The sequence below is a fragment of the Lycium barbarum genome, chromosome 1, assembly GCF_019175385.1.
Source record: "Lycium barbarum isolate Lr01 chromosome 1, ASM1917538v2, whole genome shotgun sequence".
In the NCBI taxonomy this organism is placed as follows: domain Eukaryota; kingdom Viridiplantae; phylum Streptophyta; class Magnoliopsida; order Solanales; family Solanaceae; genus Lycium; species Lycium barbarum.
In genome coordinates, this window is record NC_083337.1 from 153,344,048 (window position 1) to 153,416,136 (window position 72,089).

The window sequence follows — 72,089 nt, forward strand, 5'->3', positions numbered from 1 at the left end:
GAACCCTAGCTCGTGTTTCTTGTTTTTTCTCAAGTGAGAGATGAAGAATTATGGGTTATGGGTTTTGGGTTTGAGAATGGAAAAGAATATTTATGGTGGGTTAAGTCGCAAGTTGGGTGGGTTTTTTTGTTGAATGGGTCGGGTTAAAATAATGGATTGAAATTTTATCTTGGCTGAATCAAATTTGTGGGAATAAATATCCATGTAGGCGCCACGTAGGATAATAAAGGTGGGGACAAGTAAACTAACGGTGAAGGGGCAAATATGGTCTTAAAGTTGGATGGAAAGAGTAAATATATCAGTAAAGTATAACGAAGGGTAAATATAGCCTTTTTTAAGAGTACATGAGCAAATCTGACCCTTTTCGGTTTATTGTAAGTGAGTGAGGGAGAGAGAAAAGTAGACTAAATAAAGTAAAATATCTTTATACTCTCAATTACAAGTTAAGGCCGACTAAAGTGAAGAACAATGGAGTAGCTGTGGCCTGCATTTGACGAGCTTGTAGTGCCTCGCAGATACACTGACATAAACCTTTTCATTTGAATGAGGACTTTGGGCTAGGGAATCTAAGCCCAGTTTTGGTTAAACATGGGCCACCTCTTTTCTCTCTCTATATGAGGTGTACATGAACTAGATTGATTCGTGTTTTTCAAATACCAAATCAAATTAATTGTGTTGGATTTTTAAATCTACAAACCAAATCAAACCAATAAAAGTCAAGTTTTTCAACGTCGGTCTTTTCGGGTTTTTCCCGATAAAATCTTCATACAAACATATAATTTGTGATTCAAATATTTCTTTAGTCCTAGTAAGATATAACTATCTAATTTAGCTATTTCTTAAGAAAATAACACAAAATGTGAGATGAGTGATGATATTGTACTAAAATATTCAACAAAAAGATAATGAAATCGCTAAGCCATAATAAAAATGATCAAAATCTAAACGTACTAAATCATGCTAGAATAAGTACAGTTAATAAGTATTAATTACATGATTAAATATTATTAAAGAAAAACTAAATTAAATTATGTATTTACACTGTATAAACCAATGCAAAACTATGAATTGATATTCAATATTATTATTTCTCCTAGTGTTAGAATTAAATTTATTTTGTTAGCACTTAGCATTAATATTGATTTGGGCTTTATTTGAGCCACTAATATCTATGGGCTATATAACTTATTGGACCATTCAAAATTTTAAGTCCAAACTTGAAATAATATGTGAAAAGACAAAAACTATGAAAACATTTGTGAAATATCTATAAATTACATTACAAATAAATGTTTTTATGTATAAAATATTTCTAAAAATTGTATATATGTAATGTCAGGTTGGTTTGGTTCGGTTTGATTTTTTTTGGGTAAAACCTTATGGTCGTTTTTTCTTCTTCTTTTTTTCCCAATACCAAATCACTAGTCGAGTTTTTTTTTTTTAATTTGATTCAGATTGTCAGTTTGATGTGATTTGTCGGTTTTCTTTTTATACCCTTACTGAGGACAAACACAATGTAAAGAAAGTTATTTGCCCATACAATTAAGGCATACTTCGCGTGTAGAAACTTGTTAGATTAAGATACAAATTTATCCATTATCAGTCAGGTGACTAGCTTTGATAAGTAAGAAATATAATGTATGTCTATTACAATTTAAGTACTTAGGACCAAGATGAAAGCGACTTTAATTAGCTACACATATATCGTTGATTCATATAGCCAATCCAAATTTGCTAGAATTTGAGGCCTAATTGTTCTTCTTGTTGTTATCATGTAATTCACTATTCCGATCCAAGCCACTAAAACATACAGTATATTACAATTTATAGAATAGTGATTTTTTTTTTTACTATGTTAGTCAAAGTCAATATAAAATTATATAAAACCTTGGCTTAATGATTAATCTAGCGTGTGAAATCCCAACTTTCATAATAGAACAATTAATTCCATTTTAATCTAGACAGGTATCTTCAATTCGACCTCATAGGGACCAATACAGAGTTGTCACTCCGTAGGACCTAGGAGTAATGGTGAAAAATCAATTATCTCATAACCCGTATGCATATATTTGTAATTCCCTGAAAGGCTTTTAAGATAACCAAGAAGGCAGAATTTATAAACGTGGTTTGCTAGAACAATGCGAAGAAACAGACATTGGTCGTTATCAATAACTTGATGAACCTTTAGAGAACTTCCAGAGAAGGGAAAAACAGAAAGGGAAAGAAAACGAACTTCTAAAGAATGAAAGGTCATTTTTAGACTTTTCGCAGAAGAGCGAAAAAGACGAAAATGCTTTTATTATTTGTGGAGAATGTGATGAAGTCTGCCGTCTACGTTCTAGAAGTTAAAAACTTACAATAAAAGGCTATGTGTACTCTTCCCATGCTATATATTCCATTTAAAAAAATAAAAATGGTGAACATGGTAATTCGAAAATGGGAGACAATACCGTTTTCGACAAAATTATTTTATCTGTATCAATTTATATGACATTTTATTTCTTCAATCTATATAAAAAAGAATGACACATTTTTATAATTAATAATAATTTAACTTTACACTTTGCATTTTACTCTTAATGAAATGATTTATAGACACACAACAATTTATCATTTATATTAGATCAAAATTATTTTTATTATTAAACTTCATATCCAATCAAACACTATCACATAAGTTGTGACGAGCGAGTATTAAATTTAAGAAAATTTACAATAGGTCACTATAGAAAATTCACAAAAGTTCACTAGTTGGAGATCATTAAACTACCTTACCTTAAAGGAAATGAATTCAAGATCTTTGGAATCTTGGCATCACAAACAGGGGCGGACCCACATTGTTGGGTGGGGGTTCCGGGAACCCATAATTTTCACCCGAAAGTTAAATTTATAGTGTGAAAGTCTTTAACTGTATAACAATATTTCAGCTTGGAACTCACAACAAGAGATCTGTTGGTTCCGCGGTAAAAAGGAATCCAACTAAGTCTCAGCCCGCATCTAGGACCAGGGATCGATACCCTTTGGTCACGTTTTTTTAATTCTGACTCTTGTTTTAAACCAAACACCAGAAACGGAGGCCTTATTTTTTAGTATCACTTTTTATTTCTAAAATCCACACAAGTCAAAATAAAATGGAACCACAACAATTTAAACTTGTTGAAGGTATTATTTTTCCGCAAATAATAATTTTTCAAATTAATTTTAAAACCAAATGTAAATAGAAAATAAGAAATTAAGGTTCTAAAAAAATGTGGTCGGTTCTTGCATTTTGTCGTTGCCGCTAGCCACTCCCAGACCCTTCATTCTTCTTCCTCATTCTTTGTTTCTCTTATATAGGAATACAGTTTCTCTTAATTTTTTCTAACCATTGTCATGATATATTATCTTTGAGTGGTTTTTACTTTTTAAAAGTATATTAAATATCAACATTGTTTCTTTATCCAATTATATTGTATTAATTTGAGATTGTCGGGAATAGGAGTGTACAAATTTCGGTTTAACCAATTAATTGAACCATAAAAATGTTATTTCAATATTAGGTTATCAGTTAAATTGAACTGATAGCTCCTAGAAGACATTTCTTATCGGTTAAACCGATAACTGAAATTTTAAGCCCCTCTAACCAATTACCCGACGACCGATAATGAATATCTTATTAGTTATGTTATCACTTTAGCATGTTTATACACCAATAATCAATAAACTGAATCGATAACATACAAAATCGTACCGAACCGACCACTATGCAATCCTAGTTGGAAACCCATAAGTTTCAAATTCTGGATCCGCCTCTGATCACGAATCCGTAAGATTGTCACAGACTTGGTGGTAAGTAAATTGGTTAGAATGGCCGAGTGAAAAAAAAAAAAAGATATGCATTCGCACCTAAAATTTATATTCGATAAAACAATTTAAATATTTAATCATAACGAAGTACTCCCTCTGTTTCATATTTAGTTGTTCAATTTACTTTTTTAAAATCAAACTATTCAAATTTTGAACAACATTTTGAGATATATTTTTTCACCATATAGATATGAGAAGAATTGCAACTTGTAGTACTTTTCATATAGTTTTTTTAAAGGGAAAAAGGTCAAAAATACCTCCTAATTTGAAAAAAGGGCTAAAAATATACTCCAAACTTATTTTGGGTCAAAAATACCCCTCCCATCCTTACATTTACAGAAATTATTCCCCAAAATAACCCGAAATTATTTTTTAAATCCGCTCCATCATTTAAACCCGATCTAACCAAATAATAACCCATAATTATCCCCTTATTCCCCCAAGACGTATCTTTAAAGTTTCAGGGAATTGGGGGAATAATACCTATTTGGCAAAGTTCTAAAAACAACTTATTTTAAAAAGTACTTTTCAAAAAAGTATTTTTGGCTAAAAACAGTTTGTGTTTGACCAATTAATTTAAAAAGTACTTTTAAGCAGCAATTAGTGTTTGACCAAACTTTTAAAAAGTGCTTCTATGTGTATTTTTCTCAAAAGCTATTTTTTTTAGCTTCTGAAAAACTGCTTCTGCTATTCCCCCAAAACACTTATTTTCTCCCACAAGCTTGGCCAAACACCTCACTTTTTTTTTTTTTTAAAATAAGCACTTAATGAAAAAATAGGTACTCTTGGAGGAAAAATAAGCTTGGCCAAAAAGGCTATAAGGGATCTTATGGGTTATTATTTAGTTGGATCGAGTTTAAATGATGGAGCCGATTTAAAAATAATTTCGAGTTATTTTGAGGGATAATTTCTATCAAGACAGGGGTATATTTGAAAACTTTTAAGATGGGAGGCGTATTTTTGAACCTTTTTCCTTTTTTAAATATCTAAATTATGATTTCAAAATATTGAATTGATCTAATCTAATTTAGGTGATTAAGTTGACTCGCGAAAAGCAATAATACGGGACAATAAATTACAACGATTATTCATGTATAAATGCTATAAGCCTATGTGTTGAAACTTTGAAAGCAATAGCTACATAAGAAATTTGGAATAGTCTTATTGGAGGCTTGGGCAGCAAGTCAAAAGGGGCAAATCTTGACCACCCTAACCTTGCTCTTTTCCTCATACTACTTTCTTTAACAATGCGGAGATTCATAACACACAAAACAAGAAATCTGATAACTAGTACAATAACCAAAACTACTTCTCCTATTTCTACTACTACTATTTCCCCATTAACTGCTCCTCTTCGTTTCTTGTCCACCGATTCAATGGCTTCAGATTATTCATCCACTCCCATCACTATTGATACCATTAATCCCAAGGTAATCCTTTTCTTTAATTTATTATGAATTATCTTATTTTTAACAGCTTCACTGATTTTTTCTGTTAATCGACTTTCTTATCTGGACTGCACTTATTTGATCGGCAAATCTGAAAAAATAAGATTAATTCTTTCTTGATTTGGCAAGGGGATACTCTTTTTTGAACAAAAACGGACACTCGCATATTTATTCGCGTTATTGTACTGAATTAGTATAGGTTGGGTCTTGTACCCTTTTTGGAAGGAAATTGTACTGGTTCTATTCCAATTGAATCGCTTGGGATCCTTTGCATTTTTATTCTTTGGATAATCTGATAACCTGGTAAATGGTGACTGGAAATCATTATACAACATTGACTCCGAGTCTTTATTTTAGAGTTTATTGATACATGACTTCTTGTTGCATTCAGGATTTGATTTGACGCGTAGCCAGTTTACTTATATACTGTACTGACTGATACAACTTTATTTTTGGTCAATTTTGTTGGGTTCATTCAGGTTTTGAAATGTGAGTATGCTGTCCGGGGAGAGATTGTCACACTTGCTCAGGTAGTTCATGGCTTTACTTTGTTGATTCCGGAGTCTGCATTTGATACTTCTGTTGATTGGGCTATTGTTATTTGAAATTTAAAGGACTTGTATATATTCAGAGTCTTTTTTCATTTTTCTTTTTGATGATGCAGAAATTGCAGCAAGACCTCAAGGACAATCCGGGTTCTCATCCATTTGATGAGGTACTAACTCTTGTAAACTTGGTTTTCTTCTTTCCGTTTCTGCTTTAACAGAGCCTGCTTTATAAGTAATTCATTTCCCATATATGTAATGGATGCCAGTCTCAGGACTAAATCATCAATAGAACTATTCTTACAATGCTACATATGTCATAAGTTGATTACCTGAATTAAGCACCATCCAAAACCTTTTAAGTTTCCTAACTCGTTCATTTGATTACATGCAGATCTTGTACTGCAATATTGGAAATCCTCAATCACTGGCTCAGCAGCCTATCACTTTCTTTAGAGAGGTGGGCATAAATTACTCTATCTTTTCTCCCGATAAATTGATTGACTCATCCAGTGATTTCTAAGGTAGTCTTTTTACGTTAGGTCCTTGCATTGTGTGACCATCCATCCATCTTGGACAAAAGTGAAACACAAGGTCTGTTCAGGTATGTAGTTTGTCGACCTCTGCATGTTTTTGTTGACTGGAATGGAATGTGCATCTAATTTCATAGATAACTGAATTCTGTCACATGACTGTCACCAGCAAATTCCTTGCCAGTAATCTATACCCTGTATGCCTAGAAGCTGTTATGATTATATATAAATAGCAGGAATCAGCAGTTGTTCTATTATCGGTGAATAATATGCAGGAGTTAATTCAACACTCGGATGACTGTCTTTTAACTCTTATTCAAAATGTGCAACTCATAAGAACAAGTCTTTGTTAGCTCTGTTTAAGTGAGGGACAAATGAGCTACGTCGTTGAATATGAGCCACCAAAATACAATGAATTACTTATGAGAACTATTTACTTGAGCAGCTAAAGGAAAGTCTTGGAGGAAAGCGTCGGTGCTATTTTTCTTTTCTGTATTGCTCACCGCATCTATTTGCAACTAAGTTTTTCTTTTTCAGACGCATGCTAAATCAGAATTCCCTGTTTGCCCTTTATTCATAGTCACCATAAGTCTTTTAATTTTTTTGATTGATGGGAGCCTCAAGGTGGGTTATTCATTAAATGCTCCATGGCCATGTGGAGAGTGCAATTTCCTCCGGGAGTACCCCTCATAAGCCCAAGATGTACAGGGCGAGTTTTATAAGCTCAATTATATTCATTATTTGCAAGTGCTTGAAATGATTGATGTCTACATTTTTGGTTTAAAGATTCAACTTTAAACTACAACTTATTTGGTCTCTTGTTATGCAATAAATTGCTTATATTTTTTCGGTCCTGTTTCTATTGTCATTGGAAAAGTTCGTAATTTTCAGTTCTTTATTAGCTATATATTTTTTCTCCATTTTGCAAATCTTAAAGATATTTATCATTCGAATATTTTTTATCACCAGATATTCATTGTTTGAATTATTCCTTTGGATTATTGTACTTATAAAATATTGAAAATTCCAAAGCCCCTATGCCTTGAGGCATAGAAACCTCGACCATTGAGAAACAAAATGTCTTCCCTTACGGCTTCTCTTGTTAAAGCCCTGGTCACTGTTGAGAAAGAGTCTAAAGAAAAATTCTTCATCAACTTCAAGTCTCCTTCTGGTTCAGCAATATTTTAGGATTTTTGTTTCTCAAAAAGAAACACCTTGACAGGATTTTTTTGGTTTGAGGAGTATTAGTTATGCTGTGCTACCATTGTTAGAAAGAGATCTCTTCAATATACAATATGAAACTTCTTGTAGACTTTGAGAAATTGCAATGGCTGACTTCCATTTTTTCTTTCCTTTTGTAGTGCGGATGCTATTGAACGAGCTTTCCAGATCCTTGACCAAATTCCGGGGAGAGCAACTGGTGCATACAGCCACAGTCAGGTGACTGTCTTCTAATGAGATTGTTCCATTTCTGCAGTGTTATGTAGGTTCGATAAATATAAAACTCTTTTTTGTGCCCTAAATATAGGGTATCAAAGGATTACGCGACACTATCGCTTCTGGTATTGAAGCTCGTGATGGCTTCCCTGCTGATCCAAATGATCTTTTCTTGACTGATGGTGCAAGCCCAGCGGTAGGTTCTGCTTATATCCTTGGTATTTTTACAGCTTTGAGAAAAGTAGATCATAGCAAATGTGGCATAGTTGGTAATGTTGTTCTTTACCCTTTTATTCAGGTTCACATGATGATGCAGCTGCTCATCAGGTCAGAGAATGATGGAATTCTCTGTCCCATTCCCCAGTATCCTCTTTACTCTGCTTCAATCGCCCTCCATGGTGGAACTCTTGTACGTACTGTTGCTTCAAAATAAATTTGTTGTATGCTAGTTGCATAGTTGGTTCATGTCTGAAAATGAAACTGAAGATTGATGTTTATATAAATATTCCTCTTGGCCTATTTGACTTCTCTTGTGAGAGTTTTTTGTGGAAGTACCACTAGACACTAGTGCACACATTGATCTGATCAACTTATGCTTGAAGACCCATTATTTGATTCTTGAAAGGTAATCCCTTGGGAAGTTCTTAATATTTGCATTTCATCTGGTTTTGCAGGTTCCTTATTATCTTGATGAACAAACAGGATGGGGGCTTGAGATCTCAGAGCTTGAGCATCAGTTGAAAACTGCAAAATTCAAGGGTATTGATGTTAGGGCTTTGGTTGTGATCAATCCAGGCAACCCAACTGGGCAGGTAGGCTTTTAATAGATATTGGAAGGCTCATTTATGATTTTTCTTCAGAAATGGGAACACAATAATATAATATACACCTCTGACAGAAGACTGCTGAAATAGAATACGACTCTCTCTCCCCCAAAAGTTAAAAAAGAAAGGATAAAAGATAAGAAGGAAAAAATGAAAAAAAATAAATAATCCCAATCTATTTCATATGGCATGAATATTTTCCTATGCTTAACTATAGGTTCTTGGTGAGGCCAACCAACGGGATATTGTAGAATTCTGCAAGAGGGAAAGCCTTGTCCTTCTGGCTGATGAAGTAAGTCAATTATACTCTAAAATGCTACTATGCTTGATACGACAAATTCTTTTACTTCCTCAGGAGGCTTGATTAGCAGTGTCTCTGAACCTGTTTTTAAATGTTCACTATGAGATTTTGCTTCTGGGGTTGTATAAAACTTCAAATTTGTCATTCTCTTTCATAATTTGTGGAACTCATACAGGTCTATCAAGAGAACGTGTATGTGCCTGACAAGAAATTCCACTCATTTAAGAAGATTGCCCGCTCTATGGGACATGGGGAAAAGGATATATCTTTAGTGTCTTTTCAATCGGTGTCAAAAGGTACATGTAGTGGGTTGTGGTGGTTTAAGGGGATAGGGATTTTTTATTCTTCCAAATGCAAATACATTTTTGTTCTAATCTTCTCATGTACCTTGGCGGCTTTAGGATTCTATGGAGAGTGTGGAAAGCGAGGAGGTTACATGGAGATCACTGGTTTTAGCCCTGAAGTGAGGGAACAGATATACAAATTGGCGTCTGTCAATCTGTGTTCCAATATCTCTGGTCAGATACTTGCAAGCCTCGTCATGAGTCCCCCAAAGGTTAGTATTGCTATTTCCCAATAGTGTTCCCGCCTTGCATAGTCCTCAAGAGGAAAAGGTTAATGCTGAGAGCATGGTTATATGCAGGTGGGAGATGAATCATACGAGTCTTTTTCTGCTGAGAAAGAAGCAATACTCTCGTCCTTGGCTAGACGTGCAAAGGTTAGTGAGAGCTGACATATAGGAGAAACTGAACCTGACTATAAGAACTGCCTAATATAGCAAGCCAAATGATGTCTGAAATTTGCTCCAGTAGAGTCAATTTTAGCTTTATGTTTTTGAGTTTATGCCTATTAACTTGTTAAATCATCTACTTCTCTTTGTCTTTTTTGCACATCTCTTTTAACAATAACAATACCATCAGACGCTAGAAGATGCACTGAATAGTTTGGAAGGAGTGACATGCAACAGAGCAGAAGGGGCTATGTATCTCTTTCCGTGTATTAACTTACCCGACAAAGCAATAAAAGCAGCAGAAGCAGCTAAAACTGCACCAGACGCTTTTTATGCTAAACACCTTCTTAACGCCACTGGAATCGTTGTTGTTCCAGGCTCTGGATTTCGCCAGGTAATTGCTACGTTTATAGCTTAGCCATCTAGTCAATGTCATTATTAAATATTGATATTTTTGGTAATTGTTGTCTACTATTCTCAACAAATTTACACGACTCGTTCACTTGAATGGTAAAATGTTGTTGGAGAAAAAGTACACATTTTAAATTATCTTGTACACATTAGTCTCTCTCTCACACCGTATTGGTTCTCGTTTCTGTATAGGTTCCTGGAACCTGGCATTTTAGGTGCACAATATTACCACAAGAAGAGAAGATACCAGCTATCGTATCTCGTCTTACAGAATTCCATAAAAAGTTCATGGATGAATTCCGCGGCTAAGGAATCAGAGAGTGCATCGTAGCGGAACCTAATAGTAGAGAATTTTGAATAAGCAATGCCGATTGCATCCGGTGCACGAATCTTTTGTTTGCCTACTTCCATAGTCGAACTGTCAGAACTGTAATGTCCCAAATTTTGGGTATTGTTTCTCATTTTCTTCTTGGGATTTGTCCTTGTAATTGACGAGTATCAGCTTCAGCTCATACTGTGTAGCCTGTTTAATTTATCCCATCCTCGGACATTCAGTGGAAATATAGATGTGATTTGTGCAACCATGAAAATCTTCCAACAAAAAACTACATTGATGTGGGCAACTTCTCAATCATCACAATCAATATCATATATAGAATTTAAAATAGTGGATTCAGTTCATTATCAGTTTGTTAATAAAGAAAAGCTCCAGAGACCGTTCCCTCTTTTCTTTCTGGAAAAATAATTTTTCTCTCAGAAACTTTTTTATAAGTCATATAAGTAGTTGGCCCCATTTTTAGATTATGTATTTGTTTCTCCGCATATAAAGAAAGCACTAACTAAGATAAATACGCCACATAAAGTGGCGAAGTACAGTCCCAATGGGAAATTAATTTGGTAGTTGGTACCATAATCTGTCTTAGACATCAAACTATATGAAACATGGAACGTGGATGGATGAAAATCGTTGAGGTGAAGGGCTTAGGGGTAAGCTCTTAGAATTACTAGCTAGTAACTTGGCTCATTGTTTTAGGGAAGGCTAAGTCTAAATTTTTATATATGCTTTTTTTACTTTCCTACAATAGACTTAGGATATGAAACAATTTTAAGAGAGTGCAAAAATATGAAACAACCTAATTCACCCTTCTTATGTCTTATACGTGGACAAAACAACAAATTTGGAAACATTAAAGTCTATGTTGAATTTATTGAATGATGAATTTAGAACACTGTATTATTTCAAGAAAGGTTGGAGGAAAGCTAAGGCTAGATATACAACATATCACTGTAGGAGACACCTTACATGCACGATGAAAGAAACTTGTCTCGTAAATTTTCTACGCCTATACCTTTGCCATCGTAACATAATTAGTTTTAATCCTCTAATTTTGATTACTACCCCCTATGCATTTGGCATCGTAAATTTTCTACTGGTAGGTAGAAATTTGTCTCGTAACTCCGCGGCATCGATGGTATTGAAATGAGTTTCTGGTATCCAATTTCCGAGTCCGGAGCCAAAATGGCATATTTTTACAGCAATTACACCAAAATAGGCTGTCTTTTTTTTTTTATACCCAAATGGGTATTTCGTTGATCATTCAACGAAATACCCCAGTTACTGTTCATAGCAGCAACTCTTTTTTTTTTTTTTTTGCTATTTCGTGGATTGTTCCACGAAATAGCTTTTTTTTAAATTTTTTTTTGCATTTCGTGGAACAATCCACGAAATAGCTTTTTTTTTTTTTTTTTTTTGCTATTTCGTGGATTGTTCCACGAAATAGTTTTTTTTTTTTTTTTTTTTTTTTTAATTTCGTGAAAAAAATGATTTTTTTTTTACCTATCATGACACAATCCACGAAATAGATGTTTTTTTATTTTATTTCGTGAATAAAAAAAGAAATAGGAAATTATAATTTTTTTTTGTTTTTGCATTTCGTGTATTAAAAAACGAAATAGGATAATTTTTTTTCTAATTTCGTTCGTATAAAAAGGAAATTGGAAAATATATATATATATATATATATATATATATTATTTCGTGTATTAATGAAGGAAATTGATTTGTTTTTTTATTTTTTTTGCATTTCGTAATCTAATGAACGAAATAGGGTTTTTTTTTTTTTTTTTTTTTGTATTTAGTGAATAAAAAAACGAAATAGGAAATTATATACATATATATATATATATATATTGCATTTCGTGTATTAAAAAACGAAATAGGAAAATAAAAAATAGGAATATATATATATATATATATATATATATATATATATATATATATATATATATATATATATATATATATATATATATATATATATTTCATTCATGTACCAATGAAATAGGATGAATATATATATATATATATTTGTGTTTCATTTATAAAAACATTTATATATTCACGAAATAAAAAAAATCTTATTTCGTTTTTTAATAAACGAAAAAAAAAATAGTTGTAAAGTCAAGACATAACTTTATTTTAAATATAAATATAATTCTAAAAAATATAGGGAGAAAAACTAGTTGTAAAGTCGTCAAACTTTAGATGGTCATAACTTTGCGCTCGGACGTCCGATTTACGCGATTTTTTTTTTGATTTTGGGTATTTTTCCGAGATCTATGCACACAAACTGCCAAAAGGCGGTTTGGCCGAGCCGATTTTTAAAAAAACGCCTTTTATCACATTCAATTTCAATTTTTCTCCAAATTGGCATGAAATTTTCAGTTTTATTTACTTATAAGATGATGATACGCAATAGATTTCAACGTAAAAATCCAGGGATAATGTATCTGTGAATGTCAATTTCACTTCTGCGGTTTCAATTTTTGAAAATAAAGCTGACTAATTTTCTCGATATATAAAGTTGACTAAAATAACCTTACAGTTAAACACTAAGTTTTTTGAAAAATATATTTTAAAAAAATTAAAAAATGGCTTTTAATCAATTTGGAATATATATATATATATATATATATATATATATATAAGATCAATTTCAAAAATATATAAAAAAACTGTTTTTTTTTTATATTTCGTGGATTGTTCCACGAAATGCAAAATAAAAATTAAAAAAAACAGTTTTAAATTAAAAAATAAAACAGTTTCGTTAATATAAATAAAACTGTTTTTTTTTTTTTTTGCATTTCGTGGAACAATCCACGAAATATGTTTTTTTTATTTTTTTATTTTGCATTTCGTGGAACAATCCACGAAATATTTCATTGGTACATGAATGAAATATATATATATATTCCTATTTCATTTTTATATAAACGAAATGAAAATAAAATTATTTTCCTATTTCGTTTTTTAATACACGAAATGCAATATATATATATATATATATATGTATATAATTTCCTATTTCATTTTTTTATTCACTAAATACAAAAAAAAAAAAACCTATTTCGTTCATTAGATTACGAAATGCAAAAAAAATAAAAAAACAAATCAATTTCCTTCATTAATACACGAAATAATATATATATATATATATATATATATATATATATATTATTCCAATTTCCTTTTTATACGAACGAAATTAGAAAAAAAATTATCCTATTTCGTTTTTTAATACACGAAATGCAAAAACAAAAAAAAATTATAATTTCCTATTTCTTTTTTTATTCACGAAATAAAATAAAAAAACATCTATTTCGTGAATTGTGTCATGATATGTAAAAAAAAAATCATTTTTTTCACGAAATAAAAAAAAAAAAAAAAAAAAAAAAAAAAAAAACTATTTCGTGGATTGTTCCACGAAATGCAAAAAAAAAAAAAAAAAAAAAAAAAAAGCTATTTCGTGGATTGTTCCACGAAATGCAAAAAAAAATTTAAAAAAAAGCTATTTCGTGGAACAATCCACGAAATAGCAAAAAAAAAAAAAAAAGAGTTGCTGCTATGAACAGTAACTGGGGTATTTCGTTGAATGATCAACGAAATACCCATTTGGGTATAAAAAAAAAAAGACAGCCTATTTTGGTGTAATTGCTGTAAAAATATGCTATTTTGGCTCCGGACTCTCCAATTTCCAGTTTTGGGATCTCTCATCCAATATATCTCTTTTTCCACACCTTTCTCAATACTGCTCGAAGAAGAAGATGAAGACGAAGACTTGGCCACTTTGCTGCTATTGGAAGCAACAGTCCGCTCTTTTAAATTCTCCACTGCTACTGTGTATCCTCTCCTGTGCTCACAAAAAAGTTAGAATTGTTTCTAATAAGAAAATCTAATTTTTTTAAGACATATTAGAAAGGAAAGTATGACACATAAATTGAAATAGTGAAATTATTTTTTGTTTCTCCTAAGGAATCGTTTGGCCCTAAAAATTTTCACTTTTTCCCAGACATAATTTTTTGCTTTATTTGAAAATTCCAAATCTAACTTGAAGTTGTATTTAAAATTTGGAAAACAACTTATAACTTGTTTTACAACTCATTTTTCACTTTTGAAGTTGTATTTAAGTACCTTCAAATATGAAGGTTACTCCAAATATTCATTGGAAAGTATAATAAAGCACACAACTCCATCTTCAACTCAAACTCCATAAGTTTCAACTAAAGTGAAAAATATTTGGAATCTATGGCCAAACGTCTACTAAAACATGAACCTTAATCTATTCTTAATTTTCACCTATTTTTTATTGAGTGTTAGGTCGAGAACTCGAGCCTTTATGTACTAAACTTAAAGTAGAGCATTTATTAGTTAGATTTGGTGATTGGGTGGTGTACTGGTGTGTGTCACACAAGCGCCCAAGTTGTGCCATTTGGTTACATGAAACCAAATTATAAAAATAGCCACAAAATTTTTAATTTGCGTTCTACACGCCTTGTAGCTACAATGTAAAAGATAGCTATAGAGATTTTGTTCGTCGTTGCAATAAAAATAAAATCATTTGTAAGTATATTTGTTGTGGCAAAAAAGTATTGGTTTATTTGATTGGTATGGTAACATATTTACAGTTTATTGCCCCAAAAAAAAAAAAAAGTTTTGAACTGTGGAAAGTTTTCATAGTTAATTAAGATGTATTTCATAATTGTATATGCATAATGTTGAAGTCTGATTTCTAACCTGAGATTGAGAAGGAGAACGCTGCTGAAGGGAACCCTAGGCATATTGATGAAGAGTTTTGAGAAGTTACAGATTGAGATGGATGTATAAGTTTGTAAGTTTAACAGTATGTCTTTTAAGTTGAGTTGAAGGTTAAACGAAATCTGTATTATATATAGATAGGCAAGGCAGGATATAATATAATAGTCAAGAATAAGTAGTAACCTAATAGGACTTGAATATGAGATTCGAAAGATGACTTGCAAAACAAACTATTGAGAATCTGAGAATAATGGAAGAACTTCTAATAGTAGATGGTTACGTAAATTAGGGACTAATTACTAATTACTTCCTCCTAAAAAGAATGAAGACTTTGAAGTGCGGATGGTTATCTAATTATAGGATCTTGAACATGATCCAATAATTATAGGATTTTTTTTTTAGTATAACTAATATATTCGAAAGTTATATACATAGTGTGTGTAAAGAATTTTTTATATCATCAAGTTACCCAAAGGATATCTACATGTAAACTGCCTTAAAACGTGAATTTATAATCTTGAAAAAAGTTTAAGTATATTGTGTCAGTGGAAGAAGCTTTTACACCATCATGCTACTTTTTAGCTATTGTAGCAAGTAATCCGTCTTATTTTCAAGATTATGAATTCAACATTTTTTGAAAATTTACCTGTAGATGTTATTTGGTTGACCTGATAATGTGTCTTTTTTATAGAGACAATATATATAATTTATTTTTTCTTGAAAATAAGACATGTTACTTGTGCTACATCAAATTTTAATAAAAAACGCTATATATAATTTAATTTTTCTTGAAAATCAGACATGTTACTTGTGCTACATCAAATTTTAATCAAAAAGGCAGGGGTGGGGGCAAATCGACCCGTTTTGCCTACGAAGTCCAATTCCCATGTGGGCGAGGCCACTCTCTTATTCTAGCCCATTTACTAACCAAATAAAAGACTTCTCATTTGAAGTGGAAAGAAAGACGTTCCACCAGTTAGTTATAAGGGACATTTTACATTCATGAAGGACAAAATAGAAGTGAATGAAAAAGAACCCACAAGGAAACTTTGGCTTTGCATTAAAAATCAAGACTTAATATATACACAATTCTCACATCCATTTAGCCTTTATTTTTTGGTTCAAAAAGAGTGTCCACTTACCAAATCAAGAAAGAATTAACCTTATTTTTTTCCAGATTTGTCCCTATTAAGTGTTAAGTGACTATATCCCAATACTTATTTAATTAGGACATTTTAGTCAAATTACCTATTTTTGCTTAGAAATTAGTATTTTATTAAGGGGTGTGCAAATGGCTAAGTGAATACTCTTTTTTAACCGGAGGGAGTATTTAATTTGGATATATATAACTTAAATTCTATTCAATTTAGGAAAACATTGTTGAACTGATTTGGTACATGTATGGGCGCATTCAACTTTTACCATTTTGAGTGGCTTTATCGCGTTAAGAATATTGTTCTTATTCGAGATGAAGAGGCATCAATTGATGCTCCTAAATATAATTCCCATTGTTCTGTCGCATGATGATTGATTAGAGTCCCCCCAATTTCCACCTTCCTTAGATCTGATCTCCCAAATTTCAACTTTGGACAGATACTAAATTTGGTATTGAAGACTTAATCAGTTTAGAGCATATCATGCTTTAATATGTTTATTCTTATCGAGAACCACATGAAATTTCCAAAGCGTGGATAATAATCTTTATGTCATATTCCATTTATGCATTGAGATTTGAGAATCAAAAAGACATGTTGAAAATTGCAAAAAAGGAATTACAATTTCTTAATTTCCCGTGAATGCTCACCCCATGAGTCATGAATTGCTGATTTAATAATATTCTACAACTTGAGCTCAAAATTAGCACATTTTATGGAAATTTATCCGTTTTTTTTTTTTTATAAAAAGGTTTACACGCTTGATTTCTGTTATAGACAAACTTTTATTAATTACTTCAGCTCCTTGATAGAATTCCATTTAAAAGGATATACCGTAAAACACCTAGCTAGAGCAAGTTATTTAATTAAATACCATAATCACACTGGTTTAGTTTATGAATTAGTTGATCTTCTCTTTATACTTGTCAATTAGTTTGCAAATCTGTAGTGAAAAAAATTGTAGCACTGATTCATGAATTTCCCAGTTCTTTTGAAACTAATGTAGCCTTGATCCTTTGCTAGTGTTTAGGGTGTGTTTGGTACCACGGAAAATGTTTTCCTGTTTTCTCTTGTTTGGTTGCATTTAAGATTTTGAAAAATATTTTTTACAATCATGTAGAAAATATTTTCCTCAAAATAGGAGAAAATGTTTTCTATAAAAATTTGACGGAAAACATTTTCCGGATTAATAAAACCACACCAACGCATTACTCCATATATTTTATTTTACTTTTATAAAAAATGGAAAAAAAAAATTCTTACCCACCACTACTCCCCCCCCCCCCCCCCGGCCAAAACCGCCAACCCTCACCCTTCCAATTTTTTTTTTTTTTTTAAAAGAATTTCATTTTTCTTTTAGTTTTTTACACCACCTATCCCCCCTTCCCCCCTACCCAATCCGACCTACCCATACCACCCTAAAAAAAAATTAATTTCTTTGGATGTGTGGGCACACTAGGAGAGATAGTATTAGGAATGAAGATATCCGGGATAAGGTGGGAGTGACATCGGTGGAGGACAAGATGCTGGAAGCGAGACTGACATGGTTTGGGCACACTAAGAGAGATAGGATTAGGAATGAAGATATTCGGGATAAGGCGGGAGTGGCATCGGTGGAGGACAAGATGTGAGAAGCGATACTGAGATGGTTTGAGCATGTAAAGAGGAGAGACACATATGCCCCAGTGCGGAGGTGTGAGAGATTGGCTATGGACTGTTTCAGAAGAGATAGAGGTAGACCGAAGAAGTATTGGGGAGAGGTCACTAGACAGGACATGGCACAGTTCCAGTTTACCGAGGACATGACCTTAGATAGGAGGCCATGGAGGACACAAATTAGGGTAGAAGGCTAGTAGGTAGTCCCGTTTATCCCTTCGTACCAGTAGTCACAGTTTTACTCTTTAGTTTATTGTCCTTTGATTCTTACTATTATTTGTTGTTTATTCGATTATCTTATTTATCTGTGGTAGCTACTGGACTTTTCTTTCAAACTACTTTATCATGACCTTTTCGCTTCCGTTAGTTTCATTTTCATACTGTTTTTTCTTATTTGACCTTTTTCGTCATGTTTTCTCTTGAGCCGAGGGTCTTGTCATACCCCTTTTTTAACTCGGGAGTTAAAGTAGAAGTACGACATATTGGAGATTCCTGTTTTTGTTTATTTTAAGGAGTCGCCACCTAATTATTTATGGTGAATTAGGACACCTGAAGTTTATTAAAGTTATGTTTACAGTTAACTGTGTTTAAGATCTGCGAAACTTAAGATTCTAGGTAAGGGTTCAATTAGTCTAAAGGGAAGGTATTAGGCACCCTTTAAGACCCATTAACAATGGTTAACCGACCGAACTAAAATTTAATTAGGCTAAGTGTAAATATAGTATTATAGAAAAAAGAAAGTAATTTTGTAAATATGGCTAAAGTTATAGATAAATATATAAGAATGCTATTTAAATTAGAACTTGTAAATAATAATAATAATTTGTATAAAAAAGTACCTTTAATGCTATTTTGAAATGCGACTTATAAATGTTGTTGAAATTTTAAACGAGAGTATGAAGGTATTGTTTAAAATAATACTTGTGGAAAAGTAATAATTTGTGTAAAAGAAGATTCTAAATGTTAAATGAGACTCAAAAATATTGCTAAGGCCTTAAATGAGCAATATAGTAATATTATTCAAAAATAAGATTTGTAGAAAATAGGATAATTTACGTATGAATAACAGCCTTTAAAAAAAGATTATTTGACGAATGTGATCTTTAGATAAAAATAATATTATATGAATATAATGGTGTAGAAAAGCCTAGACTTATATTCTTAAATAAGATGAAAAGTCCCTAAATTTCTTTCTATTTTTTATCACTCTTTGTTTAACCAATTTCGGCTAACAATATGTATAATTGGGTAAATCTTGAAAATGTTTATAAGGTACAATTTGATTCATATTTTTTTGTGTTAGTGTCATTTTGAAATTCTTAAGATGGTAATAATGATAAATGATTCCTTTAACCCAAAAGTATGTAGGCGTACTAGTTGAAAATTAATTACTCAAATAAATATTATAGATACTATAAATAGTTTAGAAAATAGAAATGAATGTAATTTGTGAAATTAACTACCCATTACTAAACTAAAACCCTTAATGTCACTAAAGTTTATTCTAGCTAAGGAAAAACAAAAATAAGAAAAGTGTTAGTCATGTAATTACAAAGTAAATGCACAAAGAAAATAAAATAAAGAAGTAAAATGATTTAAGATTGCTGCTGTTTGCTGCCACTGTTATGGGCCTATTAGGCTCCGACCCAGATTTTTATTTCCTTGTTTGGCTGCGGATCGGCTGCTACTATATGGGCTGACTCGAGAGGAATTGTGTTGGGCTTTTGGCCCAACGTCAAAATGCGGGGAAGATGACGAGTCGCTTGGACTCGTGTGCAAGATGACATGCATAAAAATGAAAAGAAAACGGTTAGTATGCGATCAATGGATAATGTTAAACATGTAAGATATAAACTCAAACAAATCAGCAGAGCGTATATATTCTATGTATATTTGGAGTATACCTTATGTATACATAGGTATACCACCTCACTGCCTTAACAAAATTGAAGCGATTGTAGGTGCATTGAAAATATTCTAACCAGCTGATTATGCTTAAACACATAAAACTCAATTTTATAGGTATTTTAAAACAGTAACAGCTAGGCTTAACACTAAGTTCTCATCAAATGAAAGCATCTGTTTTCTCTTAAAACTGGTGGTTCACTCAGTATAGTATTGATATCATGTTATAGCAGCCAAAAGTGACGAGTTTCATCAAGGCATCAGTAGTATAGCTTTCTGTTTTAAGAAAGGATTTCAGCACATCTGATAAGTTAACAAACTAAGACAAAAACACTGCTTAAACTAAATAAATAAGTACAGGAGAACCTGCTACATTGTCGAGTATTTTAGACTAATAACAGGACCAGTTTCAACAACACATAAAGATTACTAAGCTGATCATGCTCAACAGACTGAGATAGCAGTAATTTTCAGCTAACCATACACTCATAGAATCAACAGGCCATATCATGCCAATAGCAATTTAAGACTGCATGAAAAATATTTAAACAATCCCATAAATTAAGGCCACAGCATCATTGTCCTAGTTAAACAAACCATGGAGCATATATTATCACATAAACAGCCTACCATTTAAATCACTCACAATCTGTAAACTAAACACTTCACGTAATGAAAGGAACAAAGCTCAAGCATGATGATACTTTATCCTAAAATATATTATCCAAAGCAATACATTCAGCTGGATGAAACTGTTCTTATTTTTATACCCATTGGAGACTAAAGGAAGCATGCTCTAAAATATCTATAGAAGACAGTTTCCTATAAAGTGCATACACAGCCATTAATGCAGTAAAATGGCACATGATTTATTTGGTTCATCAATGATACCATTTGCGACAACAGCCATATGATCAGACAACAACAACAAATAGCGATAACAAACTCATGGCAAACAGTAGCTGTGTAGGTAGTCTGTGGGAGAGGAAATGCTTAAACAAAGGTAGCATCAAATTCTTTCAAAGATAACAGGGGCAGCCAGACCAAACAGTCGCGAGACAACAATATAGGACAACATCTCGAACATAATAATGGTTCAATCAGCGAGCATATCATCAAACCAGAGGGTAATAATTTATGGTAATGGCCACGAGCAACAGCTCGAGTGTAGCACCTGTTTTTTGCTTAAAGGAAAACAACAACTTGCCAAAAAGGTAGCTTATTTTAGTTAGAAAAACGAGTCTCAATGATATAACCATTAATGTATCCATCTTATTTAGGGACAAGAGACAAGCATAGGAGCACAGCAGCAGACTTATCAAAGAGTTGACACCAATAATGGCATTGCAGCGATGGTTGTAAGTTCAAAATGAGCGTGAAACTAATTTAAATAGGCTAATATGATAACTGAAAACCAATTTGTATAGAGCTATCACATAACGAAATTAGACCTAAAAAATATGAACAAGCAGACCTGATGTATTGCTAGAATTAGGATAGGTTAACCAAAAACATACTAGATCACAATAAAAGCTGAACAGATTCAAGGTTGTATAACATCTAACCCAAACAAATCACATTCATGTCAGAGTATATTACTTGAAAAAACAGAGTGAAAGAGGGATAGTTTAGAACTGTTTTAACCATATACACAGTATACCTAGAACATGTATCAGGGTGTTCATATCGGGTGTATACCGAATGTATATCTTCTTCTTATCTTGTTAGCTCATTGTATACCACATGTATATTCGGCTCTAAATGGGTTCTAAGTTCTGGGAATTCAGTCTAAACATCCAAACTACAGTATACACCTTTCAAATTCATTTTGGCGACTAAAATTCTATCCTAACAGCTCCCAAACATCAAAGGAAGAATATGACGACAAAGAAATTACATAACTTAAGTAGCAGAATCAGCTAAAATCTAACTAAAAGCAGAAACTAAAGACTAGAAGTAATGAATGTATCGAAGTTTACCTGTTTTGTGCGCAATGAACTGGGATGCCGAGGTCGTCGAATCTACTCTCGAATGCGACGAACTCGAACTCGATAAAAAGTCTTTCGAATCCAAAAGTTCGACAGAACCGAACACTCTTTTAAAAGGAAGTTTGGTTTGATTTTTTAGTAATCCTAAAACGTAAATAAAAATGATTCGAAACAAACTTGAAGTGAAGCAGATTCGAACTCTAAAGTAATGGAATTCCCCCAAAATGTTGAATGGTCCTATTTCTTAAAAAAACGATGTTCCCTTTTTTTGACTTCCGGGCTCTTCTTGATTTGTTTTGTTTCCTTTTTTCTCCGAAAACGTTGAGTCAAAATCCCCTCCATTCAACGATTCGACTTCGACACATTTATAGGGTTTTGCTTGCGCTAAAGTGGAGAGAGGAGCGTGGGAGAGAGGCGAAAGGCGTGGGGAACAAGAGCGACAGGAGCGACAGAGGCGTGGGTGAGGCAACAATGAGTGGAGGTGCAGAGGAGTGAGATGGCAGAGATGAAGGTGGGGAGAACGTGGGGGTATGGGAGAGAGTGGAACGAGAGAGAGAGAGAGCTGAAGAAGATGGGAAAAGGGAGGCGGAAGTGAGGGACAAAAAATGAAACCCTAGGGTTTCATTTTGTTAAGGGGGGAAGTTGGGCCGGTCGGGTAAGCGGGTCGGGTAATGGGCTGGTCCGTTTTGGGCTGGCCTATTAATTTAAATATGGGCTGATAATGTGTGGGTTGGGTATTAAAATGTGGGTTGTTTATTTGGGTAGGGAAATAATATTGTATTTGTATTTTAAGCCATTAATTGGTTGAAAATTGTTGATCATTCCTCCGCTATTTAATTATTTTTTGGGATTCTAATTTAATAACTGGTATAATATATATTATGTAAAGACAATAAATAATTAATATGTAGAAGAATAAAGATTTTTTGCAAAATGTTGTCTTGTAATTAATTTAACGATTCTAAACCCGAAAATGAAACGATGACGAACTATTTAAAATTTGTGATAAAGTAATGCTTGTAATGTTGAAAAATAAAAGTAGCGATGTTAATAGTAATAGTAATACAATAAAAATGTTAAAAATAAAGTATTTAGTTCGTCAATAAATTTAGAAACCCGAGTGAATAAAATTAAATAAAGGAGGGACAAAATTGGGTGTCAACAGGTCTTTCGGAGACAACCTCCCTACCTTCCGAGGTAGAGGTAAGGTCTGCGTACACTTTACCCTCCCCAGACCCCACATTGTGAGATTTAACTAGGTATGTTTTGTTGTATTTTTTCCACCCCCGCCCCCCCTCAACTCGGAGCCTACCCACCTCCCAACCCGTATTCCCCATCACCAAAAGTTGCACTACTTCAAAAAATTTATAGTAGTTTTGCTTTGAGTATATGCAAATGCTCTTCAAATGATATTTTTCAACTTGCATACCACACACAAGAAAATGAGTAAAAAAATAACTTATTTTCTGAGAAATTATTTTCTTGGAAAACATTTTCCGTCATACCAAACACACCCTTAGTGTGATAAAAATGTTATAAACTCAACATGAGAGCCTAATCTAAAACACGAGTTTATTAGCTAAGGTGAAAGAGCCCATACAATTTATAAACTGTTAGTTTTTTTTTTTCTTTTCCAATTAGTGAGGGACAACTGATACACAATTAATAAATAGGGCAATTTGCACGATTGCCCTTCGTTGGGGATGATCTTTAATTTTTGCCCCTCAAATTGCTGGTTTTTAATTTTTATCCTTCACCTAAAATATCCCGAGATTCTGAGTTCGAATTCCGGCTTAATCATAAAAATAAAATAAAAAATTCGCAAGGTAAGATTTTGGAAAAAAGTTTGCCTTAACTAAAAGTCTGCCGGCAAACTTTTAGTTATGCCTTAACCAAAGTCTGCTGCATAAAGTAGACTTTTTGCAAAGATTTGCCTTGCGATTTTTTTTTATTGAGCGGGGGTTCGAACCCAGAACCTCGATGTATTTTCGGTCACTTTTTTAAGCGAAAGTCAAAAATTAAAGACAACACCAAAAGAAGGGAAATCCGCGCAAAAAAAAAAAGGTAATAAATACCCCCCGCGTGAGAACTTATGATCTCGTTGATCAAGAGCGGGACAGGTTATGCAAACAAATTAGTGACTATTATGGTAATGAAATTGATGAAGCATTTCCTAGTCAGCCTTATTTTATATCTAAACAAGTTAAACGGATTTGGCTCTTTTCTATTATACTCTCTCCATTTCTTCAAGTGCACCCTTAGATGATTGACACTTGTTTATTTTAAATTTTAATAGCCTAGATTAAATTGACTTGACAAGCATCATAACTATAGTTAAGAGTTTATTTGGGAAAATTACTCTAAGGAAAATCTGAACTTCCATAAATTTAAGAAGCCATTAATATCATTATTTTTTGTTATTATTTTACATCTAGATATAAGATTCATCTCAATAAATGAGATTTGGTACGGAAAGAGTAATATATTCTTTACATTTTAACAATACAAAGGATATTATCTCTCACAAATTTCTTTCGTCTGCCCTATTCAAGAAAATTATGAAGAGTTGTTGCTTACATATAAAATAAAAAGATGAAGAGTAATCAAAACCAGTTGTATAGAGGAGAGAAAAAGAAGATGATATGTTTAACTAAAATTTAATACATAGATAATTTCGTTAAATAATTTGTATTTGAATTTAAATTACATAAAATGGAATACTGATGATGATAATAATAATAATAATAATATGAAAGTAATATTAATATAACGGTTGCCAATTTGAGGGAGAAGAGAATTTTCTTACTGAAGTTATGGAGTGCATTCCTAATTTATCTCATTAACTATGGTTAATATGCTGGTTAGGTTAATTTAGACCTTTAAAATTTAAAATAAACAAGTGTCAATCATCTAAGGATGTACTTGAGGAAATAGAGAGAAAATGTAATGGAGGGGAGCCAATTCCAAATTAAACAGTTAGCTTGATTTTCTCCTTGTGCAAAAAAGACAAAACTGAATATTAATGATAATGTCAAGACTCTTACTTAGATATTTTTTGGTGGAACTTTTAGATATGATAATGAGGAATGGATGTTTGGGATACTTGGTGAGTTAAACCCTACTTCAATCCTTGTAACAGAATTATATGGAGTACCAAAAAAGGACTAAAGCTAGCAAAACAAAAAAAAAGGGGATACAACGGATTGGAGGTGGAAACAAACTGTACGTCTATTTGCCATAAAGCTTTTTCGGGACATACAGTATCACCCTCTTAAGGCTATGGTAAATATTTATTGAAGTCAACAAGGGCACTAACAAACATATTTGGAGGCTAAAAACCAATAAACTGACTTTCTAGCAAATAAAGGTCATGAGGAAGCTTTACTAATCCAGGAAGATGTGCTCAAGAAAATAAAGTTTCTTCTCCTGACAACTTATGCAAGGTAGCTTATGAACAATTTTAGAAAGTTTATTTAGTTTTTTTCAATATAAAGAAAGAAGAATAAGAACAAACCAATAAAGAGAGTACAGTTCTTTGTAGAAAAGTCAAATCCAGCTATCTGCAGATTTTCTAAGGTCCAGCGACAATATTGTTATCTGTTAGCTTAAAAACTAAATGAAGAGTAATAAGCAGTGACGGAATCAGAATTTTCGCCGAAAGAGTTCAAAATATAAAAAAGTAAACATATGAAGAAGCCTAAGGGGGTTCAACATGTATTATATATTCATAAAAAATAATTTTAACCTTATAAAAACAGTATTTTTTTCCACCGAGGGGGTTCGGATGAACACCCTCGGCATAGTGTGGCTCCGCCACTGCTAATAATTAAGCGTACAAAGTGTTTTTGTTTAGATTCTGTTATATTAGTTAGTGTTGATGGGTTAGTTTAGAGAGAAGAAAGTTACTTTCTAGAAAAAAAAAATTACTCTTTTAAGAATAAAAAAAGTTACTTTTTTCAAAGAAAAAAAGTCACTTTTTCAAGAAAAAAAAGAGATGAACTTTTTTAAAAGAAAAAGGTCACTCTTTTTTCCAGAAAAATGTTATTCGAAAAGTTGTGTCCGTTACGAAAAGCTTCTTCGAACAGATATGTCTGTTGTGGACGGACTCTTAAGGTATTATAAATACCTGGTACTGATTCAAAAGAAGGAATAGTTTTACAGATTTTTCTTCTCTCTATTGCTTTCTGCAACTCAGAAAAAAATTGTTCTTGGGGGAAATTTCGAATTAATTTCTGGTTTTTGAAATCTCATTGCTTTTGTAAAATCCTGGAGGAATTCTGCCACCATCCCTGCAGCAACGAAGTGGGAGACTTAAATTTCTTAAGGACAGAGACTACTCTATCAAAGCCGGATTGTTATTCTCCAAGTATTATTTTTCAACAGATTCAGATTGATTGCTGATATCATATTAACTAATAAGCTTTAAAGCTTATTGATTAATGCTACTAAAAATAAATTAGTATAATTCTTGAGAAATAAGTATAATCATAGCGTGTAACACGCTTCGTGTCGCTTCCATCAACAATCACACAGGTGCATGAACTCGACTCATTTATTTCTGACCCTACATTATAATGTTTTAATTTCAACGTTGAGTTATTATTAGATACTATTACTTCCTTTGTTTTAATTTATATGGTAATATTTTATTGTACAGGTGTCTAAAATGTTCTTTTTCTATCACGCTCTTCTTATTTTTTTTTAAATAATATTTTGAATTATTAACTATCATTATGCATCTAATACTTCCTTCGTCCTAATATATGTGACGTTGTTTGATTGGGAATAAAGTTCAATAAAAAGAAGGAATTTTGAAATTTATGGTCAAATTACAAATTATGGGTAAAATGAAAAGTTTAAAGTTAAATTATTTTTAATAAGAAAGTATGACATTTTTTTTAACATACTAAAAAGGAAATTAAAGTATGACACATAATGTAAGGAGGGACTAATACTTTTATTATGTAGTTTTCAACTATGTGAATTTTATTTTCAAAAATTTAAATTCTTTATATCCGATCACATATGAATATATCTGATAAGTCGCACTATATATGCATCTTCCTCTGGAGGACTTCGAAAATCCGAGTACTCTGACACATAAATTGATTCGGAGTACATCTACTGTTGTTCTTGGCATGTAAGCACAGTTTCCACGTTTAACACCAAAATCAAATTTACTTGTTATCGTCTTATTTGCTATGCCTAGTCTATTTTTGTATTGTCTTTTTTGAACTGGCTTGTTATGTGTTACTCGAGTCTAGGGCTTTAGAAACAATCTTTCTATTTCGATGAGGTTGGAATAAGGTCTACATACCCTCTATCATTTTCGGACCCCAGCTGTGAAATAAACAGGGTGTTAGTTGTTGTCGTACGTGGGGACGATGTGAAAGGAAAACGAAAAGTTGCAAAAGTTGAAACATAGGTAATAAAGGCCCATACTATTTGAAGCATGTTAAATGTTGTATATACATATTAGGTAAGACCTGAAAATCGATTGAGGGTCTCTTTGTCTTTTTGTTTACTGCTGAGTTTCTCCCACTTGTGCCAATTAAATTATACTCCCTTCGTTTCAATTTATATAAACCTATTTGACTGGGTACGACATTTAAGAAAGAGAAAAGACTTTTGAAACTTGTGGTTCAAAATAAGCCTTGAAAATTTGTGTGGCGGTAAATCATTCATAAAGTGAATTTGTTTCCAAATTAGGAAAGAAATCATTCATTTTGACTCGGACAAAAAAGAAAATAGGTTCAAACAAATTGAAACAGAGAGAGTATTGCACATTGTTGCCCTTATATATTAGGTAAGACCTGAAAAATCGATTGAGGGTCTTGGTCTTTGTCTTTTTGTTTACTGCTGATCCCACTTGTGCCAATTAAATTGCACATCACTTCTGTTGCCATTATATATTCTTCTAGTCATAGAAATTGGAAAAAGAACACAAGGGTGTATATATATATATATGTGGCCCATGAAATTGGTAGTAAGTAAAGAGATACAGTTTCATTCACTTGCTCAAAAGCTTTTAAAAGATCCCAATATTCTAAAATTCACAAAAGTAAAATCCATGATCTTCCTTATGAATCATACAACAGCCTCTACTACTGATCAATATTCTTGCGATGGGCGTACTGCTCTTCAGGATTCTTGCTTTCTCAAATCTTGTTTCTTCTGCAAGAAGCCTCTTCGCCTTGACAAGGAAGTGTACATGTACGGGTACGTGACGCATGTGACCTACATTATTATTTTCTCCGTCCTGATTTATGTGACACTTTTTTTTTTATATGTCTCAAGAAGAATAACTCCTATTTATTTAGAAATAATTTAATTTATTTTATCAATAATGAGATGATTTATAGTAGTCACACAAATGTTTATATGTACTTTTATTTTCTTAGATCACATGTTTCAAAATTTTTCCTTATTTCTTGAACTTTTGGCGGGTCAACGGTAGTGGCGTAGCCATATAGAGGAAGTTGGTTAGTTAAACACCTCGCTAAAAAATAATATTATGTACTAGCGTAGTTCCTGACTTCAGTACAGGAGCGGACCCATTTATTAAGTTTTGGTGCTCGAGCACTTATTAATCGTGGAGGATCCTCTAGGTAGACATATAGAATATGAAAATTTTCGTATAAAACTATAAATAGCACCCAGAAAGGAATATATTCTTTGTTGATTTTAAGGTGAGCACTCAAGACCATTGAATTCTGGGTCCGTCACTACTTCAGTACAGTGCCAATTAATAAATTGCAACAGAGAAATATTATTAAATTTTTTTTCCCCAAATTAAAGTTAGTATTGGTAAATTTTGATAGACATCACGATCTGTTGGATCGCATTTATGATTGAATTTAATTAATTAATAATGCAGGGGTGAGCTGGGCTTCTGCAGTGTGGATTGTAGGAATAAGCAGATATACTTGGATGAAATGAAAAATATTGAGACTTATACTAAGACAATTCTTGCATCTATACACCAACGTCAACAGGCTGGCCAGTGTAGTGAAAATACAGTTCTATCGGAGGATTGCCGGCAGCATGGCAAGCCATTGGCGTGTACTAAGAATCGAGTTACATTCACAATCTCATCGTCGATAAATCATCAATAACATATAGGAGTAATACTATTTAATTTAGATAATATATAGTCGCGGTTTCAAAATTTAAGGTTATGAATTTTGTATCATAAATGTTTGAGTAAATTATTTATAAATATTAAGTGAATGTCAGAACAAATATAAATTTGAATCAAGCCTATTGAAGTATATTGTGCCTGTAACTTCAATGGTAGATTTTTTTTTCTTTTGTAAATCATCATTCACTTGATTCCATGAAGAACTTTGTAAATACAGATTCACGGGATCTTAACATCTAAAACAAGAGTCCGCGACTTTTGTAGCACAAAAAAAAAAAAAAAAAAAAATTGAACCAAACAAGTACCAAAAAAAAAAAAAAAACACATTAATAGGTTTCACGTACGAAATTCGTGCGTGAAGGAGGCTTTGGTCACAATCAGTTTCTTATACTTCTTTGCCTTGTAAACACAAAATCATGAAAAGCAAAGAATAGGAAATGGAGTAGGAAGCTCATAGAGATGGCAACTGTATCCGTAAGAAAAGAGACAGTAAATATATATTACTTAAGAAAAGAGACAGTAAATATATATTACTTAAGAGACAGTATTACTTAATTATAAAATAAATATATATTAATTGACCAATATAAAGCAAGAGTAATTGTATGCAAGCATACAGTAAATTTAATGTTTGCTCCTAGGGGTGTACAAAGTAAATCGAAAAATCGCATCAAATCGATAAATCGAGTCAAATCGAGAAAAAAACCCGATTAGTGGTTTGGTATTGGAAAAAAAAACCCGACCATAATTGGTTTGGTTTGGTTTTAGCTAAAAAAAGTCAAACCGAACCAAACCAACCCGACATTACATGTGTCACACCCCATTTTTACCCGGAGGTTAAAATTTAGATTAGAAGTATGACGTATTGGAGATTCCTGTTTTTCGTGTTTGTTGTTAAGGAGTCGCCACCTAATTATTTACGGTGAATTAGGACACCTAAAGTTTATTAAAGTTATATTTAAAGTTAACTCTGTTTAAGGTCTGCGAAACTTAAGATTCTAGGTAAGGGTTCAATTAGTCTAAAGGGAAGGTATTAGGCATCCTTTAAGACCCATTAATAATGGTTAACCGACCGGACTTATAATTAATTAGGCTAAGTGTAAATATAGTATTATAGGAAAAAGAAAGTAGCCTTGTAAGTATGACTAAAGTTATGAATGGACATGTAAGGATACTATTAAAATAGAATTTTTAGAAAATAATAATTTGTATAAAAGAGTACTTTAATGCTATTTTGAAATATGACTTATAAATGTTGTTAAAATTTTAAATGAAAGTATAATAGTGTTGTTTAAATAATATTTATAGAAAACATAATAATTTGCGTAAAAAGTTTCTAAATGTTAATTGAGACTCAAAATATTGCTAAAGCCTTAAATGAGAAATATAATAATGTTATTCGAAAAAATAAGATTTGTAAAAAAATAAGATGATTTGCCTATGAATAATAGCCTTTTAAAAGATGATTTGTTAAATGTTATCTTTAGATGAAATGATGTTATATGAATATGGTGGTATAGAAATGCCTAGACTTATGTTCTTAAATACGATGAAAAGTCCATAAGTTTCTTTCTATTTTTTATCACTCTTTATTTAACCAATTTCGGCTAAAAATATGTATAATGGGATAAATCTTGAAAATGTTTATAAAATATAATTGGATTCCAATTTAACGACATTTTGAAATTCATGAGATAGTAAGAATGAAAGATGATTCATTTAACTCAAAAATATATAGTCATATTATTTGAAAATCAATTACTCGAATAAATGTTATAGGTACTATAAATAGTTTCAGAAAATAGAAGTGAATGTAATTTGTGGAATTAGCTACCCATAACTAAACTAAAACCTTAATGTTACTAAAGTTTATCTTAATTAACAAGCATAAATGTTAGTCATACACTACATGTTAAATGTACACAGAAATAAGATAAAAAGTAAAATGATTTAAATGGGCTCGACCCACTTTCTGTTTGCTGCCACTGTTATGGTTGTGCTGATATGGTGGTGATCATGTTGGGTTGTTGGCCTAACGCCAAATGTGGAAGGAGACAAGTCCGAGGGACTCGTATGCGATGTTCATGCAGAGACAAAAATGAAGGAAAAGGATTAGTATATTATCCACAAATAAAGGTAAACATATATAAGCAACAAGCCAAACTAAGAAATTTGGAACTTTAAATAAAGTAGCAATGTGGCTGAGAATTGTCCCAGCAATGCAGTTGGTTTTTAGTTTCAAATGTGCATCTCAGTTTGGACAGAATGTAACAATTAGCTTAATGACGGGAATTAATTCGAACTACTCAATATCCAAACCAACATTCGGGCTAATCACCCATACAGAGAGGAGGTGTAATTTATATGCATTGTGGAACTATATGTTTAATCCGTAGTACAACGCAAGAAACTCAAGCGACATTCTTCGCATAACCAATATTGCATAAAACATACTAGTCATTTTAAAACTTTCAAGACACATTCGCTTTGTAATGGCTTCAGTCTACACGGAAAGCAGGCTGGGCTAATAACTCAACACCGATTCACAACAAAACAGCAACATTCAACAGGGGTGTCCATGTTTTAAATGGATGTATTCGACAAACGTAAGGATGAGCTAACAGAGTCAAACACAGGGACTGGTTCGCTACAGTGTATATGCTCCAAATTCTCAAACATTCACAATGCACTGATGATTTGATCGAAACAGAGAGGTCACTGGGCAGAATTTGGGGGAATGAATAATGTACCAAGTTGATGTTTCACGAAACAAAGAAATTCTACTATGTCGTAACACATTTAGGGAGTTCGTAAAAGAAATTTAACAGACAGAACACGAGTGGTATACATGATATTCAAGGCCTAAAAGCTAATAGATTACATAGCTATAAGAAGCAGTTATGTGTATAGACAATCATCCTTATTTGCCCTTAAACCACTTCAAATGGATTACATAGTCATAAGGACACAGCCGGCATGGACATTACATACAGAGCTAGCAAACGAAGGGAATATAAGTTTGATCACGTTTAGACTAACTTTTAAAAGGAAAGGGATACACTACGAATTCAGGTGCAGTTTGAAATAAAAACAAATATGAATCATGGAGAGAAGGCAGCAAGGGAGGGTCATATGGCACATAGAAGATCAGCCCATCTTAATCTAAATTAGGCCCTCAGAATAAACACGCCAAACTTGAACATTGTTTTCTAATCCTTTTACCTGTACCAGATTCCTTCGACAAACATCAACAGACACAAAGAGAACTATTATGAGCAAAATTTAAAGAGTGTTATGTCATGGAGAGTTGGAAATTAACAATGCACACCTAATCGCAGACTCAACACGATACGGACAGACCCAAACAACATCAAACTAAACCTTAACCTCATACTCAGATCACAATATCAAACCAACATTTGTCGAGCACTTAGCGTAGCAGACTGGACTGGGTTAAACTTTCAGTGATTTGATAGTCTCAGGACTCGATTGGTACAAATCATATGCGATAGCGATCCCCTAAATCAGAGAAGAACATGCAACCAATACTCACTGCCACTGTTTCATGTTAGCATCAATCCAAACAGAAAAAAAAACTTGAAACCTATGGATGAAAGACGATTATGGAGATGGTTCAGCATTGGTCTGTTTTAACCACATATGCAATATACCTAAGATATACACACCACAATGTGTATATCAGACGTATATCAAACGTATATCTTCTTCTTATCTCGATAACCCACTGTATATTTTATGTGTATTCGACTTTAAATATCTCCTAAGTCCTGGAAATTCATTCTTAAGCAACAATATACATCTTTCAAATTCAATTAATGATTAATATCCTATCCTAACAGCTCCCAAACATCAAACAAATAATGCGACAACAATGAAACTACATAATCACTAAACATACAGCAGGATAAACTAAAAATCTTAACCAAAACAGAAATTAAGCTTACGAGTGATAAGGCATCGAAGTTTACCTTTTTTGTGCGCAATGAACTAGGGTGTTGAAGTCGTCGAATCTACACTCGAACGTTAACAGATTGGGAATCGACACAAATGGATTCGAAGAGTTCTATCGCGGCCAAAGTCCACCAAGACAGAACGAGCATTTACCAATCTTAAAGTTAGAATCGTAATCAAAATGAAAGTCCTAAAAAAATGCTAAAGATTTCTGGGTGATTCTTGTTGTATCCCAAACAAACTCAATCCGTGTCCCTTTCTTTTCTTTTTTTTTCCCCCTGAAACGTCTCAAGAAAATCTTATTTATAGAGTTTCGATTGGTATTGAAGAAAAGAGAGGAGCGTATGAGAGAGACGAAGCGGGGGACAGAGGTGAGTGGGGAGGCGGAGAAGAAGGAGGAAAAGGGGGAGAGAGAGGAGCTGGAAGGGGAGCGGCGATGGTGAGAGGAGAGAAGGAAGAGAGGAAAGGGTGAGGAGGAGGCGGAAAAAAAGGAAAAAGAAAGAGGAAGAGAAATGGATTAGGTTAAGGGGGAAAGGGAACCATTGGGCCGGGTCGGGTGAAGGTATGGGCTGGACTGAAACTAAAATGGTAGTGGGCTGGTCCGTTTTTGGGTAGGGAATAATGTGGGTTGGGTATTAAAATGTGGGTTGTTTATTTGAGTAGGGAAATAACATTGTATTTGTATTTTGGGCCATTAGTTTGGCTGAAAAATATTGGTCCTTCCTCCGCTATTTTAATTATTTCCGGGCTTCGAATTTAGTAAATAGTACAAAATTTATTATGTGAAGATAAATAGTAATTAGTATATAGAAAGTAAGGATTTTACAAAGTTTTGTCTCGTAATTAATTTAACGAATCCGAACCCGAAAATGAAACGATGACGAACCATAAAAAATTGTAATAAAGTAATGCTTGTAATGTTGAAAATAAAAGTAGCGATATTAATAGTAGTAGCAATAAAATAAAATAGTGAAAATAAAGTATTTAGCTCGTCAATAAATTTAGACGCCCGAGTGAATAAAATTAAATAAAGGAGGGACAAAATTGGGTGTCAACAGATGCCCCTCTTCGACCGGAGATGATGTAAGAATCTTCGGGCGAAGAAGTTGACGTAGTAGCCAATTTTGTTTGGACCAACGAATATGAATTTGTAAGAAAGTATGGGTCAGGAGAATTGGTGGAAAATATTATGAAGGCGGAAGGAATTGTGGTCGAACCTGTTGAGCGAATGTTATTTATGGATTTATAACTTTTCAAGGTTTGGAGACAGGTGACGAGAACGGAACATATGCTTATAGCCTCCTAATTATAAATGTGGTGCACAACACACCCATAAGTAGGACTCTACTAGACACGATGTAAATTCTTCAAAAGATGCCCCAGTGTTGAGTTATAGAGACACTGGGGATGTAGAAAGGAATATGAGATTGTGAATAGAGTAGATTTGGTAGAGTTTTAGCGGGAGATGTTTAAGAGAAATTATCCTACGTATCACGTGTTTGTGGACATAGGCGGAATTGAGTTCGAGAGTAGATCCGTGACCTTTGCTTGTGAGTTTGATATTCCTCTTCAGCAAATTTGCCCCAGTTCACTGCGTAAGATAAAGTTCCACGTTGTGTTGCGTTCCTGCATGTTGTATTTTCTGCCAAAACTGAAATTCATGTCAAAATTAGTAATGAAGTTAAAAATATAAAACTATAAAGAGTGTTGATGATAGTAAATATGATTGGGGAATGAAAAATGAAGCCGTGTGGCCAATGTTGTCTCTGGTTATCTTCAGGGACTTGAATGAATGCATGATGTGTATGCTGAGGATGTAATAAATATCTCTAGTTGCATTTGAAGATGATAGTGATAAGGTCCCCGGCTGTCTTCCGGGACTCGATGATAAATGATATCGTTTGGCTTTATGCAGGTGAGGCCGTGTAGCCATGCGATGTCTCCGGTTGTCTTCGGCGACTTGATGATATGTCTCCGGTTGTCTTCGGAGGCGTAATGATATGTCTCCGGTTGTCTTCGGGGACTTGATGCTATGTCTCCGGTTGTCTTCGGGGACTTGATGCTACGTCTCCGGTTGTTTTCGGGGACTTGATGCTACGTCTCCGGTTGTCTTCGGGGACTTGATGCTACGTCTCCGGTTGTTTTCGGGGACTTGATGCTATGTCTCCGGTTGTCTTCGGGGACTTGATGCTATGTCTCCGGTTGTCTTCGGGGACTTGATGATGAATGATGTCATGTGATGTCTCCGGTTGTCTTCGGGACTCAATGATATGCTAATGAGGCCGTACAGCCAAATGATGTCTCTGGTTGTCTTCAGAGACTTAATGATAATTCCTGTAAAGTTCAAGGCAAAAATGTGAATTCCTATTTTAGGGTAGAATGACCCAATATGTCCTATTTTAGGGTGGACGGATCCAAGTATCCTATTTTAGGGTGGAAGAGCCCGATATCCTATTTTAGGGTGGAGGAACCCAATATGTCCTATTTTAGGGTGGACGAACCCAATGTATCCTATTTTAGGGTGGACGAACCCGATATGTCCTATTTTAGGGTGGACGAACCCAAGTATGTCTCTGGTTGTTTTCGAGGACATGATGCATATGCCGTGTGAGGCATTTAAAGAAATGATATCCTATTAAAGGCGGATGAGCCTAAAGTGTCCTATTAAAGGCGGACGAGCCTAAAGTGTCCTATTAAAGGCGGACGAGCCTAAAGTATGTCTCCGGTTGTTTTCGAGGACATGATGCATATGCCGTGTGAGGCATTTAAAGAAATGATATCCTATTAAAGGCGGATGAGCCTAAAGTGTCCTATTAAAGGCGGACGAGCCTAAAGCGTCCTATTAAAGGCGGACGAGCCTAAAGTGTCTTATTAAAGGCGGACGAGCCTAAAGTGTCCTATTAAAGGCGGACGAGCCTAAATGATGTGCGTTTGTGAATAATGATATTGTCCCTTTGCAGGGTATTTGAAAATAATAATGCAATGTGATGCGGTGCGGTGCCTTTGCAGTGCGGGCATTTGGAAGCAGTAGTGCATATGCAGTGCGGTGCTTTTGAAGAAATGATGTCCTATTAAAGGCGGACGAGCCTAAAATGTATAGTTATCCTCGGGGTGTGATATTGATGGCTCCAGCGGTCTTGGGAGATGCCTTCGACTGTCTTTGGAAACTTAACAACGATTCCTGCAAAGTTCAGAGTAAAATGGTTAAAGCTGGTAAAGTATATGATAAAATAATTGATAAAGTATGGAGTAAAGTGGTGGAATAGTCGTCTGGCTTATGATGTTGATGGTATCGTGATAGGCCAAATTCAGGACACGTAATCCTGATATAATTCGCCTTTAATCTCGTCAACCTACAAAAACAGGTATATAAAGTCATAAAATTATTGTGGTAAAAATAAATCAAAAGATAAGGTTGGAAGTAAAGCCGTATGGCTTTTGAGGCGAGGCCATAATGAGCCCAAATGATGCTTTTGGCCCTGATTGATAGATTTGACTGTTGATCTCGCGATTTTAAGTTCCTGCACTCAAAGAAAAATTCTTAGTTTGGGAGGGGGGGAAGTTGATTCGTGTTGACTCGAAGCTTGACGTGGTTGGCGCTCCATTCGTCTTGTTTGTTTGGATCTTGTGATCTCCGTTCAAGCTTCGGTAGATGAACAGTAGTGAAATAATTGAAAGAAAGTATTTCATTTGAAAGGTAGGTATGTAAGTATATGTATAAGGAAATGTAACTATACGTATATAAGTTGTGAAATATGTATATGTAAATGTATGTATGTAAGGAAAGATATATATGTAAATGTATATATATGTAAGTTGTAAAATATTCTGCCAACTTCGGATTGTGACACTTCTAAAGTAATTGGTCTATAATACCTCCTGTCTGATAGCCTAAATATTGTCGATGTCCAACCATTCTTTCGTCTATATCTTTTCAAAATATGCCCCAGTTTTGGGTTCAAAAGGGTATGCTAAACTTATGTTGTGGTGTGACCGAACCTTGTATAGGTTGCCTACGTATCCCACCAAGGGAATCAGGTCAGCGTAGTTCTGCTTATATAAACGGTAAAAGGTTTGTTGGATTTTTATCTAGGTGTGACGGATCTGTATGTTGAAAGTCTACGAATCCCGCCAAAGGAATCAAGTCATGTGTAATTCTCCTTACATAAGGATTTCTGATTTTATGTTATAATGCAACCAAACCCTATGTGGGCTGCCTACGTATCCCCCATGGGAATCAGGTCAGCGTAGTTCGTACGCATGCAAATGGCAAAAATTCTAACCTAGTATGACCGAGTCCCTATGTGGGCTGCCTACGTATCCGCCGAGGAATCAGGTCAAGCGTAGTTCGCATGCATAAGATATTTTGGATTTTTTGTTGTAAAGCAACCGAACCCTATGTGGGCTGCCTACGTATCCCCCATGGGAATCAGGTCAGCGTAGTTCGTAACTAAAGGAAAGGTTGCAAACTAGGTTGTCTAACCTAATGTCGTACTTTGATTTCTTCTTGAATTGCTAGCTTTTAGGCTTATGTTATCACCTATCGGCTATTTCAATTCTTGTGAGTGGAATCTTGTCTTGTCCTCTAGTTTTCTTTATTACTCTCTCGGGATGTATGTTTGTTTGTTCGTTTATTGCATGTCACGGTCGTAGAGTTGACAGATTTGATGATTATGGTAGAAAATAACAATAATAGATGATTAAGGAAAATCAGAAATGCATTCATAGTTTTCACGATTAAGCTTCCAAAAGATGAAGCAAAGCAAATAAAATTTTGAGTACGGTTCAAGCATCAATAAAAGAAAACAAGTTCACTACATGTTCATGCTACCAAGACTCCCAGCGAATCAGGGATGGAGTACAAGTCCAATTCTTCAGAGTCTTTCCTGGTTCGGCGCCCCCATATTGTCAGTGCCTTGGTGTTGCGAGTAGTTGTATTGGATTGTTCCCACGAAAGCGACAAAGTTGTTGATCTGACTTTTTCCGCACTGGACTCCCCTAAATCTTGGTATTTCCGTGAGCAGGCAAAGGATTGTTGACCACATTGGGCTTAGCTTCAGCGAGCTGAATTACTCCTTCCTTAATCAGGGCTTCGATTTTATTTTTAAGCCCATAGCAATCTTCAGTGGCGTGCCCAACAACTCCAGAGTGGTATGCGCAGCTTTTGGAACCATCAAACCATTTTGGGATAGGCTCGGGAATTTTTCCTTCAATCGGTTGTATTATGCCTGCTGCTTTCATTCTTTCGAACAATTGAGCCAAGGGTTCAGCAATCTGAGTGTAATTACGGGTGTTTTTGGTGTCAGGGTTTGGACGGGCTCTAGGTATAGTATGTGGTCGATTTTGGTAAGTTGGAGCTTGGTTGGGTTGATACGGGCGTGGGTTTTGATGCGGAGGTGCTCGGGGTTGGTAGTAGTTTGCTTGGGTGTTGTAAACGGGGTAAGGAGGTAGTGGAGCTTGGTAGGGTTCAGGGTAGTGGTAAGGGTGGAAAGTTTGTTGTGGGTGGTTAAAGTATGGAATGGCTTGGCTCGGCTCATGTCCTTGAGCGTTCATGACTGCAGCGACATCTTCCTTCTTCTTTTTAATCCCGTTGATAGAACCAGATTGTATAGCTTTGTTCATTGCTTGTAAAGCAATAAGATCCTGAATTTTCCCCGATTTGATTCCTTCTTCCAGTGCTTCTCCCATTCGAACAACTTCTGTGAATTTTTGTCCCATCATACCTATCATTTTCTCGTAAAATATGCCAGCCTGGCATTCAATGAAGGTAGCAGTCATTTCCCTATCATTCATCGGAGGTTGAACCCTGGCTGCTTCTGACCTCCAACGTAACGCATATTCGCGGAACGTCTCAGTTGACTTCCTGGTTAACTTAGTCATGTAAACTCTATCTGGTGTGATATCGGTGTTAAAACTGAACCTGTCCATAAAGTCTTGCGCCATGTCACTCCAACCACGCCATTTACGGACGTCCTGTTGTGTATACCAAGTAAGTGCTTCGCCAGATAAGCTTCTTATGAAGAGCTTCATCCTTATGTTCTGGTCTCTACCTACTCCAACCAGTTTGTCACAATAAGCCCTTAAGTGTGTATGAGGGTCGCCTGTTCCATTGAATGTATCAAATTTTGGCGGTTTGTAGCCTACGGGTAAATCGACGTCAGGTTGGACACAGAGATCCTCATATTCTACACTCTTAGTTCCTCTAGCAACTTGAAGGTTCCTCATTGCTTCTTTGAGACTGTGGATCTCTTTTAGCAATATGTTATCTGCCCCTGCCTTTGCATCCTTTTCCATTTCTTCGTATTGATCTACTTCGGGTTGGAACCTGACCGTTATTGGATTGGTAAAGGTTTGTGTTTCTGCGGCATATACCGGAGGAACGCATTGTGCATTAGGGGTGACAAAGTGTGCCCCGTGTATATGCTGGGTTGGATAAGTTTGGGCGATGGGGGTGTTCTGGACCGGTGGTGGTGTGTTATAAGTAGTGTTTATAGGTGGTTGATTTGGTGGGTTTAGATGAATGGTTGTGGGTAGTGGATTGGTGTTGGTGGGTAAAGGAGCATAGGGAGTGCGAACTGGCGATTGACTTGGGGGGTTGACGGGTGGTGGATTATGAGTAGCATAGGTAGTGTAGGTGGGTGGTTGATTTTGTGGAAGAGTATAGCTAGTGTAAGTGGGTGGTTGACTTTGTGGGAGAGTATAGTTAGTGTAAGTGGGCGGTTGACTTTGCGGAAGAGTATAGTTAGTGTAAGTGGGTGGTTGACTTTGTGGAGGAGTATAGGCGGATGACAGATTTGGTGGATTTGCGGGGGTGATCGGAGGTAAGTTGTTGTTGGTAGGTGCATTGTTTTGGGGAGAAAAATGCTCAGGAACTGGGGATTCGAGTGATGGGAAACGAGGTGGTTCTGGTGCAGTATTGCTAGGTTCAGAAGGTGAATTTTGGAGTGTGATGGATAAATTGGTCAAGTCCCTAACCCGATTTAGTTCTCCACGTAGATTCTCAATTTCTTGAGTCAGGCGGGCGATATGTTCATCCCGTTGAATAGCAGTTCCATGTTCGGAAGTTTCAGGCGGATCGCTAGCGATCACGAGGTTTTCTACACTAGTTGGAACAGATGCGGCCGGATCAGACATAGTAATTTCATTTCCTTGGACAGCCCAACTACGTTCAGGTAACGATGACGTCTTTGACCTCGTGATGTAAGGATGGTCGGCCATCGAGCGTCAACACGAATCAACTCTCTTTTTGGGGATAAGATAAAAGAAACACAAAGTATAAATGATGTTAGTCTCATGAACACATCTAGGTAAAGTCGAGATCACGTAAAGTCAAGTAAGACCTGTAGCAAATAATTCATCGAATAAAGTCAAACAAGTTGTCAAATAAATGTAAACAATTATATTAAACAATAATAACGCGTCCTAATATGCATGTGACCTCTTTGTGCCAGAGGTAGGCCTAACGTTTGTTTGAAGGATAAAGTGTGCCATAATACGTCATCCCGTTGCTTTGATTAATTAAACAGATTCTATTTCTCAAAATAAAGTACAAGATAATGTAATATTTATTACATGTCAAATGAATACAACATAAAGTGTTTCCTAATCTAAATAAAGTAAATACAATTTTGCTATATCTAAATTTCAGCTCCGTTTTGTGATGTCATTGATCTTTGTCATTTGTTGTACTCCAATGCAAATTCATACCTGTCATAGAAACGTTAATCATCCTTCCCTCCTAAAGTTTAATTAATTAAAGCAAATAGTCAATATTTAGGCACAGTTATCCTTCAAACATGCACATAAAGTATGATTGGTGTCACTTGGGGTTGTGAACCCGCTTGGACGTTTGGGTAAAGTCATCTAATGGATTTAATGCACCAAGGGTATTAAACCTCCTAGGTCATGAAATGTATGCTCTTAATAAAGGGTGTTGGTTTAGCTCTATCTTAGGCTGACTAAGAGTTGGCTTCCTATGACACAAGGTTCTCCCAAGCGGACAACTTGAGAGTGGAAAGTCCGTGGCCGTCGACTGCACCGCTGATCGACTAAATCCACAAGATCAATCCAACTAAAGGGGTAATTTAGTAGTGAACGGGCGCGAACCGCGAAGCCGTTTTAAGTGTGTGAATATGTGTGAGTTTTCCAGAAGTGGAGGAAATATGAACGGAATGACAGTTTTATCAAAGCAGTAACACATAAACAGTTTATATCAGACAAACAGTTTATATCAAACAAACAATTAATAGCATGTAAAAAATAATTAACAAATAAATAAAGCGATTTCAAAATAAGCACACAAAGCCTACTTAAACTAAGTCCGTTATGGTTAGAACCTAAGTGATTCCCCAGCGGAGTCGCCAAGCTGTCACACCCCATTTTTACCCGGAGGTTAAAATTTAGATTAGAAGTATGACGTATTGGAGATTCCTGTTTTTCGTGTTTGTTGTTAAGGAGTCGCCACCTAATTATTTACGGTGAATTAGGACACCTAAAGTTTATTAAAGTTATATTTAAAGTTAACTCTGTTTAAGGTCTGCGAAACTTAAGATTCTAGGTAAGGGTTCAATTAGTCTAAAGGGAAGGTATTAGGCATCCTTTAAGACCCATTAATAATGGTTAACCGACCGGACTTATAATTAATTAGGCTAAGTGTAAATATAGTATTATAGGAAAAAGAAAGTAGCCTTGTAAGTATGACTAAAGTTATGAATGGACATGTAAGGATACTATTAAAATAGAATTTTTAGAAAATAATAATTTGTATAAAAGAGTACTTTAATGCTATTTTGAAATATGACTTATAAATGTTGTTAAAATTTTAAATGAAAGTATAATAGTGTTGTTTAAATAATATTTATAGAAAACATAATAATTTGCGTAAAAAGTTTCTAAATGTTAATTGAGACTCAAAATATTGCTAAGGCCTTAAATGAGAAATATAATAATGTTATTCGAAAAAATAAGATTTGTAAAAAAATAAGATGATTTGCCTATGAATAATAGCCTTTTAAAAGATGATTTGTTAAATGTTATCTTTAGATGAAATGATGTTATATGAATATGGTGGTATAGAAATGCCTAGACTTATGTTCTTAAATACGATGAAAAGTCCATAAGTTTCTTTCTATTTTTTATCACTCTTTATTTAACCAATTTCGGCTAAAAATATGTATAATGGGATAAATCTTGAAAATGTTTATAAAATATAATTGGATTCCAATTTAACGACATTTTGAAATTCATGAGATAGTAAGAATGAAAGATGATTCATTTAACTCAAAAATATATAGTCATATTATTTGAAAATCAATTACTCGAATAAATGTTATAGGTACTATAAATAGTTTCAGAAAATAGAAGTGAATGTAATTTGTGGAATTAGCTACCCATAACTAAACTAAAACCTTAATGTTACTAAAGTTTATCTTAATTAACAAGCATAAATGTTAGTCATACACTACATGTTAAATGTACACAGAAATAAGATAAAAAGTAAAATGATTTAAATGGGCTCGACCCACTTTCTGTTTGCTGCCACTGTTATGGTTGTGCTGATATGGTGGTGATCATGTTGGGTTGTTGGCCCAACGCCAAATGTGGAAGGAGACAAGTCCGAGGGACTCGTATGCGATGTTCATGCAGAGACAAAAATGAAGGAAAAGGATTAGTATATTATCCACAAATAAAGGTAAACATATATAAGCAACAAGCCAAACTAAGAAATTTGGAACTTTAAATAAAGTAGCAATGTGGCTGAGAATTGTCCCAGCAATGCAGTTGGTTTTTAGTTTCAAATGTGCATCTCAGTTTGGACAGAATGTAACAATTAGCTTAATGACGGGAATTAATTCGAACTACTCAATATCCAAACCAACATTCGGGCTAATCACCCATACAGAGAGGAGGTGTAATTTATATGCATTGTGGAACTATATGTTTAATCCGTAGTACAACGCAAGAAACTCAAGCGACATTCTTCGCATAACCAATATTGCATAAAACATACTAGTCATTTTAAAACTTTCAAGACACATTCGCTTTGTAATGGCTTCAGTCTACACGGAAAGCAGGCTGGGCTAATAACTCAACACCGATTCACAACAAAACAGCAACATTCAACAGGGGTGTCCATGTTTTAAATGGATGTATTCGACAAACGTAAGGATGAGCTAACAGAGTCAAACACAGGGACTGGTTCGCTACAGTGTATATGCTCCAAATTCTCAAACATTCACAATGCACTGATGATTTGATCGAAACAGAGAGGTCACTGGGCAGAATTTGGGGGAATGAATAATGTACCAAGTTGATGTTTCACGAAACAAAGAAATTCTACTATGTCGTAACACATTTAGGGAGTTCGTAAAAGAAATTTAACAGACAGAACACGAGTGGTATACATGATATTCAAGGCCTAAAAGCTAATAGATTACATAGCTATAAGAAGCAGTTATGTGTATAGACAATCATCCTTATTTGCCCTTAAACCACTTCAAATGGATTACATAGTCATAAGGACACAGCCGGCATGGACATTACATACAGAGCTAGCAAACGAAGGGAATATAAGTTTGATCACGTTTAGACTAACTTTTAAAAGGAAAGGGATACACTACGAATTCAGGTGCAGTTTGAAATAAAAACAAATATGAATCATGGAGAGAAGGCAGCAAGGGAGGGTCATATGGCACATAGAAGATCAGCCCATCTTAATCTAAATTAGGCCCTCAGAATAAACACGCCAAACTTGAACATTGTTTTCTAATCCTTTTACCTGTACCAGATTCCTTCGACAAACATCAACAGACACAAAGAGAACTATTATGAGCAAAATTTAAAGAGTGTTATGTCATGGAGAGTTGGAAATTAACAATGCACACCTAATCGCAGACTCAACACGATACGGACAGACCCAAACAACATCAAACTAAACCTTAACCTCATACTCAGATCACAATATCAAACCAACATTTGTCGAGCACTTAGCGTAGCAGACTGGACTGGGTTAAACTTTCAGTGATTTGATAGTCTCAGGACTCGATTGGTACAAATCATATGCGATAGCGATCCCCTAAATCAGAGAAGAACATGCAACCAATACTCACTGCCACTGTTTCATGTTAGCATCAATCCAAACAGAAAAAAAAACTTGAAACCTATGGATGAAAGACGATTATGGAGATGGTTCAGCATTGGTCTGTTTTAACCACATATGCAATATACCTAAGATATACACACCACAATGTGTATATCAGACGTATATCAAACGTATATCTTCTTCTTATCTCGATAACCCACTGTATATTTTATGTGTATTCGACTTTAAATATCTCCTAAGTCCTGGAAATTCATTCTTAAGCAACAATAGACATCTTTCAAATTCAATTAATGATTAATATCCTATCCTAACAGCTCCCAAACATCAAACAAATAATGCGACAACAATGAAACTACATAATCACTAAACATACAGCAGGATAAACTAAAAATCTTAACCAAAACAGAAATTAAGCTTACGAGTGATAAGGCATCGAAGTTTACCTTTTTTGTGCGCAATGAACTAGGGTGTTGAAGTCGTCGAATCTACACTCGAACGTTAACAGATTGGGAATCGACACAAATGGATTCGAAGAGTTCTATCGCGGCCAAAGTCCACCAAGACAGAACGAGCATTTACCAATCTTAAAGTTAGAATCGTAATCAAAATGAAAGTCCTAAAAAAATGCTAAAGATTTCTGGGTGATTCTTGTTGTATCCCAAACAAACTCAATCCGTGTCCCTTTCTTTTCTTTTTTTTTCCCCCTGAAACGTCTCAAGAAAATCTTATTTATAGAGTTTCGATTGGTATTGAAGAAAAGAGAGGAGCGTATGAGAGAGACGAAGCGGGGGACAGAGGTGAGTGGGGAGGCGGAGAAGAAGGAGGAAAAGGGGGAGAGAGAGGAGCTGGAAGGGGAGCGGCGATGGTGAGAGGAGAGAAGGAAGAGAGGAAAGGGTGAGGAGGAGGCGGAAAAAAAGGAAAAAAGAAAGAGGAAGAGAAATGGATTAGGTTAAGGGGGAAAGGGAACCATTGGGCCGGGTCGGGTGAAGGTATGGGCTGGACTGAAACTAAAATGGTAGTGGGCTGGTCCGTTTTTGGGTAGGGAATAATGTGGGTTGGGTATTAAAATGTGGGTTGTTTATTTGAGTAGGGAAATAACATTGTATTTGTATTTTGGGCCATTAGTTTGGCTGAAAAATATTGGTCCTTCCTCCGCTATTTTAATTATTTCCGGGCTTCGAATTTAGTAAATAGTACAAAATTTATTATGTGAAGATAAATAGTAATTAGTATATAGAAAGTAAGGATTTTACAAAGTTTTGTCTCGTAATTAATTTAACGAATCCGAACCCGAAAATGAAACGATGACGAACCATAAAAAATTGTAATAAAGTAATGCTTGTAATGTTGAAAATAAAAGTAGCGATATTAATAGTAGTAGCAATAAAATAAAATAGTGAAAATAAAGTATTTAGCTCGTCAATAAATTTAGACGCCCGAGTGAATAAAATTAAATAAAGGAGGGACAAAATTGGGTGTCAACAACATGTATTCAATTTGACTTTTTTTAGCTAAAACCAAACCAATTATGGTCGGGTTTTTTTTCCAATACCAAACCAGTAGTCGGATTTTTTTCTCGGTTTGACTCGATTTGATGCGATTTTTCGATTTACTTTGTACACCCCTGGGAGCAAACATTAAATTTACTGTATGCTTGCATACCATTACTCTTGCTTTATATTGGTCAATTAATATATATTTATTTTATAATTAAGTAATACTGTCTCTTAAGTAATATATATTTACTGTCTCTTTTCTTACGGATACAGTTGCCATCTCTATGAGCTTCCTACTCCATTTCCTATTCGTTGCTTTTCATGATTTTGTGTTTACACGACAAAGAAGTATAAGAAACTGGTTGTGACCAAAGCCTCCTTCACCCACGAAATTCGTGCCCAAAGTGTATTTTTACAATTTGGTCCTTTCACGTACGAAATTCGCACGTGAAACCTATTAATGTGTTTTTTTTTTTTTACTAGTTTGATTCAATTTTTTTTTTTTTTTTGCAGTCGCGGATTCCCAAAACAATCGTAGATCTGCCTTAGTGTATTGATGACGAAGAGAGAAAGTATTGCATGAATGTCCTTTACGGTTTACGCTGCAATAATTAATTGTATGAAGAGAAAAGTACATCTTGATAAGTCATGAATTAATTGCATGAATGTCCTCTACGTTGCATTCATTAATTGTTGATACGTGCGATAATTTTAACCTTTCATTTTCGGATATTTGACTTTACAGAAAAACCTGAAGTTGGAAAACATAGTACAAAAGAAATAAAGGGATTATTAAACAAAAGTTATATTTTCCTCAAAACTAGAGAGAAGGAAAATCAAGAAACAATTGAGTTTTTTTTTTCTTCCTTGTTTAAGTTTTTGATTGGAATGTTTTATAATTTTCTAATGACAGAAAGCACAATATAATTTCCTTTGTTCCTGCCAATCCTTCAATCTAAACAAATAAAAGAAGACCCCTTTAATTTCCGTTCCGTTTAGTCTTTTCGATTGTTTCTTTCTTCTCTATTGTTAATCCACAAACAAAGCTCAAGGTCGTAAATTTTATTTGCTTTTCTAATTCAATATAAATGCAATCATTCTGGAATATTGACGTTTAAGTTAGAATTATTTTAAATTTCATCTATTAGTTTTGAAATTTATAGGCAAATTCACATCAAGTTTATAATTAAAGAAGTAAAGATGGTTCTTTTACTATATGAAATAATTAAATGAACTTAGCACTTACCAAGAAGGAATTAAATTGAGTTCAAATTAAAATGAAAATCAAAAGTTCCTAAAATCTTCAATGTCACTACTAATTAAAAAGGAGGTAAATAAAACATTCCTAAATTTCTTAACATAAATAAAATAGAAAATACCTTTTTTTTTTAAGAAGGAATCATATTGTCTTCAAATTCTAAACTCCGTTTTTAATAGAAGAGCAAAATACCTTTTTCAAAAGGAATCAAACATGGAGTTACAAATTTAATAGAAGTTTTTAAAATTAATTATAATCACAATTTTATCTAAAATAGATGCAAGGTTTTTTTTTTTTTTTTTTTTAAAAAAACTAACATTCCGTGTTGAAATTTCGCGTTTTATTTAATTTTTTTCCTTTGGCTATCCTCTTTTTCTGTCTAAATCCAAAATAAATGATGACATATACAACAGGCATAATAATACTATCAAGATAATTAACGTGATAGTGTTTGTTCATAAAACTCAATTATAAAAGAACTGTTCCAATAAAAGCGCTGGCTTATGTATGCAATAACGTTCTTAAAAACTTCAAATATGGCAATTTTCGGGAATTGTCCTAATTGTTTGGCAATTATTCCTAGTTGGAAATAATTATCTATTTTAATCTTTAATTCCTAAAATAACAATTATTTTAAAGTAAATTTTTTGAGCTAAAACGACAGTAGACTGTTACAAAGGAATTCTATTCGACGCAGAACACATAAAATACCGTAAACCTTAACGAACAAGGATCTCTAAACTAAATACTCCTAAAAACAAAAAAGAGTAAACCCTAAATTTTAAGGAATCCAAAAAAGAAAAGGAAAGGAAAAAAAGAGAACACTTATATATAATCTCCTAAACGCATCAAATAATAACTGACGGAAAAATTGCGTTGTGCGTTTTGTTTTTTGCGTTACTACATGCACCAACACAAAGATGGCTCAGCGCCGTCGCCGCCGCAACCGAAACTTAAAGAACAACAAAGCTAAAGGTGATCAAAGTGAAGAAAAGTCAACAGGCATTAAAGGTGTTGATAGAAAAAAAGAAATTGAAAATCTTTGGAGCAACATTGATATTTTTTATGAAGATGACAGCCAATTACCAGAAGGACGTGACAAAAAAGAAGAACCTGAAAATCAGTTCTGGGAATCGTTATGGTTCAACAACAACAACAACAACAACGGTTATGATGATGATAGTGATATGCAGTTACAAGAAGCCCTGTTAATGTCGACACAATTTTACAATTACTCAATCCAGAATTTGGAATTTGATTTTGCTGCAAAGACAAGACTTAACGACGTTAAGAAGAAAGGTGTTGACACGTCGTGTTTGTTAGTTAAAACTAACAAAAGGATCAAGAATTGGAACTATATGCATGAAAAAGGTGAACCTTCATGCGTATATTGTACCATATGTAATGAACCTAGACCTACAGTAAACGATATCATGAAACGTGGGCCCTGTGGACATATCTACTGTGAAGATTGCATAATTAGTTACGTACGAGAAAGAATTAAACAGAACATTATACAGGTAAATTGCCCATTATCGAAGTGCAAGGAAACTTTAGCGATCAACGAATATTTTGTGCCACACGATTTGATGGATCAATGGAGAGAGGCGGTTCGTGAAGCTAGGGTTTTGGCTTCGTGTGACATAATTGTGTGTCCCTTTTTGGATTGTTCAGGTTATTTGGTTGATGACAAAAAGGAGTTTTTGATTAGGGCATGTCCAAAGTGCTGGAGAATTTTTTGTGTTAGGTGTAGAGTCGATTGGCATATGGGAATGGAGTGTGATACTTACCAATTGCAGAAGAAATTGATTAGACCATTGTCAATTTTGATTTTGTCAGAAGAAGATGATGAAGGAACTGATGATCAACAAGGCAATTTCAAGGTCCACTCACTTGACGAACTTTTGAGACTAATCTAGGCAAAAAAAAAAAAAAATTAGCGTACCAAGCATTTTTTTTTTGTTCAAAGTATACTGATAACGTAAGACATATTTTGCCTGCAGATTATAGCATACAAGAGTTGATAGATTAAGACTAATCTGAGATTTTCTGGAATCTGCTGATATGTGTTATTGTCGTTACTATTACAATAGGAGGTTGTGGAGGACCCATCCTTGTCCAAAGGGTGTTTAATTAACTTTAGCGAAATTATACTTGTGTATGTTATTGTTTGGTTTCTTTTGCTTAATTTTTACGACGTCTTCTGTTTACTTGTTTATATTTTAACTCTTTATAATGAAAATCTTAGCTTCGTCATTACAAAAAAGGATATATATTGTCATTTTATTATTACTAGTAATTTTAAAACCTATTACTAGTAAATTATGAAGTATTTTCACCTTTTTAATAATATTTTAGATTATAAATAAGAAAAATAGAACCAACTTTGACCTACCCGAATTTGTTTCGGATTATTTATGATATTGTTTACCCGAAATACCAAGGATTCACCATCTCTTCTTCGTTTCCATCATTGATATATTTTATGGTTTATTTGTTTTTTCAACACCATTGAAATAAGCACCAACATATATCACTGAGAGAGAGAGAGAGGGGAAGAGTGGGGGTGGGGGTGGTTTGGGGGACAATGATTTTTAAAGAAAGTATACTTTTCCTTTTTCAGTTTAAAGTAAACGTGTTAACCGATTTGAACCGGACCGGATCAGTAATCGATTAACAAACCGGCCGATTTTCGATTAAAAAATCGGAACCGGCTACCGGTTCCGATTTACCGGATAAAAACCCGAAATCGGAACCGGTCCGGTTCAAACACGTCCAAACCTTTTTTTTTGTATAGTATATATATATTATAGTATTTATTAGTATATTGTAGGTATATTTACATATGTTATATAAGTTTATAAGTAAAGTTTATATATTTACTGATTAACAGACTAACAGCAAATCAGCAATACAGCATATACGTGTGTATATATATATATATATATATTAAGTTATATGCTTAAGTTATACTACATATACCTAAAATATAGTAAGAATATACTTATATATATCAATATACTTAGGTTATATAACATATATATATATATATATATACTATATATAGTTATAAGTTATATATGTTTAAGTATACTATATATACTTATAACTTATATATAATAACTTAAGTTATTTATAGCTTAATTTTTTTCTAAGTTTATAAATTCGTATATACTTATATATATCAATATACTTAGGTTATATAACTTACATATATATATATATATATATATATATATATATATATATATGTTTAAGTTATATGTATACTATATATTATAAGTATATTCTTAGTATATTTTAATTATTTTTCAAGTATATAACTTTCTAGTTTTTAATTTAAGTAGATGTATATTATAAGTATATTCTTAGTATATTTTAGGTATATTCCTAACTTAATATAAGTAAAAATATGAACACAAGTAAATAGAAGAAAGCTCAACGAGCCATATATTTTATTCATTCTTGGATAACATTTATTTGCAAGTTGTAGTTTTTTTTAAGGCAAAATACATTAAAAAAAAAACCCAACGTATAGCCAGATTAATTATGACGCACCCAACTTTTGTGGGCGAGCTATTACCCCCCCCCCCCCCCCAGTCTTAATTTTTCAGTATTTTAGTACCATTTTCGACTGACGTGGCAAAAAAAAATTATGGTGAGTGAATTGAAAAAAATGAAATGTTGCAACTCAGATGCTTAAAATTGAGAAAGAAGACATTGAAGACACCTTCCCTCCCTCTCTTCCACATTTCAATTGTTAAATGCAATTTATTTTTCTCTTTCTTCTTCTTTCTCCTTTTTCTATTTCTTCTTCTTTCTCCTCAACCACCACTGCCGCCGCCGCCATATCGCCACCGCCGCCACATCGCCGCCTCCTCCTCCTCCGCAGCAGCAACGCAGCAGCAGCAGCAACAACGCAGCAACAGCAGCAACATGAGGTACAAAAAATATTAAAAATGGGTTGAAGAAAATGGTTAAAAATATTTTGGTGTTTGATTTGCCTTCAAATGAATGTGTGTGTTAATGGAGGAAGAAAATGGATTGAATGTGTGTGTGTTAATGGAGGAAGAAAATGGATTGAATGTGTGTGTGTTAATGGAGGAAGAAAATGGGTTGAAGAAAATAGGTTTTAATGGAGGAAGAAAATGGGTTGAATGTTTCTTGAAAATAAGCTCTTTATGATTGATGATTAAATTGAATGTCTGTGTTAATGGAGGAAGAAAATGGGTTGAATGTGTGTGTTGTAATGGAGGAAGAAAATGGGTTGAATGTGTGTTGTTAATAGAGGTAGAAAATGGGTTGAATGTGTGTGTGTGTGTGTGTGTTAATGGAGGAAGAAAATGAGTTGAATGTGTGTGTGCTAATGGAGGAAGAAAATGGATTGATGGATTCTTGAAATGAAGAAGAAGAAGAAGAAGAAGAAGAAGAAGAAGAAGAAGAAGAAGAAGAAGGGTTTAGTGATGAAGAAGACAAAATTAATGGTTTAATAGTTAATTAGAGGTTAATTAGTGTAAATATAATTAATAAAAGAAAAATCAAATGAAAAAAAAGGAAAAGTGGCAGCGACGTGGCAGCAGCGTGGCACCAATGTGACGGAGAGTGTGCAACACTCTCCACTGTGCAACTGGGCTTCAATTTTTTTTTTGCCACATCAGTCAGAAAATGGTACTAAAATACTGAAAAATTAAGACTGGGGGGTAATAGGTCGCCCGCAAAGGTTGGGTGCGTCATAATTAATCTGGCTATACGTTTGGGGGGGGGGGGGGGGTTATGTATTTTCCCTTTTTTTTAACTTGCAAATAATGCATGAGTTGCAAAGAAATAGTAGAATAATAAAATCACCAATTCTCAATCATTTGGTTAATTTTCCCTATATCAAATTCGGCCATGGAGATATCTTCAAAGTCTTCCATTTGGTCCAGTCCACTTGCTATCAAATCTTCAATCTCTTCCTCTTCGCCTTCCTCCGCTTCTAAGTTTTGGTTGCGTCGCTCCAATCTAATCCAATCGCGAATGCACACTAGTACTTGTAAGCTAAAGCCGGATAATGAGTGTCTATGGTCTCCAATTTGTTGTCTTCCTTGGCTAAATGCACTCTCCGAAGCCACGGTTGATACTTGAACCGTAAGGATATCTCGAGCCATTCTTGAGAATATCGGATGACTTGCCTTGCATTTCTTTTACCATACTCATCTAGTTCGTTGATATCCACATTTGGCTGCATCAAATAAAAGTGATATTCATCAAAGTTTGCACTACAAGAAGGAGTTGGATGTGAATGTAAAACTTTTAAACCCGACAAGCCCTTTTTGCTACTTTGAGAAGTAGTAGGGCGTGGAGCAACGGGTGTAGCATGTTCTTTCAAATTAGAATAATGAGTAAAAACTTTTCTAAACTCGTCATCAATAGCGAGTTTGGCTTCAGCTAAAGATGGTTAAACTCCCTCTTCAATTTCTAAAAATGTATAAATTTGACCAACCAATGTTTTAGTATAAGACACTTTTAAACAAGTATTTAAAAGAGAACTCAATATAAATAAAGTTGGGATGGAAAAAAAATACTTCTTAAATTTTGTTGTCATATCAAAAATAGCCGCTTGATAACCGGGTTTATATTTATATTCTTGTAAAACTCTAGCTATTTCCGCTAAGTAGGCTAAAATTCAGGTTACCGTGGGATAGAATTGTTTAGAAAAAGCAAGAGTTGCATTATAAAAAAATTCTAAGAGTTCAACACATTCCTTAACATCTTCCCAATCCGTAAAATTTAACCAATCATCACTATTAATATTATATTTGTTGTGAACTTGTTGTATGGGAATCCTATACTCATATGCTTGTTGTAGCATAATGTAAGTGTAGTTCCACCTAATCTCAATTTCTACTTGAATTTTCCTAGGTCTAAGGTTATTTTCCACACAAGCATTCTTAAAATCTCTAATTCTTCCCCTATTAGTATTACAAAAATGAAACGCAACCGCATCTCTAACTTTTTGAATAGAATCGTCAAAACGCACAAGTCCATCTTTAACAATTAAGTTTAAAATGTGACAACTACATCTTACATGAAAAATATTTTTTAGCGGAGGGTTTAATTCTCTTTTTAAAAGACCAATCGCCTTTGTATTATTAGAAGCATTATCTAAAGCAATACAAAGTGTTTTTCTATAAATGTTAAAAAATCTCATAATAGTAAACATTGAATCCGCTAAAAATTTTCCATCGTGACGACCTTTTCCTTCATTATATAAAAAAACTATAATTCTTTTTTGCATAACTCAATTGTCATCAACCCAATGCACTACTAAAAAACTGCTAAAAATCGACGGATCAAAAACCGACGCACTGGGTCGTTTAAAAAAACTGACTCACAGAGTCGGTTTTTTGTATTTTTAATTATTTTAATCACAAAACCGACGGACAACATCGGTTTTTTTGGCAGAATTTTGAAAATATAATTCCGCCAAAATAAACCGACGTCCCACGTCGGTTTAATTAAAAAAAAAAATTATAAAACCGACGTCGTACGTCGGTTTTATTTTAAAAAATATTATAAATAATATACAATTCATTTTGTTTTTAAAAAAAATAATAAACATTTTTTTTTTTAAGAAACCAACGGACAGTGTCGGTTTCGTTTTTTTTTTTTTTAATTTTTGGGGTCAAAATCCGGTCAAATGTGCGGAAAACACCGACGGACAGAGTCGGTTTTGTCCGTCGGTTTTTCCTATATATTGGCAGTAACGGGATTCTTTCCCATTTCAGCTATCCCTCTTCAAAATTAAACCCACCCTCCCCAAACCCTAGCCGCCGCCCCCCTCCCCTCCGCCCGACGCCGCCTCCCATTTCGCCGCCGCCCAACGCCGCTGCCTGCGCAGCTCCTTCCCCCCTACCCCAAACCCATTTTGAAGGTTAGTTTCTCTTAAATTAGGGCATTTAAAATTCTTTTAATCTTAGTTTTATTTGTAGATTTTAGGCCTAATGCTCGTCTATTTAGCTTTGTCAAACATCATTTGCAATGTTATTAATGTTGAATTTGTGAAAAAAAAAAAAAAGTAAACTTTATTTGCCTAGTTTAATTTACTTGTCATTTTTTTTTGGGGGTTGAGATTGTGCTATATTTCATATTCTTTGTCAATGTATTTGTGTTAGCTTAGTTATCATTCTTTGTAATATTGTTGATGTTGAATACAACAACAACAACAGCCCAGTGATATTGTTGATGTTGAATATGTGCAAAAATATATACTTTAATTTTTTGACTAGTTTTTTTTTGTTGTTGTTGGATTGTGCTTTTTGTTAGAAACCCATAAGTTATTAGAATTGTTATTGATCATTCTAAATTAGATTGGATTGAGATTGTGCTTTTCAAAGTTAGAATTGTTAAGTTATAGTATTTCTATAACCTCAATACTAAAATGTAGATTTTATTTCTCTAGATTTACTTTTCAATTTTTAGAATTGGTTGGAATTGTGCTTTTCAAATTAAGTTAGAATTATTAAGTTATGTTAGAATTATTAAGTTATAATATTTCTATAACCTCAAAACTAAAATGTAGATTTTATTTGACTAGATTTACTTTTCAATTTTTAGAATTAAAGTTAGAATCCATAAGTTATTAAAGTTAGAATTGTTATTGAGAATTCAAAGTTAGAATTAGTTGGGATTGTGCTTTTCAAAATTATATTAAAGTTAGAATTTATAAATTATTAAAGTTAGAATTTATAAATTATTAAAGTTAGAATTGTTATTGAGAATCCAAAGTTAGAAATGGTTGGGATTGTGTTTTCTTAAGTTATATTTTAAGTCAGAATTCTTAAGTTATAATATATTTCTATAACCTCAATAATTTGTGGGTATATTTTTGTAGATGGATCGTATGTGGATGTATAATATGAATAATAGTAATCGTGTGGGTGTACATGATGAATTTGTTGAAGGATGTTAAAGGCAAGACAAAAGATAACCCAAAAGCTAGATTGGACCTAAAGGAATATTGCAGGCGCCCTGAATTGAACTTGCAAGAGTTAGCGAATAATAAAGTGTTCAAACCCAAGGCTAGTTTTTCATTCACTTTGGAGGAGAAACGACAGATTTGTCAATGGATTAAGAATTTGCGGATGCCAGAGGGGTATGCGTCTAATTTTGACAAGCGTGCTGATATGAATGAAGGAAAATTAATTGGTATGAAAAGTCATGATTGCCATGTTTTCATGGAAACTTTGATTCCTATTGCATTTAGCCGCCTACCGGAAAGAATATGGAAACCAATCACAGAGATAAGTTTGTTCTTCAAGAATTTATGTTCTAACACTTTGACGGTAGAAAACCTTCAAAGAATGGAACAGAATATTCCAGTCATTACAACTAAGCTCGAGAAGATCTTTCCATGTGGATTTTTTGATGTGATAGAACATCTTCCCATTCATCTTGTACAAGAGGCGCGCCTTGGAGGCCCGGTTCAAACTAGGTGGATGTATCCTTTCGAGAGGTAAGTAACCAAACCTACTAGCTCTTTCTTTAACAGTATTTTGTTAACTAATTACTGTTCCTATTGATATTAAACATGTGTGCAGGACCATTGGCAAATGCAAAAAATTGGCTAAGCAGAGATCTAAGATTGAAGGATCTATTTGTACCTGCACCGGCTCCTATACAGGGACCGATACATCATGGTTTACAGCCGGGAGATAGAGATGCGATAGGTTTCATCGTGCCTGAGGGAGTTGGGTAAGATTGTCTTTTATTAAGTTTTCCTAACGTTTTTTTTCATCTTAATCTAATATGCATTATTTTTTTTAACTACAGGTTCTATCCAGATCACGACACTACAAAAGTCATACTGGATGTTTTTCGGAGGCTTTATGGCAATCATTTTTATACTTCATGGACTGAAATCCCATATGATACTCGACAGGCTATGTTTAGAGAGTTTAACGTATGCATCTTATTATACATATTTTATAACTTGAATTTACTTTTATATAAATCATCTAACATTAGCTATTTGATTTGCAGATGTATTGTACATGGGATCCAATGGACAATGATAGGATTGCTGCAAACTTTGAGAAGAAGGGGAGTGCAAGGTTGTCTGATTGGTTTTCGAGGGCTAGAAGGTATATGACGATGCCCCAATGGCTAAACGCTGAACAGTGGGAGAAACTTAAGGCATATTGGCAAACTCCTGAGTTTATCGCCAAGTCTGAGCAGACAAAGGCTGCCAGTGCATCCCAGAAAGGTGGCTCTTTGCACACTGCGGGTGCAAGAAGTCAGGGGCACGTGGCTAGGACAATGGTAAGTAATTTTATACTTTTAAAGTTACCTACGAACAATATATCATTATTGAGCTATTAATTTTATGTTTCTAACTTTTTTTTTTTTTTGCAGAAAAAAGCTACGGGACAGATGCCAACTCAGGATCAGCTATTCCTAAAGACCCATACAAAAAAGAAGAAGCACGAGTCAGATCCGACCTTATGGGTTGAGGACAGGGCTCGTGATTCCTATGTAAGTGATAATTTTATTATTTAAGTAATTATATATAAGTTTAATTATGATAATATTCGTTATATACTAAGTTTCATTTTTTAATATACAGAGGCAATATATGGATCATGTGGACCAGTACAGCCAAACTCAGCCTGAGCATCCGAGCCGTCCTCCACCGGAATTAGAGATATATTTTTGGTGTAGAGCAGTTGGGGGAGTACAAAAGGGTAGAGCGTACGGTCTAGGCCCAAGGAACAACTTAAGTTTCCTTCGGTCAGGATTGCGAGGTGAAGGGTCTTCTCGACAAGCCAAGGGAGTTGATGATGTTCAGGTCGCAGCTATGGCGCAGCAAATTGCTGAACTTAATAGGAAATTAGCTGAAACTGAGGCAAGAAGAGTTGAGGAAAGTAACACCATGAAAGCGAATATTGAATTGCTAATGGCACAAGTTAAAAGCCACATCGCATGTGGACGTTTTGGTGTGCCCCCTTCTCCCCCTCCCTCTGACCCAGAAGATGATGATGACGGTGATTTCGTAACCCGAACACCGGATGATCAGTTGTAGTAGTTTGAATTTAATAATGGACATATGTTAAAACTAGTTAATGGTACTTTTGGTTGGTCATTTAAATATTTCAGAACTTTGAAGGTTTATTTAGATCGTATTTGATGTGTTTTATTATTACTTAGGATGATTTTATGTGTTGTAGCTCTTTTAGAATTGATTTGGAGCATTTTAATGCTAGTTTTGAGCAGCTTTTGTTATTGGTTTCTGAGCAGATTTTGGTACTGGTTTTTGTGCAGGTGCGGTTGCAGAAAATGCATGATTTGCATGCTGAAAATTTTCCAGAAAACCGACGGAAAATCGACTCTGTCCGTCGGTTTTCTGGAAATTAATTTTGCAGATTTTCCTGAAAACCGACTCTGTCCGTCGGTTTTCTGGAATTAATGCTTATATTTTACAAAAAAACCGACTCGCTGTGTCGGTTTTATAATTAAAAATAAAAAAATTATATAAAAAAACCGACGCAGTGCGTCGTTTTTTCATAAAATATATATTATTTATATATAAGATAAAAAAATCCGAATTTAATAAAACCGACCCTGTCCGTCGGTTTTTTATTTTTTTTTTAATTTTTAAAAATTTTTGAATAAAACCCGACGGACAACGTAACCGATGCTGTCCGTCGGTAAAAACCGACGTTGTCCGTCGTTTTTCTGAAAGCGAGGCTATTAAAATCGACGGACGTTAAAATGTCGGTTTCCCGTCGGTTTGGTTAAAAAAACCGACGCTAGACGTCGGTTTTTGTCAACGGTTTTTTCCGTTTTTTTAGTAGTGATGACATGTAATGGCAAAAAAATCTAACTTGGTAAGACTAAGACCCAATCAGCGGTAAGAGAAACATTACAATTTAAAGAATTAAATACATGGCGCAAATAAAATCTATATGTTTTATACAAATCTATAACATCCGCTCTACAAGTACTTCTAGGAATACCCTCAAATAACGGATTATAACAACGTTGAAGGTAAGTAACAAACCTCAAAACCGAAGGAAAGGAAAATGGTAAACAATCATAAGCTACCATTTTAGCTATTTCTACACACTATTTTTTCTTGTCATACTTAAAAATATTACCAGTTCGTGGGTCTATCGTCATTTGAATACCCCCCACATTTGAACCCGTTTGCTCTCCCCAAACATCCATATGTTTCTTTCGCATATGAGCATTTAGTGTACCCGTTCCACCATCCTTATTAGTTTCTTGCTTAAAAGTAAATACTTGTCCACATAGGGTACATTTAGCTGTTTGGTTTTCCCTATCCTTAGTCATAAATTTCTAAATTTTAGCGGTTGGCTTCCGAGTTCTAGGCGGTTCGTCTTGTGTATGTGATTGTGTAGGACATGTATCTCCTATGAGATTTTCGGGGGCTTGTGTTTCATCGTCATCATCATCATCATCAATTTCATTAAAAGTGTCGGTATAATGTTGTTGCATTGCCTCATGACTTAAAAGTGGATTATTTCCACCAACATCAATACCTAAATTAGGTGTTTCTTCCACAAATGTTTCCTCATTAAGCCCACGCCTAACAATACCACTACTACGGGCACCACGTCTAAATCTCTTCGCCATTATTAAATAGAATTAATTTAAATCACACTCAAACAAATCAAAAGAAAATAAATTGCAACAAATTAAATTGCTAGAATTAAATTGCGAAAAATAAAGATAGAGTTGGAACGAAGGTACCAAATTGTCGGACTAATTTCCAACAAAGTGAAGGCGGCTAGAATTGCAAATCCACCAAAGCTACTTCGGATTGTTGCAAAATCACCAACTCCACCAACAATATTATAATTGCAAAATTAATAATTGAAACTATAATAAGACTTTATAATATTTATTTGAGAGAAATTTAAAGTGGCTAATTGTTGCAAAGTAACTATAATTGAGAGATTGAGATTTGAGAGAAAGAGAAGAGTGAATTGGTGTGGATTAAAATGGAAATGGAGAAGGGTTTATATAGGGGTGGGGGATGGGTTAAAGTGTTAAAAAAAGTTTGGAGGGTTGGGGGGGGGGGGGGGGGGGGGGGGAGGGCAAAAAATGGGTTTGGGATGTTTGGCAACGACCATTTTTGCAAATGGACCGTTGCCCAACGGTCCATTGGGCTGCCCCAACGGCTACAATTAACAAAAATAAATTAATTCCACCAGTTTTACCGGTTTAACCGGTTCCGATTCCAAAAAAATTGAAACCGGTTTCGATTTTATCGGTCCGGTTACCCGTTTGAACCGGTTAACCCGAACCAGTTGACGGGTTTAGTTTAAAGCATTTGATATTCGAAGCTTCATAACCTAATTAATCCAGAGGCCTGTCGAATAGGTCCACTAAGGCTCCTGAGAAGTGATATAGCTGATTTTAGGACCCCTAATTAAGGCATGGCCGAAGTGCATAAAATACCCTTAATAAGGTAATTAAGTCTTATAAATAGTATGCCCATGTAAAAATTCCATAAATTGTTGCAAATATATCCACTTCAAAATTAATTTTAACAAACTTTAGATATACGCATAAGAAGTTTTGCTTGCTTTCTATAATTGAAAGGAATTTTGATTTTAATTTTCATTTTACCCTTAATGACAAGCTTTAATAACCACACGAATATTGACATATTTAAGATTGTAAGTTTCAAAAGTTTTATAATCATATAAATATTATGACACATTTATTAAGATTACAAGTTTCAAACAAATTTTAACCCCAAATTATTGACCAAGGATATAATTATACAAAAATATGGCTAAAAATTGGACTCTCTGTTCATGTAAAAATACGGTATATGTATGATGTATTTATGCACCTCTTGTAGCGAGACCTACTAGTGATACTAGCCTTATACTTAAATAGTTGTATGTATCAACAACAACTCCTTTAACATTATCATCATGGACTCTTTATCTATATACAGACACTGATACACATAAAGACTGAACACACGATTGTGGAGAAGTCTATGCAATAAAGACCAATGATATATTACAGTTGATTATTAAAATTCAAAGGTGATCAGTTAGGAAATTAATCTTCAAGCGCATTAATCAATGAGAAGACACGGTTTATTCAAATTGGCTCCTTTATTCCACGAAATCTAGGTTAGATCACCCTGACGGTCATTCCCAAAAATAAATATTGATAGATGCTTGAAGGATCGTCAATAAAGACGTTAGTGTGTTGTAAATTTTTATCCAAAACTTATATTATTGTATGATGTCATATGAATCGCTAAAAACATCTAATCATGTGTTTAAGCCAATAATGAAAGTTTTGTAAGCAAAAGCAAGACAAAATGAAATGTTTTTATCTTAAAAACCAAAAAAATGAAAAAAGTTGGTTTTATTCCAAAACTCGCCCCAAAACCAAAGACACAACTTTTATCCCCGATTATTGGGCTACGAAACCATCCGATATTTAGTGGACCAAATAAACCAACAGAAAGTTAACTCTTGGAAGTTGGCCCAATGCTCTGTAAAAGGCTTGTTCTTGGGTATAGTCCATGACGAGTCCGTCAAAATCAAAGGCCCGTATTATTCTCTATCCTTGTCCGTAAAAATCCCTTCTTGTCTTTTAGGGAAAAAGAAGAAAACACGTTCCTCTCCTTACTTCTTGGTTCAATTATTGGCGTACGTCGGTATTAGAAATGAGTTTCTTCCCTGCTCGATGGGTGGGTTTTGCAGTCAAGCCTCCTTCTATCTTTACGCTCGAAAACTTTGTTCTAAGTCAGTTCTTTCCTTAGCGGGCTTGGGACTAAAAGAATAGTTGGAGTTGTAAGAAAGTAATACAATCGCCGTGCTGCTAGGCGAAGCAGCCTTAACTTGTGCACAAAAAAAGAAAATCTTACACCATCAGGTGGTGCAACACATATTTGCAATTAACCCTCCATAGAAAATTTTTAGGGCAAAGGTGCAAATATACCCCTCAACTTTGCGATTTAGAGCTGATATACCCTTTGTTCAAAAAGTGATGTATATATCCTTGCTGTTACAAAATGGTGTAAACATACCCTGCCCTCACAAATAGTGAAATATACCCTTTTCGCTAACGAGATTTTTTTTAAAAAGCATTTAGCTTATTTTTTAATTAAAAAAATGCCATGTGGTGTTAGAAAATGGTGCTTGCTATAACCATGAGCGGAGCTACCCATATTCAAGAAAGACAAGTCAATTGACACTTCTTCGGCGAGAAATTACATTGTGTAAATAGTATCCCTTTAACTATCTCATGTGTTAATTTTTTTATTTTAAATCCTCTTAATAAAAATTGCGACTCCGCAATTGACTACAATCGTTTAGAAAAAGACCTGATCATTTAAAATTTATTTATATATTAGTATATATAATTTGAATTGATTAGATCTACCATGCGTATTTTATGGTTAGTCGGACCTCATATAGAGCTAAGATTATGCAAGAAGTGACTTGATTCAGTGGGAATTAAGTGGAAAAATCATGCTTTATGGCAAAAAAAAATTCACTGAATGTCAGTGAAAAAAATCTCTATTTCTAGTAGTGTATAATCCAGCATACTATTCGTCCAGGTAGAGATTTGTGGCATGTATGAGTTCCAAATTATTATATGATGCAACTAAGCTAGTAGTCAACTTGATGGGCTATTCTTATTTTTTTGTTTCCCTTTAAAGAGCGGGAGGAGCTACCTAAAAGCTCAAAGAAAGGTCACAAAATGATATGATAAACATATAGTAGTACAATTCGGTAAATGATCTCAATTAGGACAAGGCAAATCATGATATCATCGAAATTTTAAAGACAGACTTTGTAGCAATTGCAATTATTTACTCACACGTACAATCATTTACACCAAACTCTACTATTTAAGTTGATCAATTGTATGTTGAACTGTTTTCTGTCAGGATTTTGCTACCATCAAACACTAGCCTGTCCATAGAATCTGGAGCCCATAATAATATTATAAGATGTCAAGTAATACAATTCTCTTTAGCTTAAGTAAAATGGTCATTTTATAATAGTCAAAACGAAGCCCCTTTGCCGTAGAGGCGGTGTAATTTATGAATTTACGTGAAAATAGTAATTTTTGTTATATATTTATTAAAACCTGCAAATATTTATTAATTTGAATAGTTGTTAGAACTTATAAACTTCACATCTGAATCCGGAAAGAAAAAAATAACTTTTGAATATTATTTGCAGTTCTTTAATTTTTGCCTGGAAAAAATTAACTATTAGGACTCCATATTTTATATTCTTTCCTGTCTTTCTTCTCTTCCTTCTCCTCTCTTTCCTCTCACTGATTAAATGGTGACGAAATGGCAAGACCAAAATCTGGTCAAGAGAGGGTGTATTGATTTGATAGTTCGTTATGTGATCCACCAATTGAGGGTCAAACGCATACAAGTTGCTTCTCCAAACACCAATCGCATCTCCCTATACGAAGAGATTAAGATAGTAATAAGTTATATATATATCAGACATGTCAATTGTTAAGATCTCAATTATTTGAACAGATAATTAAGAAAGTGGAAGCACATGAATAATGTACTTATGTTTAGAGAAATTTGCTAACTTATTATAAATCTTTATAATATGAAAAAGATCATAATTGGATAGATGGAACGGTAAGAGGTGTTTGGATTAGCTTAAAAGCTGATCAAATCATTTGAAAGTATATTTTTTTTAGCTTGCCGTGTTTGACAAACACTAAAAATACTTAAAGGCAAAGTACTTTTAAGCCAAAATAAGCCAAAGGGATCATGAGTTGCATTTTGATGGTTTAATTCTGCGGGATCATGATCTGTCCTTTATTGGATATTGAATTAAAGTGGACGATCAATTTAAATTACAATAATTCATGATTCAACTCATAACCCGCAAATGAATGGGTCCGGAACCAAAATACCCTAAAAAAAAACATTTTGAACCAAAATACCCCAACAAAAAAAAAAAGTTGCCAAGGTACCTTTAGCGCAGTATTTTACTGCGCTATAGCACTTGACAGAGACAGAGCCGTTAAGTGCTATAACGCAGTAAAATAATGCGCTAAAGGAAATTTTTTCTCACCTATAGCGCAGTATTTTACTGCGTAATAGGAGTCCGCCATTTTCGAGAACATCACATTTTCTCTCCTCTTTACGTAGTTTATCTTTTTTACGTAGTTTAGCCGTATATTAATCATGCTTTAAGATTCCGGAACTTCAATATTTTATATAGAACTCTAGTTATATTTGTACAATTAATAAAACAGGCTCAACACATCAAGAATACACAATACTTTAGATTGTCATTTTAGTGGTTGAAAAGTGCTCGAAGTCCTTTTTTGTTTGAAGACTTGCAGTCATTAGCTTTAAGTTATTTATCTTTTAGGGTTTCGTCTTAGTTTTAAATTAATGCTTAACTTTATTTCGAATGTGTCACGTTTTTTTTTATTATCAATTTAGGATGTGAAACTATAAACAATAATAAAGACTAAGATAATATTTATAAATATGCAAAAAATAGATAATATTAACGATAAATTGTACAACACCAATGTATATACACTATCGAGGATGGGTCCCACATGTAGTATGCCGGAGACTATCTCTAGGCCTAAGGCTCATACCATCCCCACCGCCCTCGCCATCGTCTCCATCGCCCTTTTTCCTCTTAATAACCGGGCGCTTCAAGCCATGATCATCTCCTCCTCCCCTAGCCCTTGCGCCCTTAACTAGAACGTGCTTCTTCTTGGGATCTGTTCCCGCTGGCACGCTCAGAACCTCAGGCTGAGCTGGGTCTGGAAACTCGACCTCTTCCTCGTCGGGAGTCGCCACCGCAGGCGCCGAAGGATGAACCTGAAAAATATATAAATATTAGTATCATTTCTTATTTATATTGAATACTTTAACGTTATTTATTTAATCAAACCTGTGTGTCAACGGGCACCTGAGTAGGCTCCTGAGATGGGTATGTAGGCTCCTGAGATGGGTGTGGTGGTGAATATGAGGTAGTCTCCCGGACGACATGCTATTCGAAGTCCAAGTAAAGGTTATAAAAATTAAATAAATATTTACCTTATATTGAATAAAATTAGTTTTAAGTAAAAAACTTACATGTGCCTCGGTAGTCTCATGAGAAGACACCTCTGCCTCGGCAGGCTGATGAGAATGCTCCGAAGTGGGCAGCTCCTGTGGACCCACTGGCGTCGAATCCTAAAATATGAAAAAAAAAAATGAAATAGTAAGTACTTTAAATGATAATATATATATATATATATATATATATATATATATATATATATATATATATATTAAATATTGACCTTATATTGAATAAAACTAATTTTAATTAAAAGCTTACATGTGGCTCGACAGTCACATGGGAAGACATCGCTGGCTCGGCAGGCCCATGAGAAAATGCCTGAGTGGGTGGCTCTGGTGGACTCGCTGGCGCCGAATCCTAAAATATAAAATAGTACTAAATAATGAGTAACATATATATATATATATATATATATATATATATATATATATATATATATATATATATAAAATAAATAATTTAAATGAACAAATAAGTATTTTAAATACTAACCGGGATCAAAAACTCATCGAAGTCAAGAATCCAGGCTCCCTCTAAATTCCTCACAGGCCGCTCATCAGCTAATGAAGCGCATAACGCCGCCCAATCAACGTTATCACGCTCCTCCATGTATGCATCCTGGCTCAACTGTGATGAAGACCCGGGTATCTCAGCAAGTAAGAGCGCCAGCGTAAACGTAGGTGAGCTGCCACCGGCCTGAAAGGGCTGCGGATGGACTAGACCGTGAACACCCTCTGGAATGGGATCGGCCTCATCCGCCTCATCTACCAGATGGTGTCCTCCACCACCAGGTCTTCTAGCAGCAGCGTCGCGTCCTCTACGCGCACGGCGTCCTCCGGCAACACGGCGTCCTCTGCCAGCACGGCCTCCTCCTCTGGGAGCACCTGGTACCGCCTGATACTCAGCATCCGGAACAGGCTCCGCCATGCGCCTAATCTCGCCTGCCTACCGGATACCATCCTCGGAAATCCTAACCATCTCCGTGGAAGGCCCCGCAAGCCTAGGGTAAGGCATATGCTCTAACCCCAAGATGCGTAAATGATGTACAGCGACCAGCTGCATTTGTGTTTAACAGAAACAAAAAAAGTTTATTTTTAAAACGTAACAATTAATGAAATTAGATAAATCTAAATACGATAAACTTACCAATGCCTCGTACTGCCCCGCGAGTGCTGAGTATCCTACATCCCTAGGGGGACACAGAGCTGGGTTGCCGATCAATTGGCGTGTGATCTGATGATACCAGCGCATGTACTGCTCAATGGGAGTCAAATGGCCGACCACCACTAAAGTGCCCAACCTGTTCTCCCAACGGTGGAACTGGACATCCATGAAAGCCAAAAAGTCATCATCAATGGCAACCCGATCGTCCCGCTGGTAGTGTCGAAGCTCATGATGGACATCAGGGGGTATACTCTGTGTATGCTCAAACTGTCGTAAGACACACTCGGGCATGTGATCCTCTACGATGTCCATGTGTATCAATGGACACCGCGACCTCCAAACCCCCTGACCTGCCCTACAGAAGGGGGGCAAACCATCTAATATAGTAGCGTACGACGTCCATATAAATAGCTGCATAACATATAAATACAAATCAGTGATCACCAAGTAGAAAAGACATTTAATTAAATTATTAATGTAAATTTAAATAGTTTTACCGCATCGTCCATCATGTGATCAAGCTGGTCCCGGAATGGAAGAATACTGTGGTGCGTATCGACATCCCGGTCAAAACCCGTTGTCCACCTCCTCGCATAAGGCATGTCAATCTCGAGGTGATGCCTAGGTATAGGCTGAAAAGCCAGTATCCTCTCTCACGCCCATAACTGTAAGCGATATTAGAAAATACGATTTTTTAGTCGTCCTTTCAAGAGGTTTGTTGACATTAAAGGAACACACACTTAAAATATTACTTGGAGAAGAGCTAAAAATCCACACACATCTCTGACAGCACCAATAGACGCTCGGCACAGGCATCTGTAAAGATACGTCAAAACAGCACCGCCCAAACTGTAGTCTCCCAAGTGGTCCAGATGCTCCAAGAAAACCAAGTAACGTAAACTGACAAAGGCACCCGATAAATTCGGGAACAAGATGCCCCTGAATATAATAAGCAGGTACAAACGGACATGACGATCAACATCGTCCTGCGGGGTGCCGTCGTCAACCGGATCCAGACCCTTCAAATAAGTGCAAAGTGCACTAAGCTGAACCCAACTCTATCCCGAGATCTGGGCCGCGGCATCAGGCACGAAGTGGATGAGCCTAGTCAACTCCGTCACCCATATCCTACCAGGAGGAGGCTCGTACCGAGTGTACAGTGGCTCTCCATCTACCCGCAATCCAAAGAGGACCTCCGCATCCTGAAGCGTAATCGTGGCCTCACCAGTGCGAAGATGGAAGGTATGTGTCTCTGGCCTCCACCGCTCAACCATAGCCGTGATGAGCGCCCAATCATGTTGTACCCGACCAACGGACACGCAACGGTAGATGCCGCCACGAAACAATTTCTCCAACACGCGAGGGTGTGGGGGGTGCTCGCGTAAAAGAGCCCACGCTCTCTGCAGCCTACGGGGATGGAACCTAGTAGATATCCCTATAGTACCGGCCCATAATAACTCTGACCTATGATTGTCTTGCAAAGACAATACTGATCTATCAGTGGGCCCCGGGTGAACAGCGAGCCCCGGGTGAGCATCGGGTGCCGGGAGAACATCGGGCCCAGTGGGAACATTCGGATCCATGAAAGAGTCCGGTCTGTACAAACTAAATTAGTCATTATTCTTGAAATGAAAGATAAATTATATTAACTAATCGAAATTCAACAGTAATATTTGTTCGGAACTCTATTTTGAATATGTGATATATTTTTAGTTGACCAAATAGCCAACACAACTACGATAAAATTAAACTAAAAGAGTATATTCGTCCACCACATATTTTCCTATAAACTTTACATTTTTTTCGTTAGCTTATATATTTATAAAAAGAAGAACTTTAACTATTCTTTTTAAGATAATATTTTTTTATTTAACATATATATTCATGCTTTTAAAATTATATAGATTAACATTTCATAATCGTTTACAACTTGTTTGGATGGTTGTTACCTATTGTATTATATTATGTTGTTAATTTAAATAAAATGTTTGCTTTGATTGCTACTTTAATTTTATTGTTATGTAACGACGAAAGGTTCTATTTTATGTAACCACTGATTTGGTCCTATACAATACAACACAATACGATAAATGTCAAAACAATACATAATAATCATCCAAACAAAGTGTTAACAACATAATAATTCATTACCAATCAACTTCTTTCAATTCATAAAGAATGTTTAACAAATACTCAATTAACAAAATAATAATTCATTAACAATTCATAAATAATTGACCAAATTAACAACTCATAAACATATAACAAATTAACAATTCATAAATAATTAACCAAATTAACAACTCATAAACATATAACAAATTAACAATTCATAAACATTTAACAAATAATGAATTAAAAAAAAAAACGGAACAGTGGGTGAGGCCACTGCCCAGCCCGATCAACCAAAAAAAAAAAACGAAATTTATGCATTTTTGTTTTGAAATTAACGACGATTAAATGTTAAACATGCATGCAATATAATATATATAACAAAATAATAACAAAAGTTCATAGTAGAAAACCTTAATCGAATATTTTTTGTAGAGTTATTTTAATCGAGTTGTACGCCGCTTTTTCGCAAAATTCGAACTTAGAATCTTGCTCCTTGACTTGAATATACCGAGAATCTACACTTTCCGGATGAAATTTAATAGAAAACGACGTTTTTAAGACATGGGGACCACCTTGGCTCGCCTCCAATGGCGATTTGATTTTTTTTTTCCACTGGAGGGGACCAGTGGTGGAACCCAATCGGGTTATAGTGAAGTAATATAGCGCAGTATTTTACTGAGCTATAGGAGAGAGACAAGCTCCTATAACGCAGTAAAATACTACGCTATAGGTGAGAGAAAGTTTCCTTTAACGCATTATTTTACTGCGTTATAGCACTTAACGGCTCCGTCTCCGTCAAGTGCTATAGCGCAGTAAAATACTACAGTAAAGGTACTTTGGTAACTTTTTTTTATTGTTGGGGTATTTTGGTTCAAAATGTTTTTTTTTAGGGTATTTTGGTTCCGGACTCCAAATGAATACATGATCAGTTCAGCTCAAATATAAGTGAGTTACGTTATTATATTTTTGTGGAGCTAAATTTGACTCTCCTACTTCTTTCGTTTTCTTTTACTTGTTCAGTTGTATTTTGCACTCATTTTAAGAAATCAGTAATTAAGTATTCATTTAACAAGATACCATCTTATTAATGGTACTTTACAGATGCTATAAATTTAACTACTAGTGTTCCAATAAGTTTGGAAAATAGTTAATAATTAATTTTTTCTTAATTTGTTAAAACGGACAAATAAAAATGATAATATAATTAATATAGGACAAGTTAAAAAAGAACGGAAAAATAATTGAAAGATCTTGTAATTATTAAAGAAAATTATTATACAAATATTTGTATAAGGTCCGCGCATACCTTATACTTCACAAATCTCACTTTTGGGATTGTAATGGATGCTGTTATTATACAAATATTTTCAGGAAATGGAAAGATTAATTTTCCAACGAAAATGGAAAGATCAGTGGAGTGTGTCAGCCCCACGAGTATTAATGTACCAACTAGCTTGCTTCCATCCTCTTTTGTAGTATAGGATAAGCTTTTATAAACAGTGGTACAATTATTATTATTTTAAATGGCCACTTGGCCAGCAGGTAATAATTAAACAAAGGAGAGGATGCTCTTGGCTTCTTCCTGATACTAATAATATACACGGCATGCAACTTGTTATTTGGCTCTTTGTGATGATACTAACATATTAGTACTTGAAAGACATGATGCGAATTTTGGACCTATGGCCCTCATACGCGGCACAAGTGGCTTGCTTGCTGTTGCTGATCAATACTGAAATAACAAAAATGACACTCACACGTATGGTTATTACGTGTATGTATCTTGCAAGTGCTAGCTAGTCAAAAACAGCTACATCTACCTAAAGTATTGTGTAAGAATTAAAAAAAGAATACCAACCATGTGGAATAATTAATAAGTCCTTAGATGCATTGAACTAATTAGAACTTTAATCAAGTGGTTGGATTGCGATTCTTATCCATGCCGGATATGACTTTGTCCCTTTTAAAAATGTACTATATCAGTATTGCCCTTCAGCAGTACCGAAGGATGCATTATATGTGTAATGAAATAATTTGTTTTAATTGAACTCACCTATAGTGAATGCCGCGTAATGTCACTTTGCATCTATTAAATTAAACTGTAATTATAAGGTGACACGCAGGTCGGACTAATTTAATTTTTCTTTGTCAGATCCAAGTTAATTAAGACTAGTTAAAACAATCCTTTCTTTACATTTTTCGTCTATGGTATGAAATTAACTTGACTAGATTTTTTAAGGCTTAATGCATATGTTATATGTAACCCCTAAACATGTTCCTTTTTTCATTTTGACACCTTAATTAAGTGTTGTTCCTATTAAACTTCTGAACTTAGCCTCAAATATGTCTATCAAACACAATCCGACTTACATAGTAATATATATGGTGAGTTTCATTTTGTTTAATCTTGCGTGAATATCAATCGCATTCTACGTGGAACATTCAACCAATTAAAATACTGCACCCATTTTAATTATACACATCAGATAAGAAGAAGTGTGCTACTGTGTTATGCAAGGGAAAAAGCACCACTTAAACCAATCAAATAACAAAACTGGAAAATAAGAAATCAAAATTGAAAACTAAAACAAAAAAAATAAGAAACAAAAATAATAAGCAATACCAGACCCTATTATGTTATTCCAAAATCCCAAAAAAGCTTCAAAATCAATCTCAAAAGGTTGGTCTTCAATTCCTGATTGGCCGAATTGCTTGGTTCTTGAAAAAAAGTCGTCATACACATATTTTAATGATGTATATAATAAAAATGCTTTGGGGGAGGGGGTGTTTAATTGGTTGGATTTTTCACGTAGGATTCGATTGATTTTTATGCTAAAGAAAATAAAACTCACCATATATGTTATATAAGTTGAATTGTGTTTGATTGACACACTTGAGGTTAAGTTCAGGAATTTAACCAGAATAACACTTAATTGAAGTGTCAATCGTCAAGTTTAGGAAATTGCACATGCATTAAGCCATTTTTTTAATTTCAGTTATGTGCTCGCGTCATTTCTTAAAATGCACACCATTAATTGTGTACTTCTTTATTGTACTTTAGTCGATGCACTGTACCTAGCTAATGAATAGTTTGTTCATACTTGCATCATGATCTATCTCGTCTTATTGATATTGTTGGGCATTCTGACGATATGATAGCAGAAAGTGAAACTCAGGTAGGTATTGTTATTTGGCAGAATAAATGTATATCAAATAGTTTTCAGAAAGAAAAAAAAAAGTGTACATGTATAAATTAAACTCACCATATATATATATATATATATACATCAAAATTAAAAGCTTATATTTCAATTTATCTGAAGATGTTTGGAATACGACCGTTAGAGGTGTCAATATGGGTCACCCCAACCCAACCCAGCCCTAAAGGGCCAAAGAATTAAATGGGCTAGGACGGACTGACCCTTTTAATTGAAGGGTCTGCAAAGTGGCAACCCAACCCAGCCCTAAGCGGGCGGCGGGCTAAGACGGGCCAACCCTTTAAGTTTTTTCGTCTTCCGAAATAACATTTTCTAACTGATTTTTGGTATAATTTGAATATGAAACTTTTGCAATATGAATTAGGATCTTCTACCACCCATTCTTGCTCAAATTCATATCATAGAAGAAAAAAAATTAAGAGAACAAATATAAATTATTATTTTTTATCACTAATTCAGATCACGTTCAAAAGAAATTAAACATAATATAAATTGTAAGACTAAAAAGTATTACTCTAGTTTCTAATTTACTACTTAGTAGTAAGTACATTTTTTTTTTCATTACTTTTTATCTTTTTGTTTAATTTACTTATAGTTTTTTAAAATTAATTAATTTCTTATTTTTTTCTGACCTCAAGGGCTGGCCTCACCCAAACCCTTTGGCCGGCAGGCCAAGAGAGGCTGGGCTTTTGAGTCTCACTTCTATATGGGCTAAAGAAATCCTAGCTCAACCCTACTTAAATAAAAGATTGGGTTAGACCGGCCTCGCGGGTCAAGCTCATATTGACAGCTCTAACGACTGTTAAAACACTTAATTTTCACCGTGAATTGACATATAAATTTAATTAAATTTATATTTTTGAAAACTATAAAAAAAACACGACAAGCCAACATAGATATTGATTTAAATATTTTTAAAATTATAATAAAGAATTATTTAACCCCTCGCATGGTACACATTCACATAGATTGAACGGAGCAACACAACTTGTTCATACTCAAAATTAGCTGCTTTATATTAATTTGTGATATCTTGGAATACGTTTAGCCCATACACATTCCACAGGGTTGCAATTATACACTGTCAGAAAAATGTCATAAACAAGAGATGTAGCAGTTAAGTACGATGGATGAGGATAGATGGACAAAATATCAACGAGTAAAGTTTTCCCAGAGCAGTCAATATATGCTTTGTCTAGATGTCGGATTCATATGTATATATCCTATACACATGCTTCTCAACTTTTCGTGTTGCTGGAGGGAATTAATTATTTAAGTACGTCCTCCTCCCCCACCTGTTTCCACCCGACCCGCAATAGCTAAAATGAAAGAAAAATATGATGAGATTGATTTATTTTTATCATGAGATTTTGTATTCGAATTTTGGTAATAGAGAAATTCTGGTAAAAAGTAGAGATTTTCTGTTTTTAAGTCCCTTACTTGAGGTGATCTGGATTAATCTTGACAGTAAACTTTTGAGCGAATGTCATATGACAATACATAAAAAAATACCATTAAATTCTAATTATATTTTCTATATGTCATACAAATATGATTTCCTGGAATTTAAGATAGTGATTCCGATTGATGCGATGGAAGGGAAGGAATTCTCCGTAAGAAACTTCTAGTATCAAGTTTGA

At 34.3% G+C, this 72,089-nt stretch overlaps 1 protein-coding gene and 1 long non-coding RNA gene across 2 annotated transcripts; both read left to right on the plus strand.

Moving 5' to 3' along the window:
- Positions 1-4,978: 4,978 nt before the first annotated feature.
- Positions 4,979-10,665, plus strand: LOC132645214 (alanine aminotransferase 2, mitochondrial-like). Its single transcript, XM_060362068.1, has 15 exons — positions 4,979-5,276; positions 5,774-5,824; positions 5,959-6,009; positions 6,234-6,299; positions 6,382-6,443; positions 7,734-7,812; positions 7,901-8,005; positions 8,108-8,218; positions 8,484-8,621; positions 8,851-8,925; positions 9,110-9,230; positions 9,336-9,490; positions 9,578-9,652; positions 9,855-10,058; positions 10,268-10,665. Exons 1-15 carry the CDS (start codon positions 5,094-5,096, stop codon positions 10,382-10,384), a joined length of 1,593 nt encoding a protein of 530 aa, XP_060218051.1. The 5' UTR covers positions 4,979-5,093; the 3' UTR covers positions 10,385-10,665.
- Positions 10,666-26,531: 15,866 nt separating this feature from the next.
- Positions 26,532-29,144, plus strand: LOC132618090 (uncharacterized). The gene is made up of 2 exons (XR_009573985.1): positions 26,532-28,092; positions 28,751-29,144. It is a non-coding gene; the product is annotated as an uncharacterized LOC132618090 (long non-coding RNA).
- Positions 29,145-72,089: the final 42,945 nt, after the last annotated feature.

Bases quoted from the DNA above. Each gene is read 5' to 3' on its own strand.
- LOC132645214 (XM_060362068.1), top strand. From the start codon at position 5,094: ATGCGGAGATTCATAACACACAAAACAAGAAATCTGATAACTAGTACA. The intron at 5,277-5,773 runs GTAATCCTTTTC...GGGTTCATTCAG, and splicing joins TTGATACCATTAATCCCAAG to GTTTTGAAATGTGAGTATGC. The intron at 6,010-6,233 runs GTACTAACTCTT...GATTACATGCAG, and splicing joins GTTCTCATCCATTTGATGAG to ATCTTGTACTGCAATATTGG.